Here is a 72,089-nt window from a genome sequence, read left to right as displayed (position 1 = left end):
TCAATTCTGGAATGCTAAGCATCAAATGAAGGGGGGTAAAAAGAGCTAGATCAACCATCCAACAGAAGAAGAAACTGATGGAAAACAGAGAACAAGGAGAGATATGAAGAGGAGTTCCCCTGCCAACTAACAACAGCAGTATCGCCATCTTGAAACACCGCCAGTAACAATCCCGGACTGGGAATACAGGAAGGCAACTTCATGGAGCTCCCAACAAGAGATGGTTACCCGGTAGCCATAGAAGCTCGCTTTCCACCCCTCACCTTCCTGGGGAATAGAAGCAAGAACCCTCCCATCCTGGCAGTCCCCTATGACAGGGTCCACAATACCAGCCACCCCTCAGGCCTGCCCTGCTGCTTCTTTTTCTTCTTCCCTCCCACCTAGCCATGTATCCCACCTCCCGCCTCCTCCCCGACTTAGTTTACCATAAGTGGATGGCTTTAACAAACAAATTTATCTTTTCACAGTCTAGGAGGGTCAAAGTACAAATTCAGGGCTCCAGCTCCAGGGGAAGGCTTTCTGTCTCTGTCCCCTCTGGGGGAAGGTCCTTGTTATCAATCCTTCCCTGGCCTAGGAGCTTCTCGGCAAGGGACCCTGGGTCCAGAGGAGGTGCACTGCTCCTGACTGTCTTGCTAGGTGGTAAGGAGGTCCCTCTCCTCTCTGCTCACTTCTCTCTTTTCTATCTCAAAAGAGATTGACTCAAGTTATATCCTAGTCCTGTAGTTTGTATCCTGCCTTATTAACATAACTGCCTCTAATCCTGCCCCATTCGTTGTTGTTAGAGGCCATTCAAGTTGGTTTCAACTCATAGCAACCCTATGTATGACAGAATTAAACACTGCTTGGTCCTGTGCCATCCTCATAATCATTATGCTCGAGCCCATTGTCGCAGCCACTGTGTCATTACCTCTCATAGAGGGTCTTCTTTTTTGCTAACCCTCTACTTTACCAAGCCTGATGTCCTTCTCCAGGGACTGGTTCCTGCTGATAACATGTTCAAAATATGTGAGATGACATCTCGCCATCCTCACTTCTAAGGAGTATTGTGGCTGTACTTCTTCTAAGACAAATTGGTTCATTCTTCTGGCAGTCCATGGTGTATTTAATATTTTTCACCCACACCATAATTTAAAGGCATCAATTCTTCTTTGGTCTTCCTTATTCATTGTCCAGCTTTCACCTGACTGAAAATACCATGTCTTGGGTAAGGTGCACCCAAGTGACATCTTTGCTTTTTAACACTTTCAAAGAGGTCTTTTGCAGCAGACTGGCCCAATGCATCACGTCATTTGATCTCAGCTGCTGCTTCCATGGATGTTGACAGTGGATCCAAGAAAAATGAAATTCTTGACAACTTCAATATTTTCTCCATTTATCATGATGTTTATTGGTCCAGTTGTGAGAATCGTGATGTTTATTGGTCCAGTTGTGAGAACTTTTGTTTTATTTTGAGGTGCAATTCATACTAAAGTCTTTGATCTTCATCAGTAAATGGTTCAAGTCCTCTTCAGGATTTACAACACATAGGAAAATTACTTCAGACCACAAAACGGGGAACAGCCTCACAATACAGGGAATCATGACCTAGCCAGGTCGACACACATATTTTGGGGGCACAATTTAATCCATAAAATCCCCCTTTCCCGCCAGCTCCCGCCATGCCACCATATTTTTCCTTTTTTTCCCCCTCTTTTTTCTTCTTACGTACCCTTATAGCCACTTCCCTTCTGCGCTGGCCCCAGGTCTGCCCTGACCCAACTCACTGGCCCCAACTGTGCCTCCATTTTTTCCTTCTTCCTTTTCTTTCTCGCTCCCACTTAACCTGATATACCACTTCCCTCTGCTTCCCACCAGCCCTCAGATCTACCTCCCCATCAGCAGCTTCAACCCTGCAGCCATTTTTATTCTTTCTTCCTTTTCTTTCACCCCTCCCCCCACCACCTAGCCCTGTACGCCACTACCCCCACCTTCCTGCCGGCTCCTGCCACACTGCTACAGATACAGCCACCAGCCCACCACTGGCCCAGCTGCCTGGGGCCCGCCCTACCTCCACCTACCCTCCATCTCCCACCTTACTGTCATTTTTTTCTCCTTTTCCTTTCTTTTCTTTCTCTCTCCCACCTAGCCCCATACACCACTTTCTCCCTTCACACCAGCTACAGTGCCACTGGCCTACGTCTGCCCCACCCCCAACATGCAGCCATTTTTTTCTTTTCTTTATCTTTTCTAGTTTTTCATTCCTCCTTTTCTTTCTCCCTCCCACCTAGCCCTGTAAACCATCTCACACCCCTTTCCGCTGGGCCCGAGTCTGCCTGGCCCCCAGCCACTGGCTCCCACCACCCTTTTTTTCCTTTCTTCTTTACCTCCTACCTAGCCCCATAGGTCACCTACTCCCCTCCCCATCAATCCCTGCCACAGCTAGAGTGACTCCAACTCTCAGGTCTGCCATCACATTGGGTCTGCACTGCCTCTCCCTTTCTGCCACTCGACCAGCTAAATGGTGAGAAGTGAGCCCATAGCGCACCCCATCTGACACCACTTCCTTAAAAATTAGGAATAGAAATACCTCACAATCCAGCAATCTGACTCCCAGCAATATATCCTATAGAAGAGCTGTCACAGAAATAGACATATGCACACCCATGTTCATTGAAGCATTATTCACAATAGCAAAAAGATGGAAACTACCTAAGTGTCCATCAACAGCTGAATGGATAAACAAATTATGGTACATACACACAGTGGAATACAACAATACAACAATAAAGAAAAATGACAAATCTGTGAAACATCTCACAACATTGATAAACCTGAGGGACATTAGGCTAAGTGAAATAAGTCAATCACAAAAGGACAAATATCGTATGGGATCACTATTATAAAAACCGAAGAAAAGGTTTACACACAGAAAAAAATAATCTTTGATGGTTACCAAGAAGAAGGGTAGGGAGGAAAAATCACTAACTAGATAGTAGGCAATTGTTAACTATGGTAACGGGAAAGGGAATGCATAATATAGGGGAAGTCAGTACAACTTGATCAAGACAAAGTCATAGAAGCTTCCTGGACACATTCAAACACCCTGAGGGACCAAGTTACTGGGGCTAAGGGCTGGGAAACCACAGTCTCGGGGGAAACCTAGGTCAATTGGTATAACGGAGTTCATAAAGAAAATGTTCTACAGCCTGTATGGGTGAGCAGCCATCTAAGATACATCTATTGGTCCCAACCCATCAGGAGCAAAAAGGAGAATTACGAAAACCAAAGACACAAAGAAAATATTAGTCCAAAGGACTAATGGACCACAAGAACCACGGCCTCCAGCAGCCAGAGCCCAGAAGAACAAGATGGTGCCTGGCTACCAACACTGCTCGGACAGGGATCACAATAGAGGGCCCCGGGCAGAGTGGGGAAAAAATGTAAAAGAAGATGCAAATTCACAAAAAAGGGCCAGAATTACTGGCCTAACAGAGGCTAGAGAAACTCCTGAGACTATGGCCCCCAGACACTCTGCTAATTCAGAACTGAAGCTACTTCAGAAGCCCAACTTTCAGCTGAAGATTAGACAGGCCTATAAAACAATCACAGAGGTGAGGAATGTGCTTCTTAGTTCAATGAAGTATAAGAGATCAAAGGGCAATACCTGCTCAAAAGCAAAGAGAAGGCAGGAAGGGAAATGAAAACTAGATGAGTGGACGTTCGAACCCTGGGTGGAAAGGGAAAGGGAGAGAGTGTGGACACAAGGCAGAAATTGCAAGCAACGTCAGAAAACAATTTGTGTATAAATTTTTAAACAAGAAACTAGTATGTGCTGTAAACTTTCACCTTAAGCACAAAATTTAAATAAATAAGAATGAGCGTAGGGCATCATGGGGGAAAGAGGACTTATGGAAGAAAGGAGGCTATGTACATTAAATGCTTATGCTGAAATAAATTAGGTTTAAGCACTGATCCTTTGGGAAAGAAAATTCTGCCTTGCCATATTCCTGGTAGACTAACTTGGGCAGCATAGGAAGGCGTGAATGGAATAGTCACAAAGTCACTTTTTAGCCAGATCCTCCTTAGCAAATCAAGAACAGGAGTAGCTGAGATTGCTTCCTGGGGTGAGGCTCCTGGCCAAACAAGACCTGGACATCTGCTTTGCCTACCTTAAAACTCAGCAGGATTTAAAAGAAAACACTTATGCAGTATTTACTTGAAGGACCCAAGTTAGATGGAAAAATTTTAAATATAAAATTCCAGCCAAGCCAGGAGAACTCAAAGCCCTGAGGAGAATCATGAAGGCCAATCCAGGATGACAGTAAACCTTGGATAAAATGGGGATGTGGTTACTAGTTTACTTTGTATATCTGTCCTTGTTTCTGCAACAAATTGAGAAAGAAAAAGTAAGTTTCTCCTTTAATTTTAAAAAAGGAGGGTTTTTAAAGCCAACCAAAACCATTACCTTTGTCACAAAAGCAGGTTTGTCTTATTTTAGGGTTTGAGGTATTCTGAGCACAACACACAATGGTGGATTTGTGGATCATCGACAGTAACGCATAGGAAAGCATCTGTTTGCCGTCAAGAGAGAACAATAGTCTGCAGAAAGCTGTGCACTTGAATGTGTTTAAATTTATATAATTAGGGTTCAGTGAATAAGTTATAGACTCTTATATATTAAAAATCCCACTTTGCCTCCTGGAATAGTCTGTTATGTGTGTCTCAGGAAGGCTTAGTTCACTGCTCCCTTGTCTGTTCTTATATGCTAGAGCAATTTAGGATTGGGTAGTCCAGAGTTGTTTTTGCAGTAACAGGATGTGGTCTTATTTAAGACCTACTTGCCTCCTACCTGTTTTACTGCTACCCAACACATTATCTTCTAATTACAAAAAAGGAGTTGTTCTCCAGGAAACTTTCCCAACTCCGCATCCTGGGTTCAACATTGCCTTCCTTGAAATCTCCATGGCACGCCATTTTTATGTCTCTCAAGACATTTCTTGCTTAGTACTTGATATAGTAGTTATTTGTACACTTCGGGTATGCCCCTCTGTGTCCTCCCACAAGAACTGGGTATAGAGGTGGGGAACTCTTAGTCACCTTTACATTCCCTGAGCACGTGGCCCCAATCAATAGTGATGTGATGTGATGATATTAAGAAATAAACCAAGAAACGGCAGATAGCACAAGTTCATCATCAAGTATGACTTGCAAGCAACTGAACATGGCCTTGACTCTGGAACTGGAGCTACTTTGTATATGAAAGGACATTTCAGAGATAGACTAAGCAGTGTGCTAATGATTGTACACTTTTGGCAAATCACACCGCAAGAACTTTTCTGCCTGTTTTGCCAAAAACAAAAATGTCTAGAGTCCCAGTCTGTGTAATACAAACATGTACAGTAATGAGATCCCATAAAACCCCTGCTTCATCTGGTGCCAAGACATCTGACCAGCTCACACCATTACTAAGAGAAAGCTTTTCACTATCCCCAGTCACAACTCTGAGACTTAAATTTCACAAGTTTGAGACAGCCTGGGAAGGGCAGTCACTACTGCCAAGCTGACCAATCTCAAACTGGCTTGGGAGATTCTAAAATGGAGTTAGAGGTTGCTGTATGTTGAGTTTATAAGAAACCAAAATAAACAAAGTACATGCTACAGAAATGAAAACAGCAGCTTCTGAAATACACTCTGCCCACAGTACAGGTAGAGCAGGCTCACCCAGAGGGTCATGGCAACAGCAGTTCTGCCACACCCGTAACTCAGTTTGGACAGGTGAGCCCAGACCACAACTACAGAGGATTATCTCAAAGCCCAGTTGGCAGATCCAAGGAAATGAATAATACAGTAATTTATTGTATTACTATAATAGTAATAACATTACAAGTGCTTGCTTTTGGCCAGACCCTGTGCTAGATACCTTATATACTTTATTGCTAATCCTCACTATATCCCTACAAGGATAGTGTTTCCATCTCAACCCTACATATGAGGAAACTAAGGCTCAAAGAAAGTAACTTGCTCCAAAGTCACACCGCTAGCAAATGCCCCAACTGGGATTTAAAGACAAGTCCACTTGACTCCAAAGCCTTTACATTTCATCAAATTCCCTTCCTTGAAACACAGATCCTATAATAGGAAGGGCCACCTTGAGAAAATATGGCGCACACGTTCATTAAAACCAAATCCACAAATTGTAAGAACTCCCATTACCTGATATTGGGTGATCATAACTACTCATATAGCAAAAAGCCTGGAAATACTATCAGACTATTTCATACAGTGATTAGGAACTTGAATTCTGAGTTTGGTGGAGCTCAAATCACAGCACCGCTGTTTATTAGCTGTCATGTAAGCTAGTCATTTAACTTCTTTATGCCTCAATTGGTTCATCATTCTAAGAATTGAATGACATCATCCATATAAAGCTGTAGCTTCATTTTTGGTACAAAGCATTTCATTGTTTCGTTATTATCCTCCACCCACCCAAACTAGTACCTCCTCCTCTATGCCTAGGAAAAAGTCAGGCTCCCTGGCATGGTGTAGAAAGTCCTCCAGGAGTAGGTCTTTCAGCAGCAGCATTTATTAGCTCTCCAACTACATTCAGAACCACCTGGAACAAACTCCATCTTCCTCCTGTCTGACATCCTAATTCCCCAGGGGAAGAAGCTCAATATCACTTCCTGCCAGAGGTGACTCAGTTGTGTCTCCTGTGCTCTTCACCTGCTCCCCAATCTGCAGCCCTTGTGTCTATCACAGCATACATCTTATTTTATTGAGGACATGGACCCAGTATTTCCAAGTGCATAACTAATGCTTAATGAGAGACAGGATGAATCCCAAAGAATAGAACTTTGGCAGAACCTGTTGAATTCCTTAAGGGCAAGAGCCATGTCTTATTAACCATTGTACACTCCAGCTTCTTTTTCACAAGTAAGTGTTCATTAAAGGTTTATTCAATGAATCTAAGGTATAATACTATGTTAGAGGATCAGCTATGACTACTCAGGTCAGAGCTGCACTTGGAAAGCCAAAAACTGTCATCCAAGGCAATGGTTTTCAGGATGTAATCTCTGGACCACCCAAGATCAGCATCACCTAGCGACTGCTAAGAAAAGCAAATTCTCAGCATCTTCTGCCCATCACCAGACCAACTGAATCAGAAACCCTGGAGGTGGGCCCGTGACATACTTACAAGGCCTTGCAGGTGATTCTGATGCATGCTAACAGTTGAGAACCACTTACCCAAGGGAAGGAAGATCCAGGCATTAGTACAGATGGGAGGGCCTATCTAGTTGATGAACCTGGCAGTTTACATGACTTCTCACAGGTGAGAGATGAAAGTCAAGTCCAAGTGCTCAGCCACTGCACCACCAGGACTCCTTAAAGTTAGGTCCACTTAGGACATATCAATGAATTAGTGAAGAAACATTTTATAATATTTTTTTCACAAGGCACTTCGCCAGATTTTTTGAAACAATATGCTCAAGAATTTTATGAGCATGCAGTGTTTGTTGCCGGCAACTGCTAAAGCGCATCCTTCGTGGAAGCTTTTACTTCCGCAGCTGAAAAGGCTCAAAGGAAAGAACTTTCTATAACGCACCTGATGTCCTGTGTGACTGTACTACAGCAAACTCTGGATCCTGGCCAGTTTACGTTGTCATTTCTATCCCACAAATACCCCAGATTGGTGATACATTGATGATAGAAACCTAGCCTTATCCTTCTTTTCTCACCTCTCAGCATCCAACACAATGTCCCTGGAACAGATTAGGTGTTGAATAAGGATGTGTTGAGTTGACCCGGGCCATCGCTGAGGCACTTCAGGGATTCTGAGGCAGCATGAGGTCACCCTCCAGAATACCAAACAGGAATCATCACATTTTGATGTGCATAAACCACTGCTTCTTAGCATTTCATCTTATGATGCCGGAAAACATCAGTTTCTTACACTCTAATTTTTATACACATGCAAATTTGAGTATTGCCGACCTCTACTGAATTTATATGGGATTAGCACAGAGAAGCTTCATTTAGCAATTCCACAACCACTTCTAAGGCCATGCCCATACAATGTGTACCAATCCTAAGCCTATTCTAAGCCTCTTCTGAGGACAGCACCTTAATTATGCCACTGCGTAAGCAGCGCTGGAACACTTTCATGGGTATTAAGACATTTGCCTACAAGCAAAGACATAGTATCCAGGTTCCATGTGCAAGCTGATCAAATCACAAATTTATTTCACAGGATGTCCCTAAATATGGTAATGAAGAGAAACGGCCGCATGAGGATGTACAAGCTGTTCACACCCCCCCACAGGAGTCATCCGTCCATAAGGCACTCCGCTCAGAGAGATCAGGCCACTGGTCCAGACAGTCCTTATCACGTTGTTTAGATCACACATTCCAGAGCACATCCAGGATGTGCTTACGTGAACAGTCTAGCTGGAAGCCATGTCTGGGGCCTAAAATTACCTCTGATACTGGAAGGACCATAAAGGATTTTATACTAGCACACGCCTGACTATTGGGCACAAAGAGCCAAAGACACCTATTTATCTATGAGAATGACCAAGGAACTTTGGTTAAGAAATTCTATACATTATAAAACTACTCTAAAAGTCAAACTTCTTAATTCTGGGAGGCTCCTTGTCTTAGTCACCTAGGGTTGCCATAACAAAATACCACAAAATTGGATAGCTTTAAAAAACAGAAATTTATTTTCTTACCACTCTGGAGGCTAGACATTCAAATCAGGGTCTCAGCCATGTCAATTCCTTCTGAGGGCTTTGAGAAAGGAACTGTTCCATACCTCTCTACTTGTTTCTGGTGGCTATTGGCAATCCTTGTCATTCTTTTGCAGATTATAGATGTACCTGCCTCTGACATCCCATTGCGGCTCCCCCTGTCTGTGACTTTTTCCATGTTTTTTCTTTTACAAGGCACCACTCATAAGGGATTAGGACCTGCCGTACGCTGGTATGACTTCCTTAACTGATAACACCTGCAAAAGAAAAGCCCTATTTCCCCAAACGAGGTCACATTCACAGGTACAGGGGTCAGGACTGCAACATAGCTTTTTGGGGGACACAATTCAGTCCATAACACTCCTCTTCAAAATGACTTAAAGGTCTTTGAAATAGATCATCATACTGGCCAAAATGATTCATCACTTTGGTTTGCTTTTGGTTTCGGATTCTCTCAAGGAAGACTTCCACAAGCCTGTTATGTTGTTCCTTCCACTGAAGCTTGTATGTTCTTTGTAGCACTTGGCACAACTGTAGTTTGTAGCATGTTTTGACAATTAGAACGTAAACCCCATGAGGGCAAAACTAGGTCTATCTAGTCTGCCATCGTATTGCTAGGTCCTAAATGCGCACTCAAAGTCAGACCCTCAACAGATACTAGTTGAGGGAGTATGTAGATGCATGAGCATTCAATAACCATTTAGTAACTTCGTGCCATGCAGCAGGGACTTTACTGTTGGGTGAAGACTAGGCAAGCAAAAGGAATCAGAATGTCCAGAGTCGGGCCTGCAGAATCAAACTACAGAAACATCTACGAACTTGATAAGAGATGAGAAACTCTAAGACAAACAGGAACTAAACCTGGATGCCTTTCTTCCTCCTCCCCCCAGCCAGCCACAGTTCATACCACACTTACAGCGCTGCTCCTGTCAGAGGTTGGCCAGTTCAACTGAGGTCCCAGGGGCCTGGGCAGCATGATGTTCAGGAAGCAGTTGGTAAGGTGTGCAATGCAAAAAACCAAGCCTGTGGCCATCGAGTGGAATCCCACTCATAGTGACCCTATAGGACAGAATAGAACTGCCCCATAGGGTTTACCAAGGAGCACCTGGTGGATTCAAACTGCCAATTTTTTGGTTAGCAGCCCAATGCTTAACCACTAGCTACCAGGGTTTCCCAGCCAAGCTTAGGAACTTGAAATACTGCTGCTTTCAGGTTACTTAATGACCCCAAACCAGTCAAAGAGCTTTCTTTACTGCCCTCAGGTGTTGTCTGTACAGCTGCACCTCCCAAAGACTCATCACAGCCCAAAAGCAAAGGGAAGAGTTGTTCCCTCCAGTATAGTTACTGTGGAAGCTGTACTGCTCAGCTGGGTCCTAACTGTCACTCATGAGTATAAGAGACATCACCAGGATTGGGTTAAAGTGGGCTAAGTGAAGAAGGTGCCCAGGACAGGGTGCTGTGCTGATGAGTGCTTCTGTCCCTTTTGAATCCTCTGTCATTGTGATGGCCCTACCCCAGATCTACAGAAAGGACTCTTTGGAGGAGGACACATCAATTTTTAATTGCTCATGATGCTGATTGTTATGTACATTCCAGTTTCAGTAGCACTGGTCTCTGCTGGTTTTATATGGGATTAGCCCAGAGAAATTTCTCTAGAAATAAAGGACTAAGCAATACAGGCGAAGAAAGGTAACTCTGCAAAAGCCTGGAAGAAAAAAAACTAGGGGAAGGGGACCATTTTTTCACCCAGCCATTAAATACTGAAAAGAAGTACAGCTGGTAGAAGAAACGAGGCAGATCATGTTATTTAGGAGGAAAAAAAGCACTATGTGGATTAGGTCTCTGCTGGTTCCCTGGCACTTTTCAGTTTAAATCTGGTACTACTAATCATTTTCCTGTATGATAGATGATTGTACCTCCCATACTGGCCAAAAAGTTAAAACTTTAAAAATATCTAGTTCTGAGCAGGGCATGAGGAGATGGGCACTCCCATACGTGTTTGTGGGGAGTCAAAACTGGTGTAGCCTTTGTGGAAAAGAATTTGCCAATAATTATCAAATAAATACTCTTACCTTTTGTCTATTGCGCCATGTTGGCTCCGCCTAAAAAATATACTTAAACCTTTTGACTTAATAATTTCACTACTAGCAATTAACCCTGTGGAAAACTACACCTGCCAATATATGCCAATGTTACCTGTACTGCTAAAATAAAGGATATTTACTAAGAATTGCTAAAGAATTAACTAAGAATTACATTCATCTAATTTGTTTTCTTTTAGTTCTATACAAGCCTGGTGTATTACTATAAATAATATAGTAGTTTTGCTAATAAAATGATACAGTATCACTAGTAAGGGGTCATGGAGAAGGGCGTTAACACTTACGGAGGCCCTTGCTGTGTGCCACGTTCCATGCTACAGGCTTTAGCTTAACCTCTTCAATGAGCAAGCTTGCAACATTAATATGATTTTTACCATTTTTTCCGATAAAAAAGCTGAGGCTCCGAGGGGTCGTATGACTGGTCCAGGTTTGTAGGTAAAAACTGCAGAATCAAACTCCAAGACTCTTCCTTAAAACAAGTGCTCTTTTAAACTGCAACACCAAGGAAAAGAACATCTGAGAGTATCACTGCTGTACGAAAGTGTCAGCATTGTAGAGTTTCTGAATAAACTTACCTTGCTTCAACATAACATTTAAAAACTGAAGAAAGAATACCAGAAAACTAAACAAAACCCATTGTCATTCAGTTGATTCCAGTTCATAATAACCATATAGGATAGGGTTGAACTGCCCCATAGGGTTTCCAAGACTGTAAATGTTTATGGACGCAGACTGCCACATCTCTCTCCCATGGGTTTGAACTGTTGAACTTTTGGTTAGCTTAACCACTGAGCCCCCAGGGCTCCTCAAGGAAGAATCAAAACCAAACCCATTACCCTCGAGGGACCCATTACCCTCGAGGGGATTCTGACTCATAGCAACCTCACAAGATAAAGTAGAATTGTCCCATAGAGTTTCTAAGTCTGTAAACATTTACAGAAGCTGAATGCCACATAGTTCTGTAGAGCAGCTGGTGGGTCATGAATTGCTGACCTTTCTGTTAGCAGTCACGCACTTAACCAGTGGGCTACCACAGCTTCTCAAGAAAGAATACCAAAAAAAAGCCAAACCCAGTGCTGTCGAGTTGGTCCCAACTCATAGCGACCCTATAGGGCAGAGTTGAACTGCCCCATAGAGTTTCCAAGGAGCGCCTGGCGGATCTGAACTGCCAACCCTTTGGTTAGCAGCTGTAGCACTTAGCCACTACGCCACCAGGGTTTCCCGAGAAAGAATAAAAGGAACCACTAAATTGACAGGTTATGGTAGGAGAAGCCAGTTCCACCAAAACTTAGTTTCAATATTTTAAGCCCATTTTAATGACTTACAGGAGTGGAAAAACAGTCAAGGTGATTTTTCTAGCCCTTTTCAGCTGCTTCCGCTCCTGGCACCTGAAACTTCCATCAGTGTCTCGCAGCAGTGGGAGAATGGTTTTCACCCCACAGAGGACTCAAAGATCTCCTACTAATAGCTCTGTTCAGTTCTTGAGTAAATAGAAATAATTCCACCACCTCCTGAAGACTTAGCCCCTCACAGGTATTATAACGGATGTTGGGCAATGTGTAGAAATGTGTGGGAGCTCAGATTCATAGCCTGGGGTTATAAGGCTCCCGGCCAAGTATTCACCTATATCGAATCATTCAGCCTGCTTAACCACTCTGCGTTTTACCCAAAGGAAAATACTAACATGATTTAACTACAGTTAAGAATTCCAGTAGGTACTTACTAAATGTGGCATAATGTTTTCCATGCATAGAGAAAAGGAAATCATTTTTGCTAATCTACGCCTCACTCCAAATGAAAGACTCACTCCAAAATAATTACGTTTCAGAGCTCAATTCTCCATCAAAGTTTGAAGAATTTAATGAACTTTAGATATATTTGATATAACCCACTGCCAAGTCAATTTCGACTCATAATGACCCTATAGGACAAAGTAGAACTGCCCCCTTAGGGTTCCCAAGGCTGTGATTTTTTTTCCATTAAATTTTATACGCAAATTGTTTTGTGACAGTAGTTGCAATCCCCACAATCTGTCAGCACTCTCACCCTTTCCCTTTCCATCCTGGGTTCTCAGTGTCCATTCATTCAGTTCTCCTGCCCCTTCCTGCCTTCTCCTCTTTACTTTTGGGCAGGTGTTTCCCGTTTGGTCTTGTATATTTGATTTAACTAAAAGCCATGTTCCTCTCATGTGTTATTGTCTGTTTTACAGGCCTGTCTAATCTTTGGCTGAAAGGTAGACATCAGGAGTGGCTTCATTTCTGAGTTAGCAAGGTTTCTTGATCATCCAGTGCAGCTCTAACAGCAATACAAGTAGGTGGCTTCAACAAAGTGAAATTTATTCTCTCACGGTCTAGTAGGCTACAAGTCCAAATTCAGGGAATCAGCTCCAGGGGAAGGCTTTCTCTTCTCAGCTCTGGAGGAAGGTCCTTGTCATCAATTTTCTCCTGGTCGAGGAGCTTCTCAGCACGGGGTCTCCGGGTCCAAAGGATGAGCACTCCTGCCCTACATCCTTGGTGGTATGAGGTTCCTGTGTCTCTGCTCTGCTTCTGTCTTCTGTATCTCAAAAGAGATTGGCTTAAAACACTATCTAATCTTATAGATCTCAATATAGCTGCCACTAATCCATCTCATTACATCATAGTGATAGAATTTACAACGCATAGGAAAATCACATCAGATGACAACCACACAATACTAGGAATCATGGTTGAACCAAGTTGACACATATTTTTGGGGGGCACAATTCAATCCATGACACAAGGTTTCCAGCGATTCCTCTAGTCACTGTCCGGTAAGTCTGGTCCTTCTTTTGTGAATTTGAATTTTGTTCTGTATATTTCTACCACTCTGCCTGGGACTCTGTTGCGATCCCTGTCACAGAGGTCGGTGGTGGTAGCTGGACACCATCTAGTTTTTCTGGGCTCAGGCTGGTGGAGGCTGCGATTCATGTGACCCGTTAGTCCTTTGGACTAATATTTCCTTATTGGTTTTCTTCACTCTCATTTGCTCGGAATGTGCTGGGACCAAGAGATGTATCTTAGATGGCCACTTGAAACCTTTTAGGACCCCAGACACTACTCACCAAAGTAGGATGTAGAACATTTTCTTTATGAACTATGTTATGCCAATTGAGCTAGAGGTCCCCCAAGACCATGGTCCCTAGCCCTCAGCCCCAGTAACTCAGTCCCCCAAATCATTTAGATGTGTCTAGGAAGTGTCTACGACTTTGCCAAGAGTGTAACCTTCAGGGAAGTAGATTGCCACATCTTTCTCCCATGGAGCAGCTGGTGGGTTCGAACTGCCGACTTCTTGGTTAACAGCTGAGCACTTTAAACACTGTGCCACCAGGGCTCCTTTTATTTGGTACACAGGACATAATTATGGGAAGTACAACAAATTCATAGATACAAGAGCTTGAAAAAAGGTTTACATGGCTAAAGCAGGGCTTTGAAGTGATTCATTCCAGTTCAAAACCCTGCTGAGAATTTGCGTTTCCACCCCAGATATGCTGAATTGGAATCTACAGTTTAACAAGATCTCCAGGTGATTCTTATGTACAATATATGTTGAGGACCAGTGCTCTGCTAGTGGTTCTCAGAATTGGTCCCTAAACAGCAGGATTAGCATTACCTGGGAACTTGTTAGAAATGCAAATTCTCAGCAGGGACTCGAAACCAGAAGGAACCGGTTGGAAGCCCTGGGTTAAAACCAAAACACCAAACCCACTGCTGTCGAGTCTTTTCTGACTCATAGCGACCCTCTAGGATAGTGTAGAACTGCCCCATAGAGTTTCCAAAGGGCGCCTGGCCCTTTGGAAACTGGCAGATTCGAACTACCGGCCTCTGGTTAGCAGCTGTATCACTTAACCACTATGCCATCAGGGTTTCCCCCTGGGCTAAAGCATATCAAAAATATTAGCTGCCCAGGGGCTAGGGGAGGAGGAAATGATTTATTGTTTAATGGATGCTGAGTTTCTGTTTGAGGTGATGAAAAGGCTTTGCAAATAGTGGTGAGGGTTGCATAACATTGTGAAAGTAATGTCACTGAATTGTACCCTTAAAAATGGTTAGAGTGGCAATTTTACCACAATATAATATGTATTTAGAAAAACTTATTAGGTGGTTTTCTTTTATAAAATCATGTTAACCCTTTGCTCCTCACTTCTCTTTGACATTATTGTTTAAAATAATTGCAATGGCATGATATGAGTTGCAGGGGATTAAGCTAATAATGCAGAAAGAAGGAAGCAATTCACTATGCAAATGATAGGACGGTAAACCTTGCAGGGAAGGTAACTGCATAAACGGGATAGGGGTCTGGAAGAGAAAGTATTTCTGGCCAGACCTATGGGACTGCAGGCAACGTGATTATAACCCTGTTTGTAGTTTGCCTGTGATCTCTTGCCAAAGTCAGATAATTTAGTCAGAATAAAGGAATGATTTACCTCACAGCCGAATATGTGGCAGGAAAATTGCTTTCCAGTGCTTTTTGCAGGCAGTGGGAGAGTAAAGACAACAGACCAGACTTTACAGTGAAAGGGTAGCACTGTTTATAATGAAAAACTAGTCCAGAGTCCTTCTAAGGAGCTGAGAACATATGTATGAAATGAAGAGAATCAAGGCCAAAGAGCTAGGTCACTGTCAAAATGCATTAACTTAGAAACTCACAGGCAAAGATTTCAGTTAAGAAGATAAATTTAGGAGTTGCTGCTTCTGCCAGGATGGCTTAGCAAGTCATGACTTTAGAGTGAGTACTCCGGTGGTGGAAGAGACGATGCTGTTTCCATATTAGAGCCAGGGTGGGGGTGGTAGGAACAGGTGGCTATGATCAATTTGACTGCCTCCTTGGGAGGATGGTGTAAACCATGTTGTAAGCTAAAGAGTAAAACATATGAGTAGCTTTAAGGAGGTGTTTAATGCTCCAGGTTGTTAGGTGGGATGTTTTACCTTTAGAAATGGGTTTAAATATATTTGGGTTACTGGGTAGTGATGGAAAATGCTTCAAAAATACTAAGGATAGACAAAACTGAAAAGTTTGCAGTTAGAGCTCCCATGATTTGTGTAGAACTATGATTTTCAAAGGGAATAGACAGAAGAAAAGACAAATGGAAAAAACTCTTCTTTGAGATTTTAGGAGTTGATTCTATTCTATACCAATCAAAAACCAAACGCGTAACCACTGATTCGATTCCCACTCATAGAGACCCCACAGAGTTTCCAAGGAGCAGCTGGTGGATTCAAACTGCTGACCTTTTGGTTAGTAGCCTGAGCTCTTAACCACTGTGCCATACAGCAATTACCTAATTGAGATATTAGTATCTCTTTATGATAAGGATAGCAAGTGCTTCTAATAGCATCTCCAACAGCCAATACATTCTCTACTTCTTTCCTTCCAAAAGAACCCCATTTTTAGGGTGTAATGTGCAAGTTATGAACAATAAACAATGGCGTTTTATAGCCTCCTTTACATCAAGGAGTGGTCATAAAATACACTTAAGCCAGTGATATATAAGCAGGGCTTCAAAAACTCTTTAAAGCCTATTGCCACAACTGAGGCATATTCTTTTTGCTCTTTGCCCTTCCCCTTCTGCCTCTTGATATGTGCACAGGTTGGTTCAAGCTTCAGATGTCATCATGGGAGCATGAGGACAACAGCCATATCCTAAAGATGGCAGAGTAGAATCCCAAGTCCTCGATTTGTCATGAAGTTGCCTTGGCAGTCCTGAACCACCTGTCTCCGGTCTGCCTTTGCATGAAATAGAAAAAACACCTTATTTAACAATTTTAATTTTGAGGGGTGCGAGCAGGGTGTGGGTTCTCTGTTATTCACAGAAAACGCAATTCCGCTCTTGCGTGAAGAGTTGTTGTTAGTTTCCGTTGAGTTAGCTCAGGCTTATGGTGATCAAAACGATGCCTCGTCCTGCACCATCTTCACCATTGTTGATGTGCCCGAGTCCACTGTTGAGGCCACTGTGTATTTTGGGTGCCTTCCAACCCAGGGAGCTCATCTTGGCATGCTGGGGGCATGCCAAGTGGTTTACCGCCACACAAAAATTTTTACTAATCTTTATGATTATTTCTCCAAAAAGGAAAAATTCACCCAATGTTTTAGGAAAATCAGTGAATTGAGAATCTAAGTCTTTCTAAAATATTCATCTTTCTTATAATCAGAAAAAATTGAAAAAAATCTTTAAGAATTTTCATGAAGACTTTGTATGAAAGAGCAAGATAAATTAAAAGGGAAAGGGGAGTGATTGCTTTGTGATTAAATGGCTTCCTTTTTTTCATTCCCCAAATGCTAGGTTTGCGAATCATGTACCTCTTGAAATAAGGAAGATGTTAGTACTAACCTCAATGAATTCACTGTTCCAATGTATCTCACAGGATCCATGTATTCAAAATGCAAATAAAACTACTCTCCTTTGTTGAATATGTTCCACCACAGTTGTGGTAGCTACTAACAGACAGGTTTAGGAAAACCTTCCAGTACAAGGAAGACCAAGAAGAAGAAGGACAGATGTGGAAGAAAGGCATGCTGAGTGCCTTGCTCTCTCCTCTCGCCATCTCAATCACTTATAAGAGCCCTTTATCTTGACAACAAAAAGCTAATTAATTCGTCTCTTCAGTGTTGATGACGGTGAGATTCAGTGGTTCATTATTGGTCAAGTGTTGATTGTGCTCAGTGTTTTACATGAATATGCTATTTTAGCCCCCACGACAATAAGGTATTATTGTTATCTTCCCAACTCTAGACCTAGAGGTTAAGTTGCCCCTCCACAAGTTAGAATGGAAGGTTGAGATTTGAAGCTAAGGAGGCTAACTAAGGAGTCCATGCTCTGAATCACTTCACTCTACAGCCTCTTAAAGCCCCTCTAGGGTTTTTTATGGATATGATTTCTATTTCAAAGTGGAGAAGATGAAATAAGGAAAGGAAGCAACCATGAAAAACAGCTAGTTTTTTTTCCCCTCAAAATGGAGAGCAGAGACATACAGGTTAGATGAGAGTGACTTATGAAGCAGATGTAGTAGAGCTCCTCACCTGACAGACCTACTACTATGAGTGGGGGTGGTAGGGGCACTTGTCCTATGACCCAGTTCCCAGAAAATTAGTGCCAAGTTTCCTTAGAGAATGGCTTCCAAGAAGCTGAAAAAGCAAATCCAACACTGGCCACCCTGAAAGAAACATGCTCCAGAATTTCCAGAAAGGCTTCCAGGTTGGGGGTCGAGGTGTATGGTGTTTTATTCCAAACAGATGCTTTTGCTTTGGATTTTTTTAGTTTGATAAAAATAGCTAAGTTTTCTTAAGATGATTTCATGCAGTTTTTATAACACTGAGAAATAGTAATTGTCTCTGTCAAAGAACATCCATTTAATTTTTTTACTATGATTATTATATAATTTGGGGGGAGAGAAGACGGAGGGCTTTGGGGGGCCTAATGGTGATTCTGCTGGGAAGGAGCAAGGCCGTCCCGTTTTAGAAGCCTTATAAAAACTTATAACACCTGTGGTAAGAAAGGGCCCTGCCCCGACCTAAAATTAGCCACTGTAGCTGAGGCAAAGCAAGGCAAGGGCCTGAGATGAGAGGATGAGGCAGAGACAGGCTTCATGACAGCATTAGAAGAGCATCCAAGGCTGCAGAGGGGCAGAGGGGTGGAGGAGACTCCCCTCAGGACCCTGGCAGGGAGAAGTAGAATTACGAGGTCAGTGATTCTGCTGTGGAGATTCATTTCAGACGGAAAGGTTGTTATTATTTTCACTCACACTCCTTTTCCTACATGGCAGGCTGCTGTGAAAGCTAGGGAAGTGAGTGTTGGTTACACAATACACTTTTTAAAATTATTTCCTGATTTCTGTACCAAAGGATTTTTTTTTTTTTTAACATGAATTTTTTGTGCTTTTGCTCAAATTTTCCATCAGGTTCCATCCTAGTAACCACAAATGAGCCTTACATTTTTGGGTTTGGAGTTGCATATATGGGCAAAACCCAAAACATGTACTAGCGAAAGTCGTTGCGTAAGGACCGAGTTCTCCCACGCAACTGGAAAACTCCAGCCCACGCCGCCAGACTCAGCGCTGAAGCTTCAGCGCCATGTTGCCTCAGGCCAGGCGCCAAGGGCAGGTGCCATTCCCTTCAAAGCGCTGTCAGCGCCCTCCGTGGCCAGAACTGGGCTTCCTCCCAATTTTTTCAGGCAAAGAGTTATTTCTCAAACTACGGGAATGTGGGAGGTGGCCCCAAACGGGGCTAGAGCCTCATGTGGCTGCACTGCCACCTCAAGCCTTCTGCTAATAATTTCAAAAACGAGAATGTGCTATTAGAAAAAGAATTCTCTAACTGCCAAAAAAATATTTTTCTCTGAAAAGGGAAGTAACCTTGTGCAAGAAAATTCTTTAGCTGTCTGTTGGCCTGATGTCATCCTTCTTCTACATCTCTGTGCTAATTTAGCTTTTTGCCAATTAAATTACCTTTTTGCCAATTAACACCTAAAGAGGACTGTTAACATCTGCAGGCAATCTTTGTGGTTCGTAAACCTCAATTTCAAAATCAATTAAAAAAAAAAAAAAGACTGCCTACAAGTTCTCCTGCTCAGTGGGACCACATAAGTTTCACCACAAAAATCCTTGACTTGCTTCCAGAGCTTATCTCATGATTCCTCTTGTCTGAGGGAAGTGCAGTCCTTCTAAATCCATGTCACTGAACTGTTCAGTCAGCCAGCTCAATCCAATTCCCAAGCCAGGAAATAGCCTTTAGCAATGTTCGGCGTCTGTCTGCATCCTCATCAAGGTGTATTTTAAAGGTGAACGTAAATAAATTTTTCTCTGGTTGAAAAAGGATTTAAATATTGTCAAAAGAAACTTTTTTTTCCTTCATGTGAACATTTTTGTAGCAGCAGAAGAGCCCAAGCTTACCACAAGTTTATCTTTAGAAACACACATTGACTGTAATTATATATGAGTTCTAACGCACATTAGGCAACTGTATATAAGTAAACAGAACGATTCTCAGCTGTGTGACTCACAGAACTGCATGGTGAAGATTACAAAGTTCCAGATAGGTAATAAGTACTTTGTAGGGAACAAAATAAAGGAACAGAATCCTGTCTTCGTATTAACTGGATGAATCTTAGATCTGTGAGAGAAATGAGAACTTTTCTGGCAACTATAAAAAAAATATAGCAACACTTTATTTCATTTATGTCCGCTTACATCAATGTGGCCCATGGCATTTTCTGAAAAAAGAGCTTTCTCAGAGACTTTTCACTGACTTCATCATAAGAAGCAAGGTGATGAAGTATATTAACCCTCTTAACCCACAGTGGTTAAGCGTTTGGCTGCTAACCAAAATGTTGGCAGTTCAAATCCACCAGCCACTCCTTGGAAACCCTGTGGGGCAGTTCTACTCTGTCCTGTAGGGTTGCTATGGGACAGCAATGGGTTTAACCCTCTTTATTAATAAGCATTTAAACATATACATGCATATACACATACCACACACATGCACATACATGCATACATCTACACATTTATGTGTACATATAATTTCCCACTCTCTTCTGTCATGGAATGATCCTATCTGACATTAAATATTGTCGGGGTGATAATCATGGACATGCAGACCTTCCTCATTTAGGTCCACTTTTACTTAAGATTGGAAACCCTGGTGGTGTAATGGTTAAGTGCTACGGCTGCTAACCAAAGAAAGGGTCGGCAGTTTGGATCCGCCAAGCACTCCTTGGAAACTCTATGGGGCAGTTCTACTCTGTCCTATAGGGTCGCCATGAGTCAGAATCGACTCGACGGTGCTGGGTTTGTTTTTTTTCTTTTTTTGGTTACTTAAGATTAAGGGAGAATCATTCATTATTGTCAGGAAAAGGCTTCTCTTTAGAAAATCCTCTGCTGATATTGAGGTACTGTTGAGAATTTTTATAAGTACTTCTCTGACAACCCAGAAAACTCCTCTCAATAAGAAACTAAAAACATATTGGCATGCTGATAGCTATTAACCCTTCAATGCCATAAGCACCTATAACTTAGGTATTTAACTCTAGAAATATGCCTACTTTTCTGCAATAGTTTAAAATCATTTAAATCTAGTTAATGTATCCAGTGGGAAAAAGGTTTATAATGAAAGAAGAAAAGGAGTACGTGTATTAATTTCCTAGGATTGCAGCAACAGATTACCACGAAGTGGCATAAAACAACAGAAATTTATTCTCTCAAGATCTAGATGCCTGAAGTCTGAAATCAAGGTGTTGGCAGGGCTGTGCTCTAGGAGTGAGTCCTCCCTTGTCTTTTCCAGCTTCTGGTGGCTCCTTGGCTTGTGGCTGCATCACTCCAGTCTCTGCCTCCATCTTCACTTAGTCCTCTGCTTTGTGTGCCTCAGTTCTCCCTCTGCCTTTCTCTGGTAAGAAAATTTGTCACTGGATTTAGGTCTCACCCGATTCCAGGATAATCTCATCTCAATATCCTTCACTTAATTACATCTGCAAAGTATTTTTTTTCCAAATAAGGTGATACCAAAGGTATGGATGGACATATCTTTTGAGGGACCACTATTCAACCCACTGCAGTATGTATAACTTTTTTTTTTTCAAGATTGCTGTAACAAGGCCAGACTCAAAATAAGCAAAACATTTTCTCAAAGTATACAGTGAGGTTTACCTTACTTTTACTTGAGACAAAGGTCTCACCAGAGCATGTGTCTATTGAATTAAAAATATACATTCTCTCTATCTACAAACAGTTCAAAATAAAGACCAAAACCCAAAGCTGTTGCTGTCAAGTGGATTCTAACTCATAGTGACCCTATAGGACAGAGGAAAATTGCCCCACAGGGTTTCCAAGGAGTGGCTGGTGGATTCGAACTGCTGACCTTTTGGTTAGCAGACAAACTCTTAACCACTGCGCCACCAAGGCTCCAGGTACCAGAAAACCTGTAGGCTGTAGGGAACTCCAGAGAGAAATTAGCAGATTTTTTTTTCACTTCCCAGGTAGATAGCACTTACTATTCATGACAGATGAAGTTCAGCATAATTTAAAATGTACATATCTCCATAAATACAGGTAGTTCTCAAGTGTTCTGTTGTATGTATATACATGTATATACATAAGTGTTCTGTTGTATGTATATATGTATATATATGTGTGTGTGTGTATAAATATAAATATATATATATGGAAATCCTGTTGGCATGATGGTTAAGAGCTATGGCTGCTAACCAAAAGGTTAGCAGTTTGAATCCACCAGGCAGTCCTTGGAAACTCTATGTGGCAGTTCTACTCTGTCCTATAGGGTTGTTATGAGTTGGAATGGACTCGACAGCAATGGGTTTGTTTTTTATTTATATATATATGTACATACATCATGTATCATAGGAGTGGAAGAAAGACTTTGAGAAACATTTTGTTAAAACCTCTTTGTTTTAGAAATTAGGTAATTAAGACCCCCCAAGGAAACCCTGGTGGCATAATGGTTAAGTGCTACGGCTGCTAACCAAAAGATCAGCAGTTCAAATCCAACAGGCACTCTTTGGAAACTCGATGGGGCAGTTCTGCTCTGTCCTTTGGGTTGTTATGAGTTGGAATCAACTCAATGGCAACAGGTTTAAGCTCCCCCAAAAGGCTTAATCTTCCATGAATTGCCCAAGATCACACAGACAGGAGATGACTGAAGCAAGATTAAAAGGTTAACTCTCTCATTCCAGACCAATGTTTTTTTCCTACATGCTACATTATGCCTAACCTACTTTCCTCCTCCTACAAAGTAAACCCATTCTCCTGTTCTTCCATTGGTCAAAATAGAAAATGTACCACCATCCAGAAGGTGCATCTTTTCTTACACCCCATCATATTATGCCAATAAAGAGCATTACACTTTTCAAAATGATTTTTTGATATCTTGTTTAATCCCTGTAAATTTGTGATTTGTTCCATTTAATGAATGGATAAACTGAGGCTCAGAAAACTCAGTTGGCTTACTCAAGGTCATACAGCTAGTTTGAAGTCAAACTAGAATTCAATGCATATCCTTTACTTGATTTCTGGTACTCTTTCCTAGTGTTCAAAATGACCTTTTGTATTGGTTAACATTTTCATAGCTGTCCTTATAAGGCATTCACAGTGTAAAAACACACGGCTTCTAACAAGGTCCTTTGAGAGACCTTCTATGAAAGTCTAATGTTGTAATTCTTATACTTGACCATCTAGCACATTAGTGACTTAAACCCCATAGAATAGAAAGAGCTTAATATGTCATCCATTCCCATGTGCACCAGGAACATGGCATGAGAGGAGATTCAGCTGTTCTCACAGGAAGCCATCAGGTCCTACCAAAAAGTACATAAAGGAATAAATGATTATTCATGGTGCCAAAGCCACATGTACTCTGAACAAGAAAACATTATATTAAAGAATGTGGGAGGAAAAAAAAACCCACAAAACTGATACAGATCCATTCAATAAGCTTTTCATTGAAACTGCTTAAGACTGAACATAAGAAATGCTCCGTTCCATAATGTGGTCTCAAGGTTTATGAAACATAAAAGGCAAACTATTGTCTAATGACAATGGTATACATTTTTAGTTGGTTTGGGGTATAAACTTAAAAATTCAACATGTGAAATATTTTTCATATTACATAAAATTAAAAAACTATATATCACTTACGTTTATTTGATATTATTAGTTTTTATAGCTGGAATGAGAATAGTGTTATCACAGAAGAAAAATTATTTTGGATATACTCAGGAGCGAAATGTTATAGGTCTGTAATTAAAATACTTCAATACATGAAGCAAAACATATTAAATCTCGATTATTTTTTATGGGTATATGGTGGTTCATATACTATTCTTTGTACTTTTATCTCTCAAATTTTAAGTTTGAAGTTATGTTTCAAAATTCATAGTAAAATAACAGAATATGTTATGAAGTTACCAATCTTGGAAGCAAAATATATTAGTGCATTACTTAATAGAATATGATTACTCAATAGTATATGGATGACCCATGTGGAAGACACAAAGGAAGAGAGAAGCAAACATCTGTTTAAAGAAATACACTCCATTCTTCCAATTTCTACTGCTATCTAACTACACATTGACCAATAGATGTGGAGCAACCCCAACTCTCCCTACTTTTAGAACTGAAAAAGAAAAAAAGAATTCCATTTTTAGTAGGATAGGCCTGTCTGATTTCAGTAGCATTGTTCATCTTTTGATCCAAAGAAAATGGAAAGATGCACCTTATTTAGTCCACATGCCGCTAACATTAAAAGCAGATTTTTTGTGGGAAGTGCTTGTTCCCTTAAGGCTTCCATTTGAAAGACTTTTTGAAAGGTTAGAAACTTTCCCCCCTGAGGGTATTCAAAAAGCCAGAAGTACCTTTTTGTCACTTGCTCTGAATTTTTTTCCTAAGATGAAATACAGGAAGCCAATTCAGAGTAGCTAGTAAATTCAGTCAATTTAAGGGACCCATGTTTCCCCTTATCCTCTCCACCCCCCTCCATGCACAAGTCTTGCTCTTACCCAGAAGTACAGCAGCCAGATACAGGACAAATATGACTTAGGTTTAAGTGGAGGCTCTAGCCTACCTGAGGGGCTTTTATTCAATCAAATAAAGCTTCCCGTTTTACTTCTCCTGTGAATGATGTGTGTTGGTGCAGAAAGTAAATATACAAGGAAAAGAAACCTGTTTGCACACTCCACACTCTTGGGGGAACACCATCTTGCTTCTGGAAGCTATTAGTTATAATCATCTCCCAGTTTGTAGGTATCACAACAAATTTATTGTTTGATTTGACAAATACCCCTGCAATTGACCTCTCAAGATTAGAGAACCTGGAAACATGGGTTAGGAAAGATGCTAAACCAATTTGCTGGAAAGGAGACTAAAGCTTACCTTATAGGAGGAAGACATGAGGTACACATACTGCAATAGCATGTCTACGAGCTCTCTCACAAGTCACCCTGTGAGCTAAGAAGGGGAACTGTATGGTTTACACCCAAAAGACGGAGTGGCTGGAGACAAAGAAGCGGAGTCATCAGCTGAATGTCTCGCAGTTTGGAAAATGTTGAAATTGCATACATAATATTTTCCTATTAACAAAGAAATAAGTGTTTCTTTAGAAAAAAAAAAAAGGTGTTAGAAAACAGAAATCATCCCACCCCTGGAAAATGGTGTTATAGCCTTCCAGATGTTCAGAAGGTCTTCCTTGGCAAAACTAACTGAAAATGACCCAATTCACTACCAACCTCACTGTGGAAACCCCAAATCAGACTGCTTTAAGCAGGAGGGACTCCAGAGATGTTTTTTCTGTTTGTCAGATCTGTGGTCTCCTGTGTTGGCTTCATTTGCCAGCTTCTGTGATGACAAGAGGGAAACCCTGGTGGCATAGTGGTTAAGAGCTACGACTGCTAACCAGAAGGTCAACAGTTTGAATCCACCAGGCGTTCTAGAAACTCTATGGGGCAGTTCTACTCTGTACTATCGGGTTGCTATGAGTTGGAATCAACTTGACGGCAGTGGGTTTTTTTTGGGGGGGCGGTGGTGGTGATGACAAGATGGCTACCAGCAACAAGAGGCTATATCCTCCCCTCCCCAATTTAAATCCCTGAGGAAATAAACCCTCCTTCCTCCCAGTTGCTTTTGTAAAAGACCAGGGACTGGTTCCAGTTAGATTGAGTGGTAATCCCTGAATCAATTACTTGTGCCAGAGAACACCATAAATCCAGGAATGCTAAATGTCTGGGAAACAGGGACGTGAGGAAGAAGACCTCTTTCCTCTCTAAGAGTGAGAAATCAAGCGGTGATGCTTGTGCCCATTATACACCTATGAGTAGAAGAGTTCTTTCAACTTTTACTCACAGTCACTTAAACACACCAGGCCAGACCCAGAATTGTCATCCCCTCTTCCCAACTAGGAAACCCTGGTGGGGTAGTGGTTAAGAGCTACAGCTGCTAACCAAAGAGTCAGCAGTTCAAATCCACCAGGTGCACCTTGGAACTCTATGGGACAGTTCTACTCTGTCCTATAGGGTTGCTATGAGTTGGAATCGACTTGACAGCAGCGGGTTTTTTTTTTTTTTTTTTTGGAGGCGAGGAGATTTCCTTCCCAACTAATGGTTAAGCTTTTTGTCACTTGCCTGGTCCTTTCTTCCCTCAGGTCAAAGCTCTTCTGGGTGGCTTCCCAGGCCCAGTCCCTTGTCATCTATATCCTACTGACTTTCAGGCTGGAATATCCCACTCTGCCTATCTCTCTCGAAAAAAACAAAATACTCTTCTTTAGCATTTTTTATGTGGTCTCAATTCAGAGGACCTTTTGAAGGACAGCATTTGGTTGACTTTCATTGTTTTGTGTATATAGTTGTAGACAATAAACTAAGAGGAAGTAATTTTGGTTCTACCTGGAATATATGAAATTTCATAAGAGAGCATAGGATGATGGGCCAGACGGTACTGGGAATCGATGGATAAGACTGGAACACCACACTATCATCTTGTTGCCTATCATCAGGTGCCAACTCTGCCTCAGCAAGTACAAGTATAGGAGTTCTGTGGTCAGTTATGAGTGGAACAGTGTCTAAAGCAATGAATGAGAGTCTGCAGCTCAAAACAGCCCCTATGACATCGGCATCTCTGTCTCTTTGGGGATAAAGGTGGCATCATTGAGGAAGAAAGGGGTATGGGAAGAGCGCAGACCCCAGAGTCGGCCTGCCTGGGTTTGGATGCATAGTTCTGCAACTTTCTAGTTACGTAAACTTAAATGAGATGCTTCGCCTCCCTGTGCCATCTATACATATGTGTGTGTATATATATATAACTACCTACCTCATGGGATGACTCTAAGAATTAAATAGGACCACACATGTGAAGGACTTATCATAATGCCTGGCACATAAGCCCTCAATAAATATTGCTGTTATGATTAGTCTTGCTGCTATTACCATTTCTAAAACTACATAGAGATTTAGGGGCATAGATTTTGGAGTCAGACTATATAAGCACAAACCCAATTTCATCTCTTACTGTATGATGTTGGACAAGTTACTTAAACTCCCAAGACTTAGTTTGTTTAGCTAGGTAAATAGGAATGATAATCTACCTGTCCACATGGAGTAGAAGTGAAGATTAAATTAAATAAACATATCTCCTGAGTTTCGAATGTTGTCTATTATTTATTATGGCATACCATTGCAGGGTTCTGATAAGCACCTCTTAACACCTCCACAAAGGAAAAAAAAGAAGTTCTCCAATTGCCAATTCTGTTCCAGGCATCTGGAGCTGTGAAGCTGGAAAAGTGCTCCTTCAGTTTAAAGACAGTATTCACTATTAAATAGAAAAGCCTTGTGGTGGTCGTGAGGAGGGGTGCCCAGCCAATAGCTCAGCACTTTCATTTGGTTTAGCAAATGGTTTCCAAGGTGACTATTGTAAGGATGATGAATGAAGATAAGAGCACTAGCCAGGAGAGTTGCAGGCACATGTCTACAACACCCAGAGTCTTGGGTACTCTTGAAGCAGAAGTAGCCTCCAAAGTGGAGGTAAACACTCACTAAAAACATTACTGACCTCCACAATTTGGTCAAAGACTCATGTCAGCTGATCCCATTATGTGCAGGGCCCAGCTTGTTCTCCAGGCTCTGGGCACAGCATCTCTACAACTGGGTAAGGCAATTTTAACATTTGTAAATGTTTTTGTTAGATTTGGGGAAAACTAGGGTTTTCTGAAAAAATGATGAGACCACATGTAACTACTCATGGAGCGGGTGGTTTAAACACTTTCTATAGCCCCAGCACTCTAGCCTTTTCCAAACAGTATTTTAATGATGATACAATTTCCCTCTTTAGATGTGGAGAAACTAGAGAACTGAATAATTTCTTAAGACCACAAAGCACAAGAGGAGGCAAGGACTGTCTCAAAATAATGGGATGAGCTGAACCAAAAGAAATCTTCAACTTATTAGCAGAGCGAGTTTCCCAAGTTTTCGTCTACTGAGAGATCTCCCAAAGGAAATTTGGGGCTCCCTCCTCCTGAAGCGTGTTTTAAAATTCAACAAGACTAAACAATGGATACCACAAGGAACAATTCTCCTCTTGCCAGGTAAAAGGATAAGAGGGCTGGAGTGATATTTTCCAGCTCTAATTTCTGTGATAAGTGATCCCAGTTACCTGGGCTGCTGGGCAGGAGTGGAGGCAGTGAGAGTGGGCCGTTCACACAGACTTTCAATTTTAATATGAGCAAGTTTAATCAGCCCTCCGCACAGCCCTCCTTTCAAGTCTCTGGAAACATCTCAAGGGAGAGAATAACACTAAGAAACACAAAAATCTTTTCTCTTCTCTGCAGGCGTTTGTCATGGGGCCAGTTCCTAAGTGCACAAAATTTTGGCAGGCTGAATCACTTTGATATATTTTTCCCAGGGTTCAAAAAGAATAGTTCAACAAAGAGCTTGTGACTTCAGGGGAGCAAAAGTAGCCAGGAGTTTATGAGGTAGCTCATCTTCTTTACATTTCTGGCAAAGGTGAAAGCAGTGTCAGTGGAAAGATATCACCACCTTAGTGGTTTCTGAGAAGGTAGGTTTGGTGCCTCAGGGCCTCTTCAGGGTTGACTCAGAAGGCTTTGCTCCTGTTTTCCGCAGGTAAAGCAGAGGGCAGCTCCTCTTAGCAAAGGCTGACACTCCCAGGTTTCGTTTTCATTGGCTTTTCTTTTTTTTCCCCCCCTCCAAAGCATAGAAACATATTACTCGTTTAAAACTGGTTCTCAAAAGATATTTGGATTTTCTTCGACAGTATTTCTCATGAATTAAGACAAACAGAAAAAGCAAAAAGATTTGATATTTTCTTTAGATTTTAAAAGAACAAACAGGATGTGTCCAATCAAAATTTTGTATTATTTGGGCCCTGATGACTTTGGCAGTTGGTTTATTTCTTCTAGGATAGGAGTTTTTATAACCATATTAAAATTCAAAATATGAAGTAACATATGACATGGGGATGAGAGTGAGTTTAATTATTAGCCATATTCTCATTATAAAAAAAAAACAAAGCCAGTGCCGTCAATTCCGACTCACAGTGACCCTATAGGACAGAGTAGAACTGCCCCATAGAGTTTCGAAGGAGTGCCTGGCGAATTCAAGCTGCCAACCTTTTGGTTAGTGGCCATAGCACTTAACCACTACATCACCAGGGTTTCCATTCTCATAGGCTTCTACTTTTCCATGGCTACCAGCATGTTTCTTTATCAATGAGCCTTATGGCATCCCACTAACAGAGACAGACCTTAAACACAGTGACTGCTTTTTGATAGTTTACTTCTCTGGAGCGTAGCCAAGAATTTGAGATGTAAGGAATAAAAATCCATCTTTGGTTTTTAATGGAATTGGATTGGGACCAAGGAAATCCAGCACAAATCAAGCAGCTTCTCCGATGATGTTGCAAGAGTGATGTCATAAGTGGAGCTGAGATTAGGTAAATCTCACAGGATCTCGGTTGTTATACTCACAAATTCCTTTGTCAGTCTAATTACTTTCTTCCCACTTGATTCCAGCTTATGAAGAATGAGAACACTGACCAGCCTAATGAAAGAGTGGTAATATCTGTGTCTGCAGATGGAGGGTAGAAGAAGGAGAACCCCTAATTTCTCTGATCTTCTAGACCCTTGCTGCCGATAAGCAACATCAAGGAGGGAAATGCCAAGAATCCCAGATAGTCCGCCTTTCTGGACTGTGTCTTGAGCAGGACCACGTTAGTTCACCCTTGGTCCAGATCTGTACGTTCAAGCCACTGGTGGTTTTTTTTCAGTTAACCTAGGGTGATCAGCTTCTAGAGACTGAAATTAGCCAGCTACCCATGAGACTGATTCAAAACGCCAATTTATTAATTCACAGTGATAAATATCTTTCCCAAAGGCTCAGAATGGCTCTTTAGTGTGATGAGATCATTCTTTCCTCTAGAGGAAAAGTAACAAGGGAATCTAAATTACATTTAAAAGGCAGCTTGGCGAGTGCAGCGTCACTATATGGGATGCAATGCTAATGTGAAGTACCACCAAGTGGTGATGACCTGTTCTACCCGTCTCCGTTTTCAGGAATACTTCTCAAAGGCGACAGGAGGGAGGGTCATTTGTGAATGCAAACACACTGATAAATTAGCCTCCCAATCTTTTTCTAGAGTTCAGGTAAATCACTACCATCCCTCAATGATAAGGCAGTAATCACTTTAAATGTGTGCTCTATACATATTGAGTAAATTGCATTTTCTTTTTCCTGAAAAAACAAAATGCCCTGATGATTTGACAAGACTCAGAGAGAAAACCCAGGGACTTTAAATTTGTAAGATCTCCCCTAAATGGCAGTGTAAAAACACAACAGCTTCTTCATAGGCCAACGTACAAATTAGACTTCACCCAGACGGCATTCTTCTGCAGATTATAGCTCACCTACAGTGTGTAATCTCTTTGTATATATACAGCAGAAATCAAGTATCTTCTTCAATAATGCTGCACCAGGAATGTCATAATAGCAGCTGAGATTAGGTGAATCTCACAGGACCTCAGCTGTTACATTCACCTTCAGAAGGTGACATTTTTTGACCATGCTTCCAAATTTGGGACTGCATTCTGCTGTGGACCTTTAGACCTGCCTGGCTGCTGTGTGCCGTGTTCCCACGAGACCAACTAAGTGGTAGAGGCAAGATACTGTGTGGCCACAAATGCTTCTTGCCCTGATGGAACGTATTTCTCACCAAAATGATTTTGAATTCAATAATGAAATGAAGGGGATAGTAGAGGGTTCTCCATGTCCACCAAGGCAAAAGAGGTATTCCAGCCCAGTATCTGAATATTCGAAGAGTGATGTAAAAGGAGTTGACCACTAGCCAACATTTTAAGGATGATAGGATTCTCATTTAAGGAATAATTTATTCAAGTCCTGTGCGTGTTCCTGTTGTTGTTAGGGGCCATTGAGTCAGTGCTGACTCATAGCGACCCTATGTACAACAGGATGAAACACTGACCAGTTCTGTGCTATCCTCACAATTGTTGCTATGTTTGAGCCCATCATTGCAGCCACCATGTCACCTCAACTCGTCTAGGGTCTTCCTCTTTTTCACTGACCTTCTACCTTACCAAGCAAGATGTCCTTCCCTAGGTCCCTCCTGATAACATGTCCAAAGTACATGAGAGGAAGTCTTGCCATCCTCACTTCTAAAGAGCACTCTGACTGTACTTCTTCCAAGACAGATGTATTCATTCTTCTGGAGGGCCATGATACAGTCAATATTCTTCGCCAACACCATAGTTCAAAGGCATCAATTCTTGTTCAGTCTTCCTTATTCATTGTCTAACTTTCACACGCATATGAGGAGACTGAAAACACCATGGCTTGAGTCAGGAGCATCTTATGCAATGAATCTTTCAATCTCTTGACTGCTGCTTCCATGGGTGTTGATTGTGGATCCAAGTAAAATGAAGAAATCCCTGATGTCATGAACTGAATTGTGTCCCCCCCAAATATCTGTCTACTTGGCTAGGTCATGATTCCCTTGTATGATTGTATGACTGTCTATCATTTTATCTTCTGATGTGATTTCCCTATATGTTGTAAATCCTAAATGGGAACAGGATGAGGTAATAAGATGGATTAGCGGCAGTTATATTGATGAGGCCTACAAGATTAGGTAGTGTCTTAAGCCAATCTCTTTTGAGCTATAAAAGAGAGAATTGAGTAGAGAGACATGTGGACCTCATACCACCAAGAAAGCTGCACTAGGAGCAGGGTGCATCCTTTGGACCTGAGGTTCCTGTGCTGAGATGCTTCCAGACCAAGGGAAGACTGATGTATCACAAGGGCCTTCCTTCAGAACTGCCAGAGAGAGAGAGCCTTCCTCTGGAGCCGGTGCCCTGAATTTGGACTTCTAGCCTACTGAACTGTAAGAGAATAAACTTCTCTTTGTTAAAGCCATCCACCTATGGTATTTCTGATATAGCAGCACTAGATGACTAAGACACTTGACAACTTCAATCTTTTCTCCATTTAACATAATGTTACTTACTGGTCCAGTTGTGAGGATTTTTGTATTCTTTACGTTGAGATGTAGTGAAGGCTCTAATCTTTGATCTTCATCAGTAAGGACTTCAAGTCCTCTTTACTTTCAGCAAGCAAGGTTGTATTATCTGCAAATCACAGATTGTTAATGAGTCTTCCGTCAATCCAGACACTGCATTCTTCTTCATATAATCTAGCTTCTCTGATTATTTGCTCAGCATACAGATTGAATAAGTATGGTGAAAGGATACAACCCTAATGCATACCTTTCTTAGGTTTAAACCACATACTATCCCCTTGTTCTGTTTGAATGACTGCCTCTTGGCCCATGTACAGGTTCCACATAAGCACAATTAAGTGTTCTGGAATTCCCATTCTTCACACAATGTTATCCATAATTTGTTATGATCCACACAGTCGAATGCCTTTGCATAGTCAATAAAACACAGGTAAACGTCTCTCTGGTATTCTCTGCTTTCAGCCAAGATCCATCTGACATCAGCAATAAAGCCCTCATTCCATATTCACTTTTAAATCTGGCTTGAATTTTTAGCAGTTCTTTGTCAATGTACTGCAGCAACCATTTTTTAATGATCTTCAGCAAAATTTTACTTGTGTGTGATATTAATGATACTGTTCTATAATTTCCACACTCCATTGGATCACCTTTGGAATGGGCACAAATAAGGATCTCACCCAATCTGATGGCCAGGTAGCTGTCTTTCAAAATTCTTGGCATAGACAAGTGAGCACCTCCAGTGATGCATCCATTTGTTGAGATATCTCAATTTGTATTCCGTCAGTTCCTGGAGCCTCGTTTTTTACCAGGGCAGCTTGGACTTCTTCCTTCAATGTCATCGGTTCTTGATCATATGGTACCTCCTAAAACAGTTGAATGTCAACCAATTCTTGTTGGTAGAGTGACTGTGTGTATTCCTTCCATCTTCTTTTGATGCTTCCTGTGTCGTTCAATATTTTGCTTACAAAATCCTTCAAAATTGCAACCCGAAGCTTGACTTCAGTTCTTTCAGCTTGAGAAATGCTAAGTGTTCTTCCCTTTTGATTTTCTTACTCTAGGTCTTTGCAAATTTCACTATAATACTTTGTCTTCTCAAGCTGCCTTTTGAAATATTCTGTTCAGCTCTTTTACTTCATCATTTCTTCCATTTGCTTTAGCTACTCTACATTCAAGAGCGAATTTCAGAGTCTCTTCTGTCATCCATTTTTGTCTTTCCTTTCTTTCCTGTCTTTTTAATAACCTTTTGCTTTCTTCATGTATGATGTCCTTGGTGTCATCCCACAACTCATCCTGTCTTCGGTCACTAGTGTTCGATGTGTCAAATCTATTCTTGAGATGATCTCCAGATTTAGGTGGGATACACTCAAGGTCATTTTTTAGCTCTCGTGGACTTGTTTTAATTTTTTCAGCTTCAACTTGACGTTGCATATGAGCAATTGACGGTCTGTTCTGCAGCCATCCCCTGGTCTTGTTCTGACTGATGATATTGAGTTTTTCTGTTGTCTTTTTCTACAGATGTAGTTGATTTTTTTCCTGTGTTTTCCATCCAGTGAGGATTCACATGTATAGTTGCCATTTATGTTGTTGAAAAAGGTTATCTACAATGAATATAAGTCATTGGTCTTGCAAAATTCTATCACACAATCTCCAGTGTGGTTTCTATAATCAAGGCCATATTTTCCAACTACTGATCCTTCTTCTTCATTTCCAACTTTCACATTCTAATCACCAGTAATTACCAATGCACCTTGATTGCATTGATAATTGTAGAAATTCACTCAATTCTCTACCCTCTTCCCAAGGACCTAAAAGAAACTAAAGAATACAACCAAATAATAAATTATTTTTCTTTTTCTCCTCAAATGAATGAATTTGTTCATGAGCAATTTTTTCTCTTCAGTCATACTGATACCAACAGCTAATATTTATTGAGCACTTACTGTTTCACCCCAACTAGTGTGCCAAGAGCTAAAACAAGTCCTTATATCTATTTCATGAGCTAAATACTATTATTAACCCTAACCAGCATTAAATCAGTTTCTGTCTGGTCAGTTATGACTCATGGCAATTTGTCTTAGTCATCTAGTGCTGCTATAACAGAAATACAACAAGTGGATGGCTTTAACAAAGAGAAGTTTATTCCCTCACAGTCCAGTAGGCTACAAGTCAGAATTCAGGGTGCTGGCTCCGGGGGAAGGCTTTCTCTGTCTGTTGCCTCTGGAGGAAGGTCCTTGTCATCAGTCTTCCCTTGGTCTGGAAGCATCTCAGCACAGGAACCTCAGGCCCAAAGGATGCACCCTGATCCTAGTGCAGCTTTTTTGGTGGTAAGAGGTCCCCATGTCTTTCTGCTTGCTTCTCTCTTTTACATCTCAAAAGAGATTGGCTTAAGACACTATCTAATCTTGTAGACCTCACCAATATAACTGCTGCTAATAAACCTTATTACATTATAGTGACAGGATTTACAACATATAGGAAAATCACACAAAATGGTGAACAATCACATAAAATTGTGGGCAGTCACACAACACTGAGAATCATGGCCCAGCTCAGCTGACAAACATTTTGGGGGGACACAATTCAATCCATGACAAATCTCCATGTGTGTCATAGTAGAATTGTGTTCCATGGGGTTTTCAGTGGCTGATTTTTTGAAAGTAGATCACTAGGCTTTTCTTCCAAGGTATCTCTGGGTAGACTCGAGCCTCTACCATTTCAGTTAGCAGCCGAGCACACATTAAAGAAAAAAAGATAATGGGCAAGGTGCTTACCTTCTATATGCCTTAAGTTCACTCAGCTTGTAAGTGGCAGAGCTTTGTTTAAACCCAGGCAATCTGCTACAGAGCCTGTCTTCTTGACTACTCACCAATGTTCTTCCTCAAATTTTCAAACTATAAATAGTTGTGCAATTTGGCCTAGCCCATTAGTATTGCCTCCATAAACTTGATTACTATTCTGAAGTTGTTTCTTGTTCTTTTTCCTTTATTAAAAATAAAGCAAATGTAAAACTAAAATAACCTCCTGTACTGCTTCTCAGTGAATGACTTTATTATTATCTCAGCCAATATTGAAATCACCATTTCAAAAAAGTCTCCACCACCCACATTACCTTCATTGTTAATATTTATAACATGTGGTAAAAGGGTTTAGAACTCAACTTCATTGTTCCAACAAAAATTCATGATCTTCCAAATTGGCTAAGGGGTCCTACTTCTAAAAGGCCTACTCCTCAAATGTAGGCCTATTGCCAATGTGTCTGACAAAGCAAGTCTCAAGTTTTGAAAGTTATCAGAGCATCTTTTGGCAGGTAAAGAGAGTTCCAAGTGTCAAGTGGACTCCTAGAACTGTATCTCCAAAAAATGTAATTCCTTTACATTTGTACATAAGAATTTAACCAGATGTTCATTATGAGGAAAAGTAGCCAAGTTAACTAAGAGAGGGCCTATTCATACTGTATTATGAAAATTACCAAGTTTAATACAACTCAGAGGAACTCAAACAGTTTACTTTTAAAAATATTTAGCACTAATTCTCCAGCATTAGTTTTTGACTTTCTGAAGGTGGGCCCAAAAATTATTTTTTTAATTGAAGTTAAAAAAAAAAGTTCATTTTTCAGTTCTTTCTGACTTGCTTTTAATTTTTCTAAGATATTTCATGCCACTGACAATGCATCAATGTCACAGGGGATTAATCATTGTCCAATCACTGTATTACTGTAGGAAGTAGCCTAATCAGCTAGTAGAATCCTTTTCTGCTCTTGTTTCTCTTAGTATCTTCAAGGAGAACTTCAAAGAGCGTTCTGTTTCAGGCAGAAAGGTCTCCTTCATTTTCTCATTAATCTCTTGATGCCTGGCTGCCCAGGAAACACAGGCTTTCTCCTCTATTCCACTCTTCCAAAAACACGTACAAGAGAGTTGATCTGTTCTGCAACATAATCTCAGAAGACAACTCTATCTTGACCCTCTTGCCCAATGTTTACTCATTCTCTCTTGTTCTCCCATTTTCCTATCAATAAATTTGCGTATATCCTCATATTTTTAACCAATGATCCTATACTTCAATTACTTTTCCTTACATTTGTTTCAACTTTAGTCCAAGAAGAAGACACAGTTCCTTTAGATGAGAGAAAAAGGAAGTGAGTACATATAACTATTTCCCAGATATGGTTGTAATAAATAAGGTACCAAACTCGATTTAATTAGTACCTTAGACACTAAAACCTGTTTCCTTCTGGATTTCAAGCCTTTGTTTCTTAAATATTTCCTAGTTGTTAGGCTGGGACATTGTTAAGATTATTGTTGAAATCTAAAGAGAAAAATCTTTCATTGTCTACTGGTATTGTTTAAACAATAGAAAGCAAGTCAAATATTTTAGCTCACTCATGTAAAGCATAAATTTCTGCTGAGGAAAACCTGATTGAGAAGTGTCCCTAACTGGACCCTGTTATAACAATTTGTCTGGTCAGGTTCTTGGCAGACTCAGTGTTTCAACTTTAGCAACACATAGAAACTAGTTGCTGTTGAGTCAGTTCCGACTAATAGCGACCTCATGTGTGTCACAGTAGAGCTGTGCTCCACAGAGTTTTCAATGGCTAATTTTTTGGAAGTAGGTCACCAGGTCCTTTTTTCCAAGTGCCTGTAGGTGAATTTGAACTGCCAACCTTCCAGTTGGCAGCCAAATGTATTAACCATTCGCACCATCCAGCAACACCTGCAGCATTCTTAATTTACATCTTTTTTAATCCTCCCTCACCAAGAAATTAATAAGATATATGAATGGTATGACTCAACTCCTTAGTTCAATTGTACAAACATTTATTACTTAAGTATAAGGATATTATAATAATGAACTGTTTCCTAGAATCCTCATGGGATCTTTCAAACACAAAGCTGCAATGCTACCAGCAGCCTCGTGAGCAATGGAGATGGCACCCTGATATAGATCTCAGGGCTTCACCTTGGTCATCCACAACCTTAGCACAGTCATCATGGCTGTCAATAGCAGTCGTGGATTCAGAGACATTGTGGTCCAGGCTACTACACTTAGTATCAGCGGGGAAATGAGACATCACCTCAGAGATTTCATCAGAGTGAGAATTAAAAAAAACTGCCAGTGTCACATGGTGGCCAAAAGGACTGGTTTCCAACTCATGTATCCCAGACACCCCTTAGAAAAATTATGTGGGGAAGATATGGGAGGACTAAGTTCCCACAAAGTAAGTGAAAGTACAGCCAAAAATACTATTTTGAAATTCTAATTGTGATCCAGTTTTTCACCTTCAGACCAGTATGGACTAAGGAATACACTGACCTTCTGTTTCAGTTATCTACTGTTGCATAACAAACCACCCCAATACTTAGTAGCTTAAGCAACTACTATTTTGTTAATTTTTGTGATTCTGTGGGTTGTCTGAGATCAGTGGGGTGATACTTCTGCCCCATGTGATATTGGCTTGGGCTGCAATCATCTGGGGGCTTCATTGGGCTGGAACACTCAAAGCAGTTCACTCACACAGCTGACAGTTGATACTGGCTCTTGGCTAGGAGTTTAACCAAGATTATTGGACAAAATGCCTAAATGTGGCCTCTCCACGTGGTTTGGGCTTCTCATCAACATGGTGGCTGGGCTTTGAGAGGAAAACCCCAGACTGAAGCACAAGCAACCAGTCTTTCCAAAGGCTTAGGCCTAGAAGGGACACAGCATCACTTCTCCTGTATTCTGCTGATTACAACAGTCACGTTCTCAGCCCAGGTTCAAGGGAGTGGAGAAATAGATTCCACTTCTTAATATGCAGCATCTTTAGTCTGCATAACCTCCATTCTTGGACTGGTTTCAAGGGAATTAAAGAGAATTAGGTTATTCTACAAAAATCTGGGAAGGACTAGGGTGTGGGGAGGGGATTGATCGGAAATATCCTGGCTTCGTGTGCATTTTCTTAAACTTCACTTTTCAGTCAGTCAGTCAGAACTGTTGCATTTATATTATCTCCTCTGTGACTTTACATTACACTGCTGACTGGAAAACACCTCTGTCTGGTCAGGAAACCACAATTCTTTTTTATCTGTACAACTTTGCATTTGATGTTTTATTCTCCCAAGTGGCAAGAGTAGAAGAACTAGGGCAGGCGCAGCCCTCTGAAGAATCATCATTCATTACACAGCAGAGTGACTGGTCAGAGGAGTTTTAAAATCTCTGTTCCCAGGCTGGGCTCCAGGCCCACTGAATCAGAGTCTCTAGGGGTATAGGTATATAAAGACAGAGAGAGAGACGGAGACAAAGACAGATGGAGACATAGTCAGAGACATAGGCAAAGACATGTTGCTGTTGTTGTGTGCCATTGAGTTGATCCCATAGCAACCCTGTAGGACAGAGTACAACTGCCCCATAGGGTTTCCTAGACTGTAATCTTTACAGGAGCAAATCACCAGGTCTTTCCTCCCTCAGAGCCACTGGTGGGTTTGAACCACCAACCATTCGATTAGCAGCAAAGCAGTGAACCATTGCCCCACCAGGGCTCATAGACATAGATACATACATAAAAAACATGGAAAAGCACTCCAAGCGATTCAGATATGTATAATTTTCTTGGGAACCACTCAAAATGATTATTGTTTAAATGTTCATTTACGTCACCCATAAAGAGAAATGAAGTCCTGATACATACTGTAATGTAGATGAATCTTGAAATATTATGCCAAGTGAAATGTCTGACACAAAAGGATGAATACTGCATGATCCCACTTACATGGAATATCTAGAAGCGACAAAGGCATAGAGACAAAAGTTTATTAATGCTTACCAGGGGTTGGGGAGAGGAGAATGGGGAGTTATTGCTTAATGGGTACTGAGTTTCTGTTTTGGGTGACGAAAAACGTTTGGAAATCGATAGTGGTGATGGTTGCTGAAGTGAATTTAATTAATGTCACTGAATTGTACATTTAAACATTTTTTAATGGCAATTTTTGTTTTATATATTTTACCACAATTTTTTTTTTAAGAAAAAGCAATACAAACACAATAAAAACTACCTATATTCAAAAAAAAAAAAGAGTTAGTTTGGTGTTTTTAAATTTTGAAGGGAATGCTCTTACATGCAACTATAAATATGTATAAATATGTTGTTATACACTGTAGAGCTGGTTTTCAGCTCATAGAAACCCCACGTGACAGAGTAGAACTGCCCCATAGGGTTTTCGAGACTATAATCTTTATGGAAACAGATTGCCAGGTCTTTCTCCTGCAGAGCCACTGGGTAGGTTAAAACCGCCAACCTGTCCACCTTTACTGCTGAGCCACAAATTAGTTCACACAGTTTTTTTGGTCCTGCCTATGCCCTTGGGATCAAAGCTCAGTATAACGCATTCCAAATGCTTCATCTTTGCCACAATCTGAGTACCACTGGACTGCTCGTGATGGAAAATCCAGGCCGAGAGCCCTGAGCCAGTGCTGTTGTTTGCCTATGGGTGGGCCTATGTACTCTCCAGAGCCCCGAGGCTTTTAGAGCAGTTGACTTGAACGTAATCACCATAATTGGGTCTGCCTGCATCCAAGCATGAAAACTCTCGTACCAGCTTCCCATTGTGCAATCTGCAAAATCCCCACTCACGTGGCTGTTGGACCAAGGGGAAGAACCTCTAGAGTGAGGAAGTAGCCATGAGATGGGCGTATGGCCAGCACTGTACACACCAGCAGAGCGGCAGGAGAGAAAGGCAAATCCTTCTTAGAGTGTCTGGCCTGCCTGGCCGGATGCTAACTGCCTGCAGCAAAGAACTCTGGGTTGCTGCCAGAACGGGCCACGGAAGGGCCAATGTGACCATAACCTCTCTGTGCCTCAGTTTATCCTGGAGCAAAACAACACCTGAGTCCTAGATTTCCTCGTGGGGATGCTGTTAGGATTAATGAGAAAAGATCCTTGAGGAGAGTCCCTCAGAGAGCTTTAGAAAGACAAGGCGTATCATCAGCACCCATGCAGGAAAGGCCTCATTTAAAGGATAAGGCAACTAGCACAGCCTCTTCAACTTTGCACTCCCAAGCCCAAACAGCAGGGTGACTCCAGATGCGGACAAATTGATTTTTTAAGAAAACAATAGTTTCTGATCATCAGACACAGCACTCATTGGGCAGTCTTCTGTTTTCTCTGACAGGAAGGCAGTAGCCAACAAGGTTTCTTCCCCAGCTGACAGCCATTTTTATAAAGCCATGTGTTTTTTTCAGAGCAGTCTATGGTGACATAACAACCCAGACATATGGTGTCATTATTCAGCCGACACAAATTTGACACTTAAGTGAATTTATTATATTTTGCTTTGCTCCTGGTGCCTGAAAGGCTTTGCCACTGTCTCTTCATAGAGCTTGTCACAGATGTTGATGTATTTTCCTCCTCCACGGCCAGGTTTTACTGTGGAAACTGATACAACTTCACGATAGAATTTCTAGATGAATTATTCACGCATTGCATGCTTTCTGCACACAGGGGCTTGGGAGAAATCCATACTATTCAATAAATGGTCTTTCTAATCCTCTTTAACAGAGCATTCTCTCCTGGTTTAAACTGTTTCTATTATCACCTTTGTAATTGTAATGTTTTGGATAAAATATTTCACAGTTGATAGCTTAGTTAAAACATTCATAATATTTCACATTAATGTGTAGCGAAATTGCCCAGGCACTATGATGAAACTGATCCATTCTGGGGACAACAAACCATATGGGCTAAGTTCTCATCAGCTCAACTTTTGCTCACTTAAAAAAGAAAAGAAAAAAAAAAAAAAACCCTGAAATGCTGTAGTCAATTCCACTTTCAGTGATTTATTAAGTAATTCCTGAAATATCTCAATATTTGTTGTTTTAGACAGAACAGGCCTTGCCTAATGCTAATACCATCTGTAGAGATGAGCTTTTAATTGAAAAGAGTTTCCAACTTGATGGAAAAGAGTCAGATGAACTCATCACTGGCCTCTGAGAAAAGATTAATGAAACAAAAACATATCAAGCTTCTTTAATACCTGGAGAGGCCATAAGGATGCCTCAAGTGACATTATGGGCTCTGGTGTATGGGAGTGAATAACCCTAACATGACACTGTAAGCCCATTGAAAAATTAAGAACTATAATTACAGTTTTTAAAGCACACTGACCTGTTGACCTAGAAGATTTAAGACTTTGCCTCAGGGCCATTTCTTGACCTAGTTTTTTTGTTTTGTTTTGTAGTTGTGTGGCGTTTATTTTTAAATCCCAACTGAGATAAATTTTCAGCTTTATTCCGCTGAATTCCAAACAGTTGGAAAGTTAAGTTCTTCCCTATCTTTACCCTACTTTTAATTTGTTTGATTAAATGCTTGAGAAGTACATGTTTTTAAATAAGAAATTTGTTCTTACAAGAATTTCCTTTCTGTTCAGAGAGCACTGACATCCTGAATTGTTCCGAGAACAGATGGCAAAAGAATTGCACAAAAGCACAAAGGAAGATGAAATTCTAGCTAATGATTGTTATGATTTGAGCAAATGCAGGCTAAGTGCGGTAGATTTCATTGACTGAGCTTTGAGGTCCATCCATGCATAACTTCTCCCATTTGTTGTCTATGGCACAACTCTTTGCGCAGTCTCTCAAAACAACATTAGAGTCATCTCTGGCTTTAACTTCTTACATCCCCAGGCCTGCCCCCCAAATTTCTAACAGCTCTTTCTTTCTTTGAATTATCTTCTAGTCAGAAACTCCTAGTCTTTCTCTACCCTACTCCAGGCATTAACTGTCTTTATTCATCTATCGATGAAGTCTGTCCCAGCTAGTCTTCTAGCCTCCTGAACTTCTCCTCATTCAAATCTACCCTGTGTATTATAACCAAGATAATCTGTCTCACATTTTATTTTTATTATACTCCCCCTGCTTAATAACCCATAATAGTTTTCTATTACTTGGTGAGTATTGTTTTATTTTAAATTTATTATGTATAAATAAATGTACGGATGTGCCAGGCTTGTTCTATATACATATGCTTGCTTTACAAAATATGGACCCATTTAAACCACATAACCACCATATGATGTAGAACTATTATTTCCACCTTTTTATAGATGAGGCTGGTGCCCTGGTGGCACAATGGTTAAGAGCTTGGCTACTAACCAAAAAGACGACATTTCTACTCTGTCCTAATAGGATTGCTATGAGTTGAAATCAACTCAGTGACAATGGGTTTGGTTTGATTTTGGTATAGATGAGACTACTAATGCACAGAGAGGCTAAATAAATTTCCCAAAGTCACACAGCCAGAAAGTGATGAAGTCAATATTCTGCTTTTCACCAATACACTATGCTGCTTACCCTGGCTTGTGAATAACTAACCAGTTGCCATCAAGTCAATTCTGATTCATGGCTACTCTATGCATGTCAGAATAGAACTGTATTCCTTGGAATTTTCAATGGCTGATTTTTTGAAGTAGATAGCCAGGCCTTTCTTCTGAGGCATTTCCAGGTAGACTCAAGCCTCCAACCTCTCAGTTAGCAGCTGAGGGCATTAACCGTTGGAACCACCCGGGGACTCCTAGCACATAATGTTTTACTTTTTTAAACTTCTTTTATTTATTTCTCATTTGACTTAACTCTTCAGTCAGATGCTGTTCATCCCTGAATTCACCTAATTTTATCTCTTTTTAATAAAATGACCCCCATTTAAGTGGGCAGGCCTCCTTATTTGTACATATTTCCAGCTCTTGTACCTTCATCTGTGACGTTTTCCTGCCGAGCTGTCTTCCCATTTTTTCTCTTTGACATATATGTATCAAATAATATAAATTATAAATATTTATAATGGTAATATATATCCTTCTTGTAGGATGTAACTCATCTCCTCAAAGATGTCTTTTCTTATTGCACATGAATCTCTTCCCTTCTTTGCCCTCAGTGTGTGCATGTGTGTGTGCACAACCCAACCTGGCCTCACTTTCTTTCAAGAATCTCCTCAGACTCCCATATTTCTCTGAAGTCCCCCCTAGCTCTCACAGGCAGAAACTGTAGCTATGTCACAGTGCTCTCGTAATGAAACAGGTAGTCGGTTCATCCCTCGATTATTACCCACATCACCCTGTGTTGGGGTCACCTCATGTCTATCTTGCCCACACCACCAGGTTATGAGCTCTCCGAAGGCAGGCACTGCAAAACCTCTATCTAGCCTACATCTTAGCATACTACAGAGCCTATATGTATTTTTTTATTTTGGTTTCTACTTGTCACATGTGTGCGCACATGCACACACACACACACACTTGCGTGCATCAGTTTTATTTTGTAACAATATCATAAATTCAATGAAGACCGATTTGCTCTTACTTGCCTTGCGTTTCTCATCAAATCAAATACAGGGCTGTGCCATCAATCCCCACTAAATGCTTGCAATATGAATAGGTGAATTATTAAAATTACCCCAGGAAATGAAGATCTTTGGCTAGAATTGCCAAGTGTTAAAAATGGCACTACTCAAAAATATATAGTCAACCACACATTAAAAAGTACTAAGAATAACTCAATATTTCTCGCATGGAACAGTTGCATTTTCTTCTGAGAATCCATACGTTAAAGCCTCTCTCTGTATTTCCCACATGAGCACTTAAATCCAGAACTCACAGTGTACCTGGCTTCAGACCAAGTACATTAGTTATTTTGGAATTACAGAATTAATAGTCATTCTCCCACTTGCAGATCTGCCTCAAATAAAACTGTATTTCATTTGGTTTACGAGTTATAATTCAGAAACTGAGCCACAGCAAACTGTACCAAAACAACTCTGTAGCACGTATCTCATTTCCATGCTTCTGAAAAATACAGTTATGATGATTAAAAAAAAAAAAAAACCCATTGCCGTCGAGTCAATGCCAAGAGATTGGATGTAGAAATAAGCATCTTACTTATAATAAAAACTAAAATTTTATAGTGATATTATGACATATAGGACAAACATCCGATTGCCTGGGTGGCACAAGAGTTAAGCACTCAGTTACTAACTGAAAGGTTGGTGGTTTGAATCTACCCAGAGGTGCCTTCAAAGAAAGGCCAGGTGAGCTACTTCTGAAAGGTCATAGTCACTGAAGGCCCTATGAAGTCTGACATACATGCAGTCACCATGAGTCTCAATCTACTGGACAGCAACTGGTTTTTTAGGCCAAAGGCCAGAACCATAAACGAATTCAGGAAACCATTTTGACAATTTACAGGTAACAGCCAGATACTTTGGAATAGAGCCACGATAATATAGTTATCAAATGACTCATAGCTTTTAACAAGAGAACCAAACAATGGGGCCATTAGAAGGTACTTTTATAAATATGCAATGCCTTGTAAGACACTAAAAACAGAAAGAAAAGAGAATATTTCAAGCACTCAGAGCGGTTCCGCCATCAGCAATGTGGCATGACAAGGATTAGAAAACCACAGAAGCTGACAGACCAGCCTGTGGATGAGAGAAAGGGAGAGAAAAAAATGTAGTCTTTTCAAGCACTCTTATGACTTTTTGTTATTGTTAGTTGTCATAAAGTTGATCCCGACTCCTGGGGACCCCATGTGAGCAAAGTAGAACTACTCCATTCGGTTTTCAAGGCTGTGAGCTTTTGGAAGCAGATCACTAGGCCTGTCTTCTGAGGTGGCTCTGGGTGGGTTTGAACCACCAACCTTTCAGCTAGTAGCCTAGTGCTTAAGCTTGACCATTTGTGCCACCCAGGGACTACCCTGAAGTCAAACAGGCCTTTTACATAGCAGCTGCCCATGTGAACCGAATAAATAACTTCATGTTTATACCTTATGGAAAGGATATTGACTTCTCATTTTTTCAGTCACTCCCTTACACACAAATGTGAGGGTCTCCCATGCCTTCTAGATGAAGGAAGTCAATAGAGATACAAATATGTAATACCCCAACATACGGTCAAATTGAGGACTTGGATTTGATTTCTGTGGTTCCCACTTCAGGAATTGCCCCAACATTTTGTTTAAATCAAAACTAATGGCTTTTAGTGACTCCAAATTTGTGCAGGGGTAGTTGGGCCATTTTTAAAATAAATGCTTCCATATGCAAATGAGTAGGTTCCACTTATGACTGAATTGCTAGTTTAGAAAAGGACTGTGAGGCTCAATCTTGCATGTACTTGTCTATGGAACATCTATTATGCAGTAATAGGCCCAGGGGTAGGGGCTGTGGGTACAGACAATAGAAAGATATGATCCCTGCCCTTAAGGAGTTCATAAGCCTGAGGAAGACAGACTAATAAACCAATTTTAAAATGGTAAGTGCCTCAAATTCAGTATGTGCAGAACACAGAGAAAGTCTCTAACCCAATGTGAGGAGCCTGGAAAAGCTTCTGGAAAAACTGGCATTGGTCTGAGCCTTGCAGAACAAGAGGATAACTTCATTTATATGGGAATTGTCTGATACTGCACATGGTCATTTTAGAGGCCAAACAAGACAGATATACAGGGGTGTTTTTAGAACATATAACTTAGCAGGAACTAAGATCCAGGTTAGTTGTAAGTAGGTGTTTTAATGCAAAAACAATTGTATGAATCCTCTACTGGGTCTTACACTGTACCAGGGTATCACAGAAAGTAAAATGAAGAATAAGACACAGTCTTTCCTTAAGAGAGACTGTAATTTAGTTAGCAAAAATCACACACATGACTGTTAGATAATGAGATGGGCATTATTTGGTTAAGTGCTAGGATCTCTAGTTTTCCCAAAGCCCAGTCTGAATCACTTTCTATTCTTACTCAATCATTTTCCCCACAATTTTGCCTGTTAACGATATATTTGCACAATAGAAAATACCCATGTATAATTCTTGTAAAGTTTTTCCATTTGTTTGTATATAGATGAACAACATCATCAAGAACAAAGCAATTATCCTAATAGATGGGCATAGCAAGAGTCCAAATGTGGGTTCACATTTCCCCATATTTGTGGTAAATCCCATGTAGTCTTGCTTCATAAAGCAACAGAGTTCTTATTTGATGGCCATATTCTTTCTCAGGACCAAAAAGTCATCTTCATACCTCGTGTGAAAAAGTAGATATGAGGATAAGTCAAGGGAACCAAGCATGATTTGAGGACTTGGCAAGTTGAGGGACTTCTTTGCAATTTAGTTACATATCTATTCCTCCCCTGAATCATATTTGTTAGAACTGAGAAAATGCTATTGAGACATTCTACAATTTAGTGAGGCAATTTCACTAAAATCCCGAATACTTGAGGTCTTTTACCTCCTACCCACAACTGGAATGCAACAGTTTTCTCTAAGATTAAAATAAAAAAAAAAAAACTTACAGATCATTGGGTGTAGAATTTCATGGATATGGGCCTGAATCAAGGTTCTGCCTCTACTTGCTGCTCACTTGGACAAACTGTTTGACTCTTCTGAGCCTTAGTTTTTGCCATCTATAAAAACCAAAACCAAACCAGTTGCCATTGAGTCTGTTCTGACTCATGGCAATCCCACGTGTTTCAAAGTAGAACTGCACTTCATAGGGTTTTCAATGGCTGTAATCTTTCAGAAGCAGATTGCCAGGATGTTCTGCCCAAGGCACCTCTGGGTGTACTCAAAAGGCCAGCTTTTCGGTTAGTAGCTAAGCGCTTAACCATCTGCACCACCTGTGAACTCCACTGCCACCCATAAGATGAGTATAATAACACCTACTGAATCATTTCAGAGGGTTACAGATTGGACAGAAGGGACAGTACACGTCCATTCTGAGAAGGGGTAAACTTCCTGATTCGAAAAAAGCGATCTTAGCAGAAATGAGGAGGCCACACAGAGAATAAATGGGTACACAGCTGCCTGAAACACTATCCATACAAAAGGGGACCTCGACAGCATTGAGAACCTCAGCTAGTCCTACACTACCCTTTCAGACATGGCTTATATCAGCCATCAGGAAGAAAATACACTAATAATCTATGCATTTCCATTTAGATGGATGTTTACATTCCCAGACACATAACGGCCATTCAATACATGGCAACTATTATTTTATTCACTACCATATATTGAGTTCTTGGCTTTCATTTTCAGAAATATGAAACTATTATAGTATGGAACACCCACTCTTCCTGACAGTACATGAACTTGGAAGAGTGCAAGTAGGAATACAAGTCACAAAACACCGTTTCTTCTTTCGTTTCTTAGTGTCTCTCCCAGTTCTATTTCCCACCTATAAGTTCTGGGAATTTCTGCTTGATATCTTCAGTGGGTTCCCAGTCAGACTCCTCCCAGCTACCACATGGCATCCTTACCTTTTTCTTCTCTTACTGCTTAGACAGAGTCCCTGGGTGGTACAAACATTTGCACACTCAGCTGTTAACCAAAAGGTTGGCAGTTCAAGTCTACCCAGACGTACCCGGTAAGAAAGACCTGGTGATCTACTTCCAAAAAATCAGCCACTGAAAACCCTATGGAGCACACAATTCTACTGTGATACACATGGGGTTGCCATGAGTTGAAATCTACCCCATGGCAACTGGTAACTGGAACTTCTGGGATGACTGATGCCTCCTACCGTGTTTGAGACTCTCAATCCTCCAAAGTCATTCCAGCCTCTCAAGTTATCCATGCCCCAGGTATGTACTACAGCAAAGCTGCATCTTGCCAAAGTTGTAGCCGGCACAAACGTTAATGATGTCACCCCTGCACCACAGGTGTCTTCTGCTGAAGTGGAAAGAAGACCTCTTCTGAGGGCTCTTGCCTATGACTGCGCATGCGACTGGTGCCCCGGGAACTGTGCTCTAAATGCAGCCTACTCAGTGTTGTACAGAGGCCTGCTTCCTCCCGCATTCGGCTACCCAGGCCACAAAATGGTGCCACCTTGTGCTCCCTAGTGTCTTAGACATTTTAATGAAAAGCCCTCTCATCTAGTCTTCTCACTTTGAGTCTTCTCTGCTGGGATCTGGCATAATCCTCAAGGAAAATAGGAAAGGCACATAGAAAACAAACATGAGCAACATACACTCAAAGCTCCTCCTCTTCTTTCATATGGGACTTTTTTCCTCAGACCTTTCTCTGCCTCAGGATGACTCATTTCTTCTCAAGAGGCTTCCTGGATCTCCTTTTAAATACGGCCCAGAGAAGCACATGACGAGCCTTTCAGATATGCTTGAATCTCAGAGAGTCTGTAGTTTGGGTTCAAGCTGAGGTCCTAGTCATAGTCATAAACTAAAGATTTATAACTTGCAGTTTCTTGATAAATTCCTTTAATATGAAACTCTGTTTGGAAATAGAGAAATATTTTATTTTCCTAAAATTCTATTCACTTATCCTCCTGTCACTACTGAGGTTTACCCTTCAGCCAAAGGCTAAACAGTCCCATGGAACAAAATAAGACTAAAGGGGTGCTCCAGCCCTGGGGCAGGGACTGGAAGGTAGGAGGGAACAGGACAGTTGGTAATACAGAGCCCTGGGTTGAGAAGACAGACTGTTGACATGTCGCGGAGTTGTTAACCAACGTCATGTAATGATGTGCATACTGTTTGATGAGAAACTAGTTCGTTCTGTAAAGCTTCATCTAAAGTACATTTAAAAAAATGAAAAAAAAAAAAAAACCCAGTGTAAACTTAGCCTATCTTCTGTTCTCCTCACCCACACCAAGATCAAGATGCATGGCATTGATCTAAGACCTTTGTCTTAGAAATGCCATTATTCTATAAATGTGTTCCATTTAAATCCTTCCAGCCTACAGAGTTTTTGCTTACATTCCCTCATGAACAAAGTTATCTGCTGATCAATCGATAAAATACGCCAGTTGTATTTATTTTTATGAATAATATAATCCATGGAGAAAAGGTGTTGAGATACATGTCAACTTATTTTATGTATGAACTTCAATGCTAATTTGTGACAATGCTTTAAAATTCTATGTTACTCTGAACCATCTGTATTCAGAAGGCTGTTGGCAAGATGTAGGAAACCAAGTCAGAACGTTGCAATGGCAACAGAGTACATGCCAATATTTTTTTTAAGTCTAACAAACTAATATTTTATTTCTAAGTTAGTAACAAACTATAAGCAATGTTGCATTATATTTCGTTGTACACACAAACCAAAACTCCTAAAAAGAGAAAACCCCCACCTATTTATGTATGTGTCTCTTTAACAAGTTTAGCTGGCTTATAGGAGTGACTTCATTAATCATTACTTCACTCATGTAATTTATTTTTCCTGCTGCTCCAGTGAATTCTGCAGTTGTCTTTAATTTTGGCCAGCATCTTCCGAGATTGCTCTAACTAGTCTTTATCTCCCAGGCTGTGTTGTTACCCCCCACTCCGTCAGACACAAGACGGCACACCAACTGAGTGATTTCAACAGCTGAGAGAAATACCTGGTAAGAGCACATGGGAAGCAAAAGTAGAAATCACTCTCCAGGACAAGGGCGAACCTCTCCTCTGAGGGGATTTTCCATGCTTTCTGTAAGCTTAAGTACAGTTGGCACAGATAAAAATCTATGTCTATGGCGTGGGTCTGAGAGAAAGACAAATGACGTTCTGCTGCAACTTCACCAGTATTTTCCAATTCGACTCACTCTAGATGAGTTTTGGAAACCCTGGTGGCGTAGTGGTTAAGTGCAATGGCTGCTAACCAAAGGGTCGGCAGTTCGAATCCGCCAGGTGCTCCTTGGAAACTCCATCCTATAGGGTCGCTATGAGTCAGAATCGACTTAATGACACTGGGTAGATGAGTTTTGCCATGAATTTTAACAAATCCTCTCAACTTCCATTTGTCAGGGTTTTTTTTTTTTTTTCCTTTTCATACATAGCTACCAGTAATAGCCTTGGAATCAGATAGTTAAAATTTTGTTTAACCTCAAGTAATTTTTGAAGTAATTATATTTTTCAGGTCTGCTAGAGTCCATTTTACTGCCAAAAGAAATAATTTAGGTCAAAACCAATGTTGCTTATATATTTTATCTTTTTCAGTATATTAAAGACAAGTCCCTGGGTGGCACAGACAGTTAAGCACTGGGCTACTGACCAAAAGGCTGGCAGCTGAAACTCACCCAGAGGCGCCTAAGAAGTAAGGCCTGACGATCTGCTTCCAAAAGATCACAGCCTTGAAGACCCTGTGGAGCACCTCTACTCTGTGCGCATGGTCAGGGTCGACTCCATGGCAGCTGACAACAACGGCATCTATTAAAGGAAAATGAAAAACCAAGGATACTGTTGGCATCTCATAACGAGATGGTTTATTCTGAGAGCCTGATACTGAGAAACCAGGAGAGATTATTATCCAAGAGAGGGAAAAGCTATGAAAACAGCTTATATATATAGCTAGATTGAGTTGTCAAGGGACGCAAAAGGTCTTAGGTTTAATAAAAGTATGTACAAGTAACCAAAAAAAAAAAAAAACCCCATTGCCCTTGAGTTGATTCCGACTCATAGCAACCCTATAGAACAGAGTAGAACCTTCCCGTAGGGTTTCCAAGGAGCACCTGGTGGATTCAAACTGCTGACCTTTTAGTTAGCAGCTGTAGCTCTTAACTATTACGCCACCACGGTTTCCCTACATGTAACCTAAGGACGACAACAATTCTTTGTTGAAATTCTAAGTACTCTTGTTTGGGAGATGAAATCTGGTCTTTTGAAGGTCAAGAATGCTGAGTTCCTTGTTCCGTATCTCAGGTACCACTCTTTAACACACAAAGATTTTTGAGAGTCGAATCAAGACTTGAAGCCTTCTAGAACTCTGCTTTACCTTGTAGACTGGTATGAATGCTTTGCTGTATTCTTTCAAATGTTTAATTGCAAAGAAGGACCTGTTATATCTCGTGTTTTAACCCAGAATTGGACATTTTCAAGCGTAGCTACTCTAGATCTTCCAAAGCATGGGGTGGCTGATACTGGTAAACTTTGGATTCTTCGTTTCTTCTAACCAGAAAGGAAAGGAAATCCTTTGTTTTCCTCGGTACTATTTCCTGTAACAAGTGCCTGATTTTCTATTCAGCTTCACAGAGACACGTCACCAGCACAGCTGTGACTTCTCCAGGAATGGTCCCAATTTGAATGCTTTTCTCCCTGCTCCAGAGTTCAATCTGAAAGCCATCTGCTCCACGCTGCTCAGCCATCCACCCCTCAGGAGAGCTAACGCATGGAACACCAGCAGTGTGCTTTCTGCTGATGGTGACTGTTCTCAAATAGCTGGAAAAGTGAGGGGAGGCTGAGACAGCCTATCAGAATTGCTTCCCATTTGATTCCATTGGAGCCGTGGTGGCGCAGTGGTTAAGAGCTATGATAAGCTATCGCTGCTAACCAAAAGGTCAGCAGTTCGAATCCACCAGCTGCTCCTTGGAAACTGTATGGAGCAGTTTTACTCTGTCCTATAGGGTCACCATGAGTCAGAATCGGCCCGACAGCAACAGGTTTTTAATTTTTTTTGTTTGTTTGTTTGATTCAGTTGGTCGGAGCACTCTCAATACCAGCTACTTAAAAAAAGGAACCAAGAACCCATTGCCGTGAAGTTGATTCCAACTCATAGCAACCCCATAGAACAGAGTAGAACTGCCCCATAGGGTTTTCAAGGAGGGGCTGGTAGATTTGAACTGCCAACCTTTTGGTTAGTAGCCAAGCTCTTAACCACTGTGCCATCAGGGCTCCAAAGACACTTATACAATCAGCATAGTAATCAAGAAAGCAGCAGTGGCATAGCTCTGGTTCACAAAGGACCTTGGATTTAGACTTCTGACTTGATCCCCAAACGAGATTATGTGTACAGTCATTATACTTTGTGTGTGGTAAAGGTGAATTTGTTAAATGTATACATTTAACACATCCTGAAATTTCTGTGTAACTGTTTTGGTATTTCTTTATTTTAATATACTGGTAAAAAAATAAATAAATGAATACCCATTGCCACTGAGTCGATTCCAACTCATAGTGACCCCTGGCACTAACAAATTACCAAGCACCATTCTAAGCACTTAATGTGTATTCAACCACTTACTTTTCGGCCATCCTGAGATAGGGACTGTTATTATATCTTACAGATGAGTAAACTAAGGCAAAGAGAAGTTAAGTAATCCACCCACGGTCACACAGCTAGTAAGGGGTAACACCCAGTTTCTAACCCAGGTTGTTTGGCTCCAGAGTCCATGCTCCTAACCATTATACCCTGCAGCATCCCATAGCCATGGCTCTGAGAGGCTCTGACTACGCCATCCACTCATGCTTTACCCTGGCCCCAAGACAGGGTACTCTCATGGTCCAGGGTTTCCCTTGGATGGATCTGGCTGGTGATAGAAGTGATGTTAGCGATTCCACTTGAACCAGGACTTTATTATGCTGGCCGCCATTTCTAGATTCTGGAGTTAAGTTGGTCTCAAAGCACCATTTGAACAAGTAAGATGGGTAACATGCATGGTAGCCACACCCCAAGTCCACTTTTGTCCGCAAAGCTCCCCATGCTATCTCCCCTGAGGCTGTGACATCAGATATAAGCACTTATCCCTCATTGGCTTACCTTCTCCTCCAACCCAGAGAAGTAAGTCTAATTATTATTAGTTCCACTGTTTTATCTTACTTAGGGAAATATTTTAATGAATACATAGGAATTTTAAAATATGCTTATGATAGGTATTGTTGACCAGTACTAAGTTATATCTGCTTTATCATATATTTTAAAACAAAAATACACTATCTAAACTTAAACACATTCTGCCTTTTATAGCTGCTTTCCCAAGGTGTGAAAATCATAACTTACTCTTTAGAAAATTCCCCAAACATAGCCTGACACTTGGTCTCCTTCTTCCTCATTTCCTCAAGGCAAAATAATTACAAACAGAATTCTATGAAATCACATATACATCAGGAATTCAGTCTCTTTTGTTATCAGCTTGTTCAGAGACCATTCCCTTAGAGAAATGCTCACAGCTCTCTTAATACCAGCAACTACAGACCTATTTCTTCACGCAGACTGTGACATTGTCGTAGACTATGGCTTCGGACCACCATAGAGGCAAGAAGTTTTAGAGAGTTTTAACATATCCTGTGACGGATCAGGAGTGAAACTTCATATATCAAGCAGTATTAAAAATAGAGCAATTTCCAGTTGACATGTATCAAGAGATTTCCTATGTTCATACCCTTTGACCAAGTATTTCTACTTTGGGGAATCTGTTCTAGGGAAATAACCAAAAATAACAGAAAAAGCTTTTTGTACAAAGACAGTAACCCACATACCTAAATGTACCCAAATATAAGAATGGTTAATAAAATATCCACTTGAAAGAATATTTTATAACCCTTAAAATTTAATGATGAAAATTTTATAACATAAATTTCTTTTGCATGTTAAATGGAAAGGCGAAACAAAAATTATATGTATGAGTTAATCAGGAACTCTGCAGAGTAAAAAAATAATAGATCAAAACACTAACTCCCAGAGAAAGTGATTCTGAGCTTGTCTTAAAAGACTTAGTAGGATTCAACCAAAAGGAGAAGAAATAAAAATATTCTAGTCATCTTTCATGCAGGAGACCCTGGTTCAATTCCCAGCCAATACACTTCAAACACAGCTTTACCCATCTGTCAGTGGAGGCTTGCATGTTGCCATGATGCTGAGCAGGTTTCAGCAGGGCTTCCAAACTAAGAGAAACTAGAAGGGAAAGCCTGACAACCAGCTGTCAAAGATTAGCCAACGAAAACCCTATGGATCACAGCAGTCCAACCCACAACTGATCCTGGGGCTGGTACAGCACCCAGCACTGTTTACTACCCTCGTGCATGGGGTCACCAGCAGTCAGGGGCCAACTCTGCAGCAGCTAACAAGGCCCAGGCCAAAGGTTTCTTAGAAAAGCATTTGGCCTTTCACATGGTCTTATATAAGATGGTAAACCAAAAAACCAAACCCTTTGCCCTCAAGTCAATTCCGACTCATAGCAACCATATAGAACAGAGTAGAACTGCCCCCATTGGGTTTCCAAGGCTGTAATCTTTATGGAAGCAGATTGCCACACCTTTCTTTCAAGGAACAGCTGGTGGGTTTGAACTGCCAGCCTTTCAGTTATCAGCCAAGCACTTAACCACTGCACCACTAGGGCTCCTTATATAAAGTGGCACTCAATAAATATTTGTTAAATTAATGAGTGCTGGCCACATGAATGTTCACTATTCCTAAGAGGTTGTAGCATATGAAATTACTGATTGTTCACCATTTTGACCAATAAAAATATCAATTTTGTATTGTTCAGCCTGATAGAGTCAACTAGCCTATACCACCACATGTTGCGAAGATTAGGAAGAAATCATCTGTCCTTCCCAACAGTCACTCCCTGCCTTTCTCCCCACGGTGGCCAAATAACCACCTGGAGAAAATTCAACAGGATATTTGACACAATATCGCCAAAAAATAAGACCTCCCGCCAATTTTCCCTCCATTTTGTTGTCATCATGTAGACGCACTTCAGGGTTTAAACAGGAGAAATGCATGCTTTTTAAGCTTTCTTTGTATATCATTACGTGTTCTCTTAGGATAATAGACACTGATAAGACCAGTTTCCTACACTTGGCCATCTAAAGAGAAAACCACCAGGATGATTTAAAAAATATAGAGGTTTTTCTATTAGAAATAATCAGTGATTTCTTTTCAATGTCCTGAGGGTAATCAAGTTGTGGTCTTCCAACTTATTCCTTTCATACGTGCCGTGGAAATACTGAATGGAAGTTCCCTATTTTGCAAAGAAAGCACTTTCATTTTCTATTCCTCACTGAAATCCCCTTTCCCACCTAATGCAACTAACAAACAAAAATCGTAGGTAACCTGGGAGGATGTGGGGGCAGTAAGGAAGACGGGGGATCAACCTAACAAGACTTAGAACGAATTCAAAACAGTCAAGCAATATTTCCAATATACTGCAGGCAGCTCTTGGCAATATTCTGCTGGCAAACATTCTTTGACAAATAATCTACCTTTTCTTTTCTTTTTTTTAGTCCTTCTACTACAAAGAATAAATATAGTCTGCTTGTTGTACTGTGGCGACTTGCGTGTCGCCATGATGCTGAAACCTATTCCAGTACTGTATTTCTATAAGCCTCAGTGGCACAAAGGTTAAAGCGCCCAGCTAACTAAAAGGTTGGTGGTTCAGACCCACCAGCCACTCCATGGGAAACGGATGTGGCAGTCTGCGTCTGTAAAGGCTTACAGCTTTGGAAACCCTATGGGGGCAGTTCTACTCTATTATGGATCACAATAGAACATGGACTTGCTTGCTTTGTCATCAGGAGGACTCAATGGCTGGAGGAAGACATCAAGTTTGGTGATGTCGAGGGCCAGTGAATGTGAGGCAGACCCACGGATTAACACAGTAGCCACAATGATGAACTTGAACATGCTGGCAACTGTGAGGATGACAGAGGACTGGGCAACGGTTCGTTCTGTTGTACACAGGGTTGGTTGCCATGAGTCAGAGCTGACTTGACAGTAGCTGTCCACTCTCTAGCTCTATTCGTCTTTGCAGAATTCTTACTTCTACCTCAGCTTTTTCAGAGTTACATCTTAGGCAGGTTGTTAACATTAGCATCCAGAAAAGGGGAGCTGCTTTCATTCATTTGTTTTAAGTTTGCAGGTAGCAAACTAGGAAAGTTTTCTATGAGAACTGTGGGAATAAAACAATTAATATAAATTTACCTTGGTTTTATGACAAATTTCCAAAATCAAAAGATAGAAGAACAGATATATTAGATGATTAAAGAAATCAGTTGGCTGTTTTACCCCAGGGCAAGGTCTCAGCAGTAAGCTCACAGTATAATTCCCTCCTGTTTCATATTGAGTTGATACAGGTTGATTGATAAGCTGATTCAGATCTGATAGCATTTTCTTAAAGGAATTCAGAAAAAAAAAAAAAGGCTTTAAAAATCATTCACTTCCAAAAAAAGAAAGAAAGGGAAAAACTCTGCATGAAATACATACCTGCTCTCACTGCCTGAGTAGGCAAAATAATATAAAATCATTTTTTATGAAAATGAACAAATCTAACTTTTGTCAGCATTTAATGTACATCTTTATGTTCCTGTTGGCCAAAGACAGATGTCAGCTTTGCTACGGTTTATCCATATAAGGAGACAAATTCAGCTTCAAATTTGTTCAGGAACTTACTTTATTCTTTTGTTATTTTAGCAGCTTTGTTTGGATTTAAGACTTGAGACAAAATGAAAAGTATACAAATGACATTGAGATTATTGCAATTACCTTAAGGTTTGTCTCTTTAAAGTCACCTTATAAACCCATTCTCACCTTATAGTCCAACTCATATTAACTGCATAGTTCATTTTATAGCAAAAGAACTCTCTAAATCTTGCTCACTGTTTACATATGAACCTTATTCAAACCTGTTGTTGCTGTTAGTTGCTGATGAGTTGATTCCAACCAGTGGTGACCCCATGTGACCCCATGTGTGCAGAGCAGAACTGCTCCATGGGGTTTTCAAGGCTGTGATCTTTCAAAAGCAGACCACTAGGCCTGTCTCCCAAGGAGCTTCTGGGTAGGTTCGAACCACCATCCGTTTGGCTTGCAACTGAGTACTTAATGGTTTGCGCTACCCAGGGACTCCAAAGCATCCCTAGAAGGTAATATTATCATTGCTATCTTAAAGGAATTGTGAAGTTAAATAACTTGTCAAGGTTTACACCTGTAGGGGGAGTCTTCATTTAAAACAGACAGCCTGGTTCCAGAGTCCCACTTGGAATTGTCGTTAACAGCAATTATTTCTAAGAATAATGGATTAGTTTGCTCACTGTTTCTCTTTGCTTTTTGATGTTTCAAAAATGGGGGGGGGACAATAAATGTGGAGTGTTTCCTTGAGACCGTTCCTGTACATCTGTCAGATGTCTATATGCCTTGCTTTCCAAATTAGCCAAACTAGATGAATCACCTGGGGCACTCGTTAAGGATACAGATTTGGGACCCACCCCGAGACCTACTGGCTCAGAATCTTCAGGGAAGGGGCCTCGGTGGTTGTACTCTTAATGAGCCCTCATAATTAAGTAAAGTGAGGAATCACTGCTATATGGTGTATTATGTTTGCTTTCTCTTAAATCTGTTTGGCATTTCTTTTCACTTCTCTTTGCTGCAGCTGTCAGAGACCACTCAAATAAGGGAAGCCACCCAACCATACAACAAGTGATTTTATGTAATAAGGAAGTACTTGCCTCTAAAATGCTGGTAAACATTTGACAGCTAGAGAACTCCTACAGCCCTAAAACACAATCCAGCATTGTAAAGCTATAGTAGCTTCAGTAGTGTTCTCTAGCAGGGCAAGGTCTACTTCTCCACCTTGGAGAACGAGCAGAATAGTCAAATACCAGTGAATGTTACAGATTAAATAAGGCAGTTACTCTCTGCTTAAAAAATAACTTTGAACAAGATCTAATATCCAGGGTTATGGTGAGGGAAAAAAAAAACTAAAATGTGCATTGGCAGTGTAATTTCATTTTCCAAACTTTTTTAAAAATCTCTATTTTTATCTCAAAGCATAAATTTCATAACATTTTTACTCAGGTTGGAAAACACAGTGTGAAAAGTATTACATTGCCACTCAAGAATATCATTTATCTTAAAATTATCTTATTTGGAATGAGTATTTGTATATCTATCACTAAAAGTCCTCAAAAATAGTCTTGAAAGCATCTAATATATGAGGATTTACTGTCTGCCAGGTAGTGTGTTAATACGTTATATGTATTGTTTGATTCAGTTCTCCTAACACTCTTATGAGCTAGCCTCAGCTTGTTACAGATGAGAACACTAGGGCTTAGGATACTACAGTTACTCACCTGAAGTTACACAGCTAGGATGTTTCAGAGCTGGAATTGGAACCGAGCACAGCAATAAATCACTAAATGGTACAGTAGTGACCTTCATACTATGAACCTTCCTAATATAGAGGTCTATATATTCATTAATATCCTGTACAAGCATGTGCATAATATTTTACAGCCATGGAACTTAAGGTCAAACCTATTTTATTTAAGTTGTTAGGCTCTTTATATGGAAGGGAGACATAGGACCATTATAAAAACCCATTATTAAAATATTGAACAAAAGAACACTCAGATAGAGAGATGGAATAGTTGGGAAGTATTTGTCTGAGAGGCACCTAGCAGATTTTATACTAGTAATTTAATAATTCAATTAATATTTATTGTACAGTGAGTATATATAGTATTTAAATTGTTTCCATTCCAAAGATTTCACAGTTTGCTTTGGAAGAGCAAGGTATACACCATTATCCATATAACATAAGAATGATAATAATTTATTGCTCCTTGTTCAGCAAACACTATGAATAAAGAAAAGGAAAAAGAAATTGCTATTTTATAGAGAAAGTAGGTATAGCTTTAATGCTTGGCTATTACTATAACAGAAATTATATTACAGAAATGGGGACTTCATCCGAAGAGGGTCAAGATTTCACCTATAAGGTGATTCTAAAGCATAAACCACAAAGACAATGTTATAATGAGGCTTCAAAGTATTTAGAATCCAAACCCTTTCAAAAGTCACTTGGGAATCACTAAAATGTTTACTTTAGTTCTCTGTCCTCTCTACCCCTATCTACTTTAGGAAGGTTAAGTGCCTAAATTCCCTCTTTGCCCCTACTATGTATTTTTAGGCTGGATTTTCATGTCGACTAATAATTTTACCGTTAAATGTTCAATTATGGAAAAATGGAGCAACAGCTTTAGTCTAGGACCTGATCAACCAAATGCTGCAGGCTAAAGTTGCTTCAAGCTTTGTTTTTCAAACTTCCTGAGACCACCTTGTCAGGCTCCTGTGCTGAAAGGACTGGAAAGGACACTGGCCTTGGAGAACATTCTCGCTACATTTCCAAGAAAATGCTCTCAAATGCTGGTTTCATCTATGAATAACCAAAAACCAACCAAACCCACTGCCATCGAGTCAATTCCAACTCATAGCAACCCTACAGAACACAGTAGAACTGCCTCATAGAGTTTCCAAGGAGCACCTGGTAGATTTGAACTGCTGACCTCTTGGTTGGCAGCTGTAGCACTTAACCACTACGCCACCAGGGTTTCCCATGTACGAGTAAAAAAATGAATTAAAAAAAATGAATAGAGGGTATTAATTACCCTATTCAGCTCTCAGGGTGGCTGTGAGGATCATGCAAGTGGATGAATAAGAAAAAATGTACACGGTGAAAACTGGAAAGGACTACATGGGAGTAAGAAATTACTACTGGGCTCCAGAAGTAAAATCCTTTTCTCCCCAAAAATAGTCTGGGAAACCCAAGTTGCTTTATCCACTTTTATTCATCAATATATCACAAATGCATCACTATTCAAGAAGCCATGCATCCAGTCTGTCCTGCCAACATTCTGAAGTCTGCAGAACAAATACAGATGGATACGTAGAGGGATTCCTGGCCTTGGTCCTATATAAACACAAACACGTTCCATTCATGATGATTTATGCATAACCAAGGCATCCCACACATTGCCTCATAAGAAGGGTTAATCGTATGCTATTACAGACACACATGTGATCTAGTAGCCGGCATCACTCTACTATGAGGTTACAGAGAGCTCCACAAAGTCATGTTTGGCAATGCTGATTCAACACCTCATAAAAATCAAGCTCTTTAGAGAAGCACTCTGGTCTTCAGGCTAGGGACATAGAGAAGAATTTGAAATAGGTCAATTAGCCAACTTTTTTTTAAATCTGAAAGCTTGTCCAGAGCATGATACAAACAGACTTTAAATGTCCAAAGAGAACTGTTAGTACTTTACCAGTGCACCAAGATGACGAGTGACTTTTCTCAGCAAACTACATTTAGTTCCATATTCTTTGTATATGTTTTACAAAACAATAGGGTGATATTTCGATTGCTGGGTTTTCTTACATAAAAATTTTAAAATATACTTATCTTGAAAGTATAATAATAATAATTTTAGAGTCAACACCTATGCTGTATTAGCAATATTGTATTTTCAAAATAATTTTATTTTTTATTAATTATATAAGACAATTCTGAAGTATCAGCCATGTTAGCTCTAGAGAGACTCTGAAACACAGTATTAGGTTAAAAAATGATACCTCCCACTTTGGATTATTACACTTTTAGCAAACCAAAACACTGAGAGTCACATGATATTAATAAGTAACTTAAGTGTAATTGGTAATCTGAAAGTTTTTCCAAAAAATGTATTTCCTTGAGGATACCTTCCAAAGGTCCTATGAATAGAAAAATAGCTTAAATGTTTATTCCACTCAATCTTATATCTGGCTTTTTAGGAATAGAAGAATAAAAATGCCAAAGTCACTGAATATTTTACATTAGAAGTATGATTTTTTAAAGGAATGCCTTTGTATCTCTTGAGTTCTCAGGATACAAAACCAAGTCTCATCCTAGCTCCTGGAACCCTAAGTGTCCTCCTACCACATAACAGCTCATTTGGTGACCTGGAGACCAGCAGAAAGCAATGAGCCTGGTGGTGAGGATTAAGTAGGAGGGGGTCCTAGTCAGGGAGGCCAGAATCACAAGGACTAATGGAAATCATGAAGGTCACCATTGCCCATAGATGAGGATGACTCTTTAATACTGTGATAAACCAAAAAAAAACCAAACCCACTGCCGTCGAGTCGATTCCGACTCATTGCGACCCTATAGGACAGAGTAGAACTGTCCCATAGAGTTTCCAAGGAGCGCCTGGGGGATTCAAACTACCAGCCTCTTGGTTAGCAGCTGCAGCACTTAGCCACTAAGCCACTAGGGTTTCCAGTACTCCTAATTCCTCTCTCTCTCAACTCAGGAATATACCCTTTGCCTGTGCATACAGAAATGGCTGTACTCCCAACTCTACCAGTAGTTAGCTGTATACCATTAGGTATGTTCCTGATCCTTAAGATGCCTTGTCTTTAAAAGGAGAGAACTGGTGCTTCCCACCTCTAACACCCATGGCTGTCTCAAAGAGCTCCATACCAAGAACTACTAAGGTGACAGCTTCTAAATGGTGTTTTGAAAAAGAGACCACCAGAAAATATAGGAAGAGAATATATATTTTAACATTTACATATGTATTTTTTCATATATATGTATACATAAAATTAAAATTATATGTATCCATTCCATGGAGAGGACCTTTTAAAACAAGTAAAGTATTAAATATCCAAGAACCTCTACTGGAATAAGAAAATAAAATAAAACCAATAAGAACAGTTAAGCACAATTAAGTGTTCTGGAATTCCCCTTCTTCACAGTGTTATCCATAATTTGTCATGATCCACACAGTCGAATGCCTTTGCATAGTCAATAAAACACAGGTAAACGTCCTTCTGGTATTCTCTGCTTTCAGCCAGGATCTATCTGACATCAGCAATGATATCCCTGGTTCCAAGTCCTCTTTTGAAACTGGACTGAATTTCTGGCAGTTCCCTGTCGACATACTGCTGTAGCCATTTTTGAATGATCTTCAGGAAAATTTTGCATGTGTGTGGTATTAATGATATTGTTCTATAATTTCCACATTCAGTTGGATCACCTTTCTTGGGAATAGGCATAAATATGGATCTCCTCCAGTCAGTTGGCCAGGAAGCTGTCTTCCATATTTCTTGGCATAGGCAAGTGAACACCTCCAGCACTGTATCTGTTTGTTGAAACATCTAATTGACACTCCATCAATTCCTGGAGCCTTGTTTTTCACCAATGCCTCCAGAGCAGCTAGGACTTCTTCCTTCAGTACCATTGGTCCCTGATCATATGCCACCTCTTGAAATGGTTGAACATCGACTAATTCTTTTTGGTATAATGACTCTATGTATTCCTTCCATCTTTTTTTGATGCTTCCTGTGTCGTTTAATATTTTTCCCCATAGAATCCTTCACTATTGCAACTCGAGGCTTGAATTTTTTCTTCAGTTCTTTCAGCTTGAGAAACGCCAAGCATATTCTTCCCTTTTGGTTTTCCATCTCCAGCTCTTTGCACGTCATTAAAGTACTTTACTTTGCCTTCTTGAGCTGCCCTTTGAAATCTTCTGTTCAGTTCTTTTACTTCATCAATTCTTCCTTTTGCTTTAGCTGTTCGACGTTCGAGAGCAAGTTTCACAGTCTCCTCTGACATCCATCTTGGTCTTTTCTTTCTTTCCTGTCCTTAAAATGACCTCTTGCTTTCTTCATGTATGATGTGCTTGATGTCATTCCACAACTCCTCTGGTCTTTGGTCACTAGTGTTCAATACGTCAAATCTATTCTTCAGCTGGCCTCTAAATTCAAGTGGGATGTACTCAGGGTCATATTTTGGCTCTCCTGGACTTGCTCTGATCTTCTTCAGTTTCAGCTTGAACTTGCATATGAGCAATTCATGGTCTGTTCCACAGTTGGCCCCTGGCCTTGTTCTGACTGACGATATCGAGCTTTTCCAACATCTCTTTCTACAGATGTAGTTAATTTGATTTCCGTGTGTTCCATCTGGTGAGGTCCATGTGTATAGTCACCATTTATGTTGGTGAAAGAATGTATTTGCAATGAAGAAGTTGTTGGTCTTGCAAAATTCTTTCAATCTCCGGCATTGTTTCTATCACCAAGGCCATATTTTCCAACTACTGATCCTTTTTCTTTGTTTCCAACTTTCTCATTCCAATTGCCAGTAATTATCAATGCATCTTGATTGCATGTTCGATCAATTTCAGGCTGCAGCAGCTGATAAAAATCTTCTATTTCTTCATCTTTGGCCCTAGTGGTAGGTGCATAAATTTGAATAATAGTTGTATTAACTGGTCTTCCTTGTAGGGGTGTGGATATTATCCTATCACTGACAGCATTGTACTTCAGGATAGATCTTGAAACATTCTTTTTGACGATGAATGCAACACGGTTTCTCTTCAAATTGTCATTCCCAGCATAGTAGACTATATGATTGTCCAATTCAAAATGGCCAATACCAGTCCATTTCAGCTCACTAATGCCAAGGATATCGATGTTTATGCATTTCATTTCATTTTTGATGATTTCCAATTTTCCTAGATTCATACTTTGTACATCCGATTATTAACGGATGTTTGCAGCTGTTTCTTCTCACTTTGAGTCTTGCCACATCAGCAAATGAAGGTCCTGAAAGCTTTACTCCATCCACATCATTAAGGTCGACTCTACTTTGAGTAGGCAGCTCTTCCCCAGTCATCTCTTGAGTGCCTTCCAACCTGGGAGGCTCATCTTCTGGCACTATATCAGAGAATGTTCCGCTGCTATTCATAAGGTTTTCACTGGCTAATGCTTTTCAGAAGTAGACTGCCAGGTCCTTCTTCCTAGACTGTCTTAGTCTGGAAGCTCAGCTGAAACCTGTCCTCCATGGGTGACCCTGCTGGCATCTGAGTACCAGTGGCATAGCTTCCCAGCATCACAGCAACACACAAGCCCCCAAAGTATGACAAACTGACAGACACGTGGGGGTCATTAACATAACTGCATCTAATCCTGCATCATTAATATCACAGAGGTGGGGTTTGCAGCACACAGAAAAATCACATCAGATGACATAATGGTAGACAATCACACAATACTGGGAATCATAGGCTAGCCAAGCTGAAACATATTTCGGGAGGACACAATTCAATCCATGACATTAGGCCAACCACAGCAAACAAAAAAGACTGACAAAGAGATGGAAAAATAGGTCTGATCCTTGGAGAAGACAAGACTACAAGGCATAGACTTTTGATATCTCCCACATAGAAGTTACTGTTAGGACTGTGGACAGAAAGTAGATTACCCAGGGAGAGAGCGGAAGATGAGAAGAGGGGAAGGCTAAGAACAACCACTTAGGGGAAGGCCTGTGTGAGAGTCAGGCCATGTAAGGGGAAGAGATGGGAAAGGTCGGAGGAACTTAGAGGGCAAGCATGATATTGCTTAATGAATATGAGAGTTGGGTTGGGGTGTGGTTATCAAACACTGTAGAGAGGGGAAGCAAAATCAAAGGACCCAAAGAAGATCATTAGAACCAACTGATAGGAGAGGATTAGTGATGTTAAAAGGGCTTATTTCAGTAGAATGGAGTAGGAAGACACATTGCAAAGAATTAAGGAATGAGAGTGATTTTCAGAATTTAAGCTTAAAAGCAAAGGCATGTGGATGTAAACAGACTGCTCGAAAGCTAGGACCAAGAGAAGGCCTTTTTCCACAAGGGAGACTTGGATGTGTTTGTGAGGTTAATGGGAAGAAGGCAGTGTAGGGAAGACTGTATCCTTTACTTCGATTTTGAATATTTAATTTTATGCAGTAGCTTAAATGGTATTTTACTGGATGGATAATAGAGATGGCTTTTAATTTAGAAATTTTTTTTAGAACCACCTAAAAACATTTACAAGGAAATATTTAAGTGCATCTTTCCATAGTTAAAGTTGTCATAGATGTTGAAAGGGTAAAAATTCATAGACTGAGCTAAGGAAATTGGTGGAATTGGTGGTTCAGCAATATCGACAAAAGAATCAACCCACTATACGGGTACCAATCACCAGAGCCCTGGGAGTTAGTCCTCTGATAACGTACATCTCTTCTACTTAGCAGGCTAGTGCATTTCCTCCTCAAGGCAGTGTAGAGTGTAGTGGTCAATACAAGAGCCCAGCTCTGCTGTACACTGGCTATGTGACTTGGGGCAAGTTGTTTAAGGGCTCTATGTCCCAGTTTCCTTACGAATAAAATGGGGCTATTAAAAGTATCTACATTACGTTGTTGCTAGTAGCCTTTGAGTCTGCCTTGACTCATGGAGACCTCATGTATAACCGAACAAAACATTGCCTGGTCCTGCGCCATCTTCCTGATCATTGAGTCCATTTTTTCAGCCATTGTGTCAATCCAGCTCACTAAAGGTTTCCTTTGCCTTTGCTGGTCCTCCACTTTACCAAACAAGATGGTCTTCTCCAACGATCATCCCTCTTGATGACACATTCAAAGTAAGTGATTTAAAGTCTCAGACAATATTCTATGGTCCACAGGGTTTCATTGGCTAATTTTCAGAAGTAGATAACCAGGCCTTTCTTCCTAGTCTGTCTTCATCTGGAAGCTCATCTGAAACCTGTCTACCATGGGTAACCCTGCTGGTATTTAAAATACCAGTAGCATAGTTTCTAGCATCATAGCAACATGCAAACCACCACAGTATGACAAACTGACAGATGGGTGGTAGACCTACCTTACAGGGTTATTATAAAGATAAGTTAATAGATATAAAAAGCTCAGAACAGTATCTGGCGCTAGCAAATTCTCATTTAAAAACAGCTATTGTTATCATTTCCTGTATATCTCAGCACTACTCAGCAAAACCAAACTAAACCCGTTGCTCTTGAGTCGATTCCAACTCATAGCGACCCTAGAGGACAGAGCAGAATATCCCCATAGGGTTTCCAAGGAGTGGCTGGTTGATTCCAACTGTTGATCTTTTGGTCAGCAGCTGAGCTCTTAACTACTGAGAAATTAGACTTTTACGATGATCTTGGCTCCCATTCTCTTGCATTTGTGCAGGCCACCTTAACTAAAGTCATGTTCACCAACAGAGGTGATACTACTGAATTATCATCACAGAACATGAATTTTAAATTACTTTTTTTAGGAGCAACAAAGGATTTTCCCTGAGCTTCCTCTCTCCCCTTCCCCGCCAGAGTAGTCCTCCTTCTGAACCACAGCAAGAGAAGAAGCCAAGCAGTGTTCTTGGCAAAACAAGAAACTAGGCAGTGTTAGAGATACAGCCTATGGCAATAGAAGTTTTTCTCCTTCAAAATGACCTAGGCCATATGGGGATTGAACCTTGGCCTCATTAGTGCCATATTTCCAGCCAGCTCAGCTAACCAAAGCAGGCACATGGCACCTTGCAGAATTTGAACCCTCCAAAAAATGTCAACTTGTCAAATCACTGAAAAGAGTGTTAAGAACTACTGAACTTAACCATTATTTTCATTAATCCAAAAATTACACCAATGCAGGTACTGAGAAATCTACTCCTGACCTACCAACTTTATCTTAAGTTTATACCTGGCACATGTTGGCCTTCAATTAATGCCCTCTGCATTGACTGAGAGCTGAGGCTAAATTCCTAAACGTATAATAAAAATAGTAAACTGCCTAAAGATCAAAATAACAGTAAGTAGAAGGTATGTCAGTATATTATATGACCTTGCCTGGCCAGTTAAGAACCAGGTGTTCAGAGCTTTAACTATTATTATATATACGGTTCAGGACAGATTTTTATGTATGCAACCCTGAAGGTAAAGTACTTAGCCTTCTGAGTCAACTTTATAGCCCCTTTCTGCTTTCACCTTAATGGATAACATCCGTCCACAAATTTGTAACATCAGTGAGTTCAAATAACGACTAGTGAGAATTCCATTCCTATTCGGAGGTTAAGATATTTTAAACTTCATTTCAGAGTATGGCTTAATGTAAAAGTTAATCAACCTTTAACCTTAGAGATTTAGCAAAAACATAAAAGAATAGCTCTGAGACCAACCCGTGTTCTGCTAAAGACTCTAAGGGAAAGTGAAGAGGTTGATCTGTTTATTGGATCCAGCGCAGAGGGGCAGCTACTCAACAGAGTTGCTGGTGGGAACCTCCACTAGCCACACGTGGGAGGAAGAGTCTACCAGCCAGCCCCACGCTTGGCTTTTAAAGGAATAGAGACCATTGACATTGCATTCTTTTGAATATCTATAGATCAATCCTTTCAGTAAACACGAAATCAGTTTTTAATTAGTGCTCCATTTCAGGCTGTTTTTTCTTCTTTGTCTCCTGAATAAGGATGATGGTGAATCATTTCTAAGGATTTCACTAAAATTCTACAGACCTCAGGCCTCTTAACCAATCAAAATGCCCCCTAATTTATCCCACCTATAAAATACCTTATTGATGGCACCTGGAGCCAAAAAAAAAACTCGTTGCTGTGGAGTTGATTCCAACTCATAGCGACCCTATAGGACAGAGTCCAACTGTGCCATAGGGTTTCCAAGGTGCAGCTGGTGGATTCCAAAGGCCAGCCTTCAGGTTAGCAGCCACTGTCTTAACCACGCCACCACCAAGGCTCCAGCACCTGGATAGTAGTTCAAAAAGAAAAATAAGACATTTCCTGCTTGGGTCTTATATAGAAAAAAATTATATTTTTAAGAGGTAGAGGAGACATAAGTGAAAGAAGACAGATGGGTGCAAAGGAAAACAGTGTATAGACTCACCAAAATAACTGAGGTATTCAACAAACTTGAACTCAACAGGCTAGTATTCAGTAGTGAGACGGCAGACATATGGAGCTCCTTAGTCTCTAGACGTTGCGACATTATGTGGAATGTAACTGTCAGTCATAGATCTGGCAGACAATCAGGTTTTTTCTCTGCTTGTTTGTACCTAAACTGTTCGATAAAAACAAAAACAGTTACTGCTGAGTTGACTCTGACTCCTGGCAACCCCACGTGTGTCAGAGCAGAACTGTGCTCCACAGGGCTTTCAGTGGCTGATTTTTCAGAAGCAGATCACCAGACCTTTCTTCCGAGGAGCCTCTGGGTGGACTCAAACCTCCAGCTTCTCGGTTAGCAGCTGAGCACCTTAACTATTTGTACCACCCAGGGATTCTAAACTAGATTTGATAGGGCCATTTAATTTTATCTTGTGCTTATATTTTCAAATTAAAATGTTTTAATTGGAAAACATGACCTGAAACTTGAAAATATATTTTCAATGAAGCTCTTTTAGGATAAACTTTTCCAACCTAAATTTTATTCGTAAAAAGCCTAATTTGTGTCATTTTTTACAGTTTCTTCTATTCATAAAAACCATCTCCTTTACCCTGTTCTTACTATATTACCTAACAAACACTTTCCCACCCTTGCTAATTTTAGCTCATTTTTATACCTTTACAACGCTGCTTATCTGTTAAACATTTGATTACTTACTATGCTTCAGGCCCTGTGCCAGATGCTGGGAAATCAAATATAACTACGTCATGATCTCAGCCTGCGCACACCTCATTTCCTGCTATCCTGACAATTCTGTTACCCCATTATTTATTAAAAAAAAAAAAAGTGAAATTATAAGCTGGGTTAATTCCACTTGCTTTCTTCACATCTTTGAAAGCTCCCACTGACTCTTCCTTCACTATTTCAGAATTTATTCCTCCCTGCCAAAAATTCTCTGACCCTCCCACAATTGTAGAACATAGGTTCTCCTAGGTCTGTTTAAACCACCTCTTCCTCTCAGAGGAGCCATTTCTCCCAAATCGGTAGGTTTGACCATCAGCTTCTTTTTCCAATCCTTTATGTTTCTTGGCAATCTTATAAAGATTATCTTTATGCTTATGTTCTAGCACACTTGAGTTTCCATTTTTTATATTCATACTTTGCCTACTTTCTCCTTTATAAAAATTTCTGTTCTTCCTTGCTCCCTGTGCTCTCTGCCATTTTCCCAATCCCTAATTATCCTTTACTTCCTATGGATACAAGAAAGTAACACATGAAAACTTTAACTTTGATATGGGTAACTTCTCCATTTCACATTATACCCTCTCCTGACTTATCAACGTGGTTAAGTTTCCAACGATCAGGTTGTTATGCGAAATAGGAATTATGTGAAAATGAAGGATGGCTACATCAGATCACAAAAATGGAGGATGACTACATCATTATATAGCTGCCAAACTACTGAGAATCATGGCCCACCCAAGTTGACACATAACCTTACCCATCAAAGCTGGTGTTTATCTTACCTCACACCTCGGCGTTCATTACTGGCAGACATAGGTAGTTAATGCATAAAATAGTCAGATAGTAGGTTCTTTACTATTGCCATAAATGCAACATGTCAGATGATGAGACAGTTGATTAGGGAGGGGAAGGTGTACAAATATGAGGATCAGAGGAAAAACTGCTACAATTTTGATTATTTTGAAAACAAAATAAGTTTTTACAAAACTACTCATTTGAGAGTTCTCAAACCTGAAAGCCTATTTAGTTCATACATTCGATACCACACCCATCCACCCACCCAACCAAAAACAAACCTTGCTGCAGAGAGACTTTTGGGAAAGAAAATCAAGTATTTCCATTCTTTGACTAGGCTCTATTACCAAGAGACACTTGAGTTGGATTCAGAGTCAAGTTGCATCACTACCAGGTCAAGGCAGGCCAAACTGCTCACCTGGGAGGTCCTCCCGTTAGCCCCACCTTGGGAGCATCTGGACCAGACCCAGGTTACCCCAAATTCCAAAGGATGCCCTGGGAAGTCTCTCTCAATCCTGATTGCTCAGGAATATAAGACATCGTTTGGTACTTCGGAGCTATCTTCTAAATTTGCAACACTCTATAGAGCTGAGCCTGGCTTCTGACCTTTCCAAAAGTCTGGGGGTTACTACCAGTAGGTGTGAGTGACAGGCCTTCTTTGTTGTCCTTCTCTCTTCTTGTCTCCCCCACCCTACCATACCCTCAATTCCCAATCCCTCACACCTCTTTACTCCAAAACTTCAGATGTGATGAACTTGACTGATATCAATTGAATCCAAGGAGTTCAAACAATAAACAAAACAGCATTGCAGGTGTAGTAATGAAGGTGCATTCTTCATGCTGGCTATGGGAGGACTCTGAAATGCCAGAATTCCACATAAAGCCCTTACTGAAAGGCCATATAAGGCCACCAAAATTACATTGGTTACAAATTACATTGATCGATCACTGACTCACTTGTGATTTGAGCACAAAGCAAGGCCCAAAGTATATCCACAATACATACTTGTTAATTGCAAAACTCTCCCAGAATTGTACATCTAAGAAGCAAGTGGGCCCATTAAGTAAAAATTATACATCTAGGGGTTTGACAGACATATACTTTTTCCTAAAGAAACTGAAATCCTTTCTAACTGGCATCTGTTAATTATTTCTACACCTATATTTAATTTTCAGGATTGCCCTAGCCAATGGTTTTATGACTTAAAATCAAAGAGCATATGACCAATGCTAGGGCATTTAATAGACACTGTACTTCAACTCTCCCAAAATTCCCTGTTTAATTGTTAATGCCATTGTGAAATTTATTACTCGTGGTAGAAATGACCTCCATAAATTACCCGAGGCTTGACTAATTGAAATATATGACTGGGGTATCATATCTGTAATGTATTCGATTCAGAAGAGTAGCTGTGTTTTGTATCAAACAGGATTTGGCAGTGCACACAGGGCTTACAAATCTCTAGTGTCAGGCCTGCGCTAAAGCACCATTTGTTTAGGGAAGATTTGAAGAACATGAGCGAGTAAGAAAGAGCAGGTCCAGATGTTCTGCTTCAACCCAGCCAGGTGTGGCTCACTTGGCCTGTTTGTGATGAGGGATTTTCCAGAGCACAGGAAGCCGCACCTGTATGAGATTACACCCAGATTTAAACTCTCTACAAAGTTGACTGCCTTCTGTCTGATCTCCTCCTAATTGCATTGGTTTGGACAGATCTCAGGTAGAACTGGCCAAACATAAAGACTCTGTTTGCTACTGCTTGAATTGACTGAAAAATGTAAAAGAAGCTCAGTGGTAGGAGAATCAACTGCCAATATAATGGAATCAAAGTTGAAAGCACTGAAAAGATTGAAGTTCACCAAATTAATAATTAACCCAGGTCATTTTAGTGCTATTATAGCTTTTCCCTCAGAAAAGGACAAACCTATTTCCTATCTGATTTCCATACCAAAAGCAGGGCAATACCGAAATGGATTGCTAAGCATTCACAATTCTGGATTGGTATTCAACAGGTTTTTGCTGTAAATCAGTTTGGTGTGTGTAGATGACTTTTGGCTGCCTTATTAAAGGAAAATTCTTCTAGTAAAAATACACAGCACCCTTTTTTATATAGTAAACAGATGTCAGCCTTTCATTGTAAAGTAGTTTTGATTCAGTAGATGTTAAATATGACTTTAACAGACAGTTCCTGTCTACAAAGAATAAACTTTTGTAAAATGAAATAGTCACTCAAATGCTTCTTTTGTTTTTGTTTTTTTTTAATAGCTAATGAGGTGCTATTAAAACTGAATTGCTTTGAAAATCAGGTGTTTAGCACTTTAATTTGAAGATGATCTCTATGCATTAAAATTTCTCTGGTGTATGGTTTTGCAGTGATAAAAACCCTGTGGCTAAATGTGTTTATGCAACAAAACACCTCCCCCTCATCCATCTGTTGGGCTTTGACAAATTGCTGATTTCTCTTTTGTTATTACAGGATATAAGTGCTGAATGACAGAAAGTACAGTGCAAATGGCCAACTGAGTTGGGTCTCAACTTGAGCTATTTTCTGCTGTCAAAAGCATGTGCCAAGGATGGCAAAGAAAATATTCTTTTTGTTTATCTAATAACTCGTCATTAGATATTTTTAGATACAATACATGCTGTTACGGGTTGAATTGTGTCCATCAAAAAATGTGTTGGACAACAGAGAACCCCTGAGGGAGCAGGAGAGCAGTGGGATGCAGACCCCAAATTCTCATAAGACCAGACTTAATGGCCTGACTGAGACTGGAAGGACCTCAGTGGTCATGGCCCCCAGACCTTCTATTGCCCCAGGACAGGAACCATTCCCGAAACCAACTCTTCAGACATGGATTGGACTGGACAATGGGTTGGAGAGGGATGCTGGTGAGGAGTGAGCTTCTTGGATCAGGTGGACACTTGAGACTATGTTGGCATCTCCTGCCTGGAGGGGAGATGAGAGGGTGGAGGGGGTTAGAAGTTGGTGAAAAGGACATGAAAAGAGAGAGTGGAGGGAGAGAGCAGGCTGTCTCATTAGGGAGAGAGTAGTTGGGAGTATGTAGCAAGGTGTATATGGGTTTTTGTGTGAGAGACTGACTTGATTTTTAAACTTTCACTTAAAGCACAATACAAATTATTTTTTAAAAAATGTGTTGGAATCCTAACCCTAAACTTCTGATGCAATCCTGTTTGGAAATAGGATTTTCTTTGTTATGTCAATTAGATCATACCCAACTAGACTGGGTTCCAAATCTAATTACTTCTGAGTTATATAAAGAGCACATTAGATAAGAAGGAGAAGACAGATACCATGTGAGAATCACCAAGGAACACCTAGGGCTACCGACAAGGAAGAATTCAGCATGGCTGAGACCCTTATTTGAACTTCTAGCCTCCAGAACTGTGAGAAAATTAACTTCTGTTCTTTAAAGCCACCCACTTCTTGTATTTGTGTTACAGCAGCTCTAGGAAACTAAGACACATGAC

At 40.5% G+C, this 72,089-nt stretch overlaps 1 long non-coding RNA gene across 4 annotated transcripts; it reads right to left on the bottom strand.

Annotated features, from left to right (window-relative positions):
* Positions 1–18,682: 18,682 nt before the first annotated feature.
* Positions 18,683–40,641, bottom strand: LOC111750060 (uncharacterized). Of its 4 annotated transcripts, none has more exons than XR_010317779.1 (5): positions 34,653–40,641; positions 32,129–33,696; positions 31,870–31,990; positions 24,724–24,920; positions 18,683–23,150 (listed from the first exon to the last, which is right to left on the bottom strand). It is a non-coding gene; the product is annotated as an uncharacterized LOC111750060 (long non-coding RNA). The 4 variants fall into 4 exon arrangements; XR_010317780.1 differs by lacking the exon at positions 32,129–33,696 and adding an exon at positions 27,391–27,482 and having other exon boundaries at positions 34,653–34,759; XR_010317778.1 differs by lacking the exon at positions 32,129–33,696 and having other exon boundaries at positions 34,653–34,759.
* Between the last annotated feature and the right edge of the window lie 31,448 nt (positions 40,642–72,089).

The sequence above is a fragment of the Loxodonta africana genome, chromosome 14 (assembly GCF_030014295.1).
Source record: "Loxodonta africana isolate mLoxAfr1 chromosome 14, mLoxAfr1.hap2, whole genome shotgun sequence".
Classification (NCBI taxonomy): Eukaryota; Metazoa; Chordata; class Mammalia; order Proboscidea; family Elephantidae; genus Loxodonta; species Loxodonta africana.
Note: the sequence above shows the minus strand (reverse complement) of the source record. Positions and strands in the feature narration are given on the sequence as shown.